General features: G+C 42.9%; 2 protein-coding genes across 2 annotated transcripts; one reads left to right on the top strand and one right to left on the bottom strand.

Annotated features, from left to right (window-relative positions):
- Positions 1–27,088: 27,088 nt before the first annotated feature.
- Positions 27,089–30,356, bottom strand: B-gluc1 (beta-1,3-glucan recognition protein 1). Its single transcript, XM_078188831.1, has 8 exons — positions 30,190–30,356; positions 29,116–29,343; positions 28,598–28,812; positions 28,347–28,483; positions 28,106–28,272; positions 27,644–27,969; positions 27,348–27,449; positions 27,089–27,282 (listed from the first exon to the last, which is right to left on the bottom strand). Exons 1-8 carry the CDS (start codon positions 30,320–30,322, stop codon positions 27,181–27,183), a joined length of 1,410 nt encoding a protein of 469 aa, XP_078044957.1. The 5' UTR covers positions 30,323–30,356; the 3' UTR covers positions 27,089–27,180.
- Positions 30,357–30,882: 526 nt separating this feature from the next.
- Positions 30,883–34,251, top strand: Mad1 (Mitotic arrest-deficient 1). Its single transcript, XM_078189302.1, has 7 exons — positions 30,883–31,160; positions 31,253–31,510; positions 31,915–32,145; positions 32,216–32,652; positions 32,727–33,179; positions 33,240–33,544; positions 33,613–34,251. Exons 2-7 carry the CDS (start codon positions 31,253–31,255, stop codon positions 33,963–33,965), a joined length of 2,037 nt encoding a protein of 678 aa, XP_078045428.1. The 5' UTR covers positions 30,883–31,160; the 3' UTR covers positions 33,966–34,251.
- Positions 34,252–65,103: the final 30,852 nt, after the last annotated feature.

Below are 65,103 nucleotides of genomic sequence, written 5' to 3'. Positions count from 1 at the left end.
AAGATCGGTCAGAAACCAGTGTCAGCCATATTTGGGCGACGCGCGGCGTTCGATGTGTTAACCGCGACGAAATAGAACGCGACAGTCGTGAAACCGACGCGTCCAATGTCACAGTCGGTGCCAAGGGTGGGCCGAAACGAGAAACGTCTGCGGCAGGCGTGGCTCGCGATTAGATCTTGTTAAGAGCTCTATCTCGTAGCTCGATCGCCGGATATACAGAATGTCCTGGCTAAATGTTGCACGCTGGTATAATTTGACGGAACCATTTGTCAGTCACTTAGCTCCCAGATGTCGTATCTCGAGCACCGTTCGCTCGCTCTTTGTGAATACTTCTCTCTGTCGTACAGTGCTCGGAAGATCGCTTGATTCGCTCTCGGTAAAGAGTTTCAATTTATTTAATTATTCAGACAGGATTGGCGAACTAAAAAGTCTGCTGCCACGGTCGTAATACTTTAGAATATATAACAGGGTATATAATAAGTAATTTTTATTTACCAGCACCGAAGTATTTGCGTATTCCTCCGCGAGAGGGTAGACTAGTATCTCCAAACTCGCCGCGTTAATTAATAAATAATTATTAAATCATAACAAGTGACAATTGAAATTCTATTTATCATTGAGGATCATACAGGATCATTGAAGATCATTGAGAATCATTGAGGATCATTTAATATCATTGAAGATCATTTAGGATCATACAGGATCATTGAGGATCATTTAATATCATTGAGGGTCATTTAATATAATTGAGGATCATTCAATATCATTGATGATCATTTAGGATCATTGAGAATCATTGAGGATCATAAGTATCGCCGCGTAGTAGATAAGTAGAAAGTAGATTGTCGAAACTATTGTAAAATCCGCCACAAATGGAGAAGCTTGATAGGAAAGAAAGATGAAAGAATTGCGCGACTCCGAAGTTAATCAGAGGTAGCGGGTCCGGCGACCAAGTAAAAGAAAGTCCAGCGGAGCGTTCTCCATGGCAGGAGCATCTAATTCGCGCGAGCAGGAACGCGCGTTGGACGAAGAGGTTCAAAGATGGCGGGTACGTGATCTGGGTTACGAGTATTCGATTACTCGAGGGGACGAGCATCTCGCGAAGCCGTCCGTGATTTACTTCGCGCGGCTGTTCGTTGCGGAACTTCTTTGCCGCGGAACGTTCACTTGGCCGTAATATTGGGTTAAATTGTACGCTAGGACGTAGTCACGACTCGCGCGCGCGCGCGGAGAGACCGTGAAGGCGGTTGTTCGCTGTTTCTTGCGCGCGATTTTTTCGCGATCCGTCCTCGCCGGCCGAGGGAGATCGCGCGAAAGTCCGCGCGTCGGGATAAAGCGCGCACGGACAAGAAGTTCGCGTTGTCCGGGACAACGTGGAAGTAGAAGAAGAAATCGTGGTCTTCCGGTAGTTTTAGCGCATCAGCTGGTGGTACCCCTCAGGGTCCTCGCGTTCCGTTGCGACGAGATCATTCTCGACGGCCGCAAAAAGAACTAGCCTTGCGGTCGAGGTACACGTCGAACACGCCTTCCTAAAAGAACACGATCAACGAGTCCGCAGCGATTTAGCAAATTGAACGATATATTCATTTAATACGATTCAACGAGCTGCTACAGTCCGCGGCAAAAGTATCCGACGCATTTTTTTGCTGCTCGCATTCCACTTTTATCGACGCGGAAACAAATTGAAACGCGCCACTTTTGGAAGCGTCGAGAAGGGCCGCGCTTGAAAGATGAATTTCCAGAAAGCTAAATTTATTTGTATATAGGTGAATTCATTTGCAAGAAGGTGAGTTAATTTCCAAGAAGATGAATTTATTTCGAAGGAGATGAATTTATTTGCAAGAAACTAAATTTATTTGTAAATAGGTGAATTAATTTGTTAAAAGATGAATTAATTTGCTAAAAAATGAATTAATATGCAAAAAGATGAATCAATTTCCAAGAAGATGAATTTATTTGCGAAACGGTGACCTTATCCGCGAAAAGACGAATTTATTGGTAAAAAAGGCTCCAACTTGACCCAACACCGGGCACACAGATTATGATAGATTGCGCAGCGAATTAAAAGGCTTAGTAAAATAGCTTAGTAAAATAGCTTAGTAAAATGATTAATTCATGGATTTGTGAAATGGAGCACCGAACTCGTACATCATCGTCACGTACGGAACGTTGTCTGTCAATATCCATTTTCACTTTTAATCTAACGCGAAACCGGTCACCCGATCGCGCCAATTTCCGTTCTAAATGGTAATTAACACTGCCGCTACCAGACATTAAACCCAGCTATTAAATAGTTTATTGTTTCGTCGAAGATCCATCACGGGCCGTTATGCATACCAAATAACTGGGTTGCTGCACACGTTCCACGTTGAACTTCGCTTCGTAGATTTCATCCGGCTCTTCTCCGAGAAGATTTATGAAGTGAGGTCAACGCACCCAGGCGGGGAGCAATTAAGACGCGGCACCGAACCCACGGGGTTCTTAGCGTCACCGTTTCACTACGATTCGGCCGTACAATGCCGTGGAATCTCGAGGAAGGCCGTTGCATAAACCGTGAGAAATTTATGGGCCGTCACCGAATTATTATGGTCAGCGGAGAAATAAAACCGGAGAGACACGAGGAGAAGACGGAGCCTCCGATTCTTATCTATCAATTAGTCCGTTTCAAAGAAATAGTCCGATCGACAAATGAACTGTTATGAATGTATTCTGCTAATCGTCGCGCGGCGAGTTAATCGTCGAAACGGAAACCGATCGGATTCTACGAAATTGGTCGTTTGTTTGATTCGAGACGACCGTGAACCGCCGTCGACGGAATACCTAATTCGACACGAACAAGTTCTCGATAATTTCCTAGTCCAGGACCCGTGGCCGGCGAACACCGTGGCAGAGCAATTAGAACTTGGATTCCGCCGGGTTGTAAACAGGGGAGCCGAAGATTCTGAAGGCAACGTGGCCGTCGTATCCTCGTCGTAAATTCAATTTGCGTCCCTGGTCTAACGGTTCGTCGGTATTATCAAGGAACGTCGATGAGCGTATTACCGAAATATTTCAGTATTACCGATCGGGAACCCTTGACGCGCCTGCATCGAGAAAAAGGGACGAGTTTTATAAAGTTTAATAATTTTTAAATTTGAATATCTTTAACGTCGCGTTCACTTGGTAGCAATCAGTGATGGCATTGCAGTTGTAGGATTATATTAAGCTTAAAAATATCGGAAAATTACTGACATTCAAGAAGGACAATTTATATTTAAGTAGCGTGTTTCCTTTATTTTCATTATCGCATTTTTTGGTTAGATATACAAATTCTTCAATTTTTAAAAAATAAGATGCGCCGATTTCTTTTAAGATCGTACAAAGTTATAAATCGCGGCGAACGTTTTTGGGATAAGGTAGCGCCGCGCGGCGCATCGTTCGCTGCGTGGAATGCGGGGAAGACGAGGAGGGTGCGCTCTCGAGAAGACGAGAAGCAAGTTGACGACTTTCCATCCTGTCTTCGCTACGCTGGAAATGTCAAGGCGTTCGCCGAGTGAAAGGACACACACGCTCGTATCGCTGCTCTTTTTTATTCGCGGCCCGGCGTTACCTGCGCGGCGACATAATTAATAAATTATTTTCGCCTGGCCGGCGACGAATCGGATTCGTTCGATCGGCCGTTCCGCCGATATATCGTTTGATCAACGGAGACGCCAACAGCCGGAAACGCCGCTTCCTCGCTGCGAATTCTCTGCGCGCGATCGTCTCGCTCCGTCATCGCCTCTTTTCGAAACAGAAATAAGCGAGGATTCTTCGATTCACTTCCGTCGAATCGTGCGCCGACGTTGCGCGTTTCACGAGCTTTCGTTTGGTTTATTAGGTAACAATAAGAGGCTTGAAGAGGCTCCAATAACGGCTCGACGGATGGCAGTACTCGGAGACTCGAATGCGCGGCGAGAACAGCGCTTGGCGATTTCAATGCGTGGTTAGAGAATTACCGGGTATTATTAACTATTGTATAACTCGCGCGGTGCTCGCGACGGTCGTTCTCTCGCGGGCTCGTTGTTTGTCGAGCTGATCGACAACGATGACAAATTAACCCTTTCGATACGAGCACCCTGACACTATCGCTCTACGATGTGCAGCGTCGAAAATTAGCACATATACCTTTAATATTAAAAGATATAAAATTATTTTTACCGGTCATGGATGTCGGATATATCCGGCACCAGCATCGAAAGGATTAATTAAGTATGATCGATCGCCGATTTTATAGAGTAACGCGAGTTTTATTTAAGAGCTGCGTCGAACGACTCGATACGCGTGTGTCCCTAATTTCGCTGAAATGGCCGCGTCTCAGCGACTTTAATAACTGTCGCGAGAAGCAATGAACACACTTTACTACACGGTAAACACATACTCGAGTGATTATAACTAATACACATCGCGTAGAATGCTTTTACCCGCGGCATGAGTGACGTTTTATTAGACGCGGCTCGAGTGATTTCAATGCCCGGATACTCGAGTGATTTCAATGCCCGGCAAAGAGAGAACCGCGGCGACTTCAATGCGCGGCAGGTGTAACCGTCTGGCGATTTCAATACCAAGTAGATGTATCGCGGTGATTTGTAAGCGTGATAAGATTATTACCGGATGAGTATACCGTAAATGGAGCCAGCAAACGCGAAAATTGTCGTTGCCGTGTGTGTTCGATGCAACAGAGCTTCATCGATTACAATCGATCGCTTCTTCGAATTTATCTGCAACTTACGTCTCCATACGATCGTCCAGCTACCGACCGGTTAACCGTACGAGATAAAGTTTACCCTTCATTATTTAGTCCCTGTCTTCGATTTTATTGGCCGCGGAAATGTATTCATTTACGCGATTAATTGCAACGCGGAGGAATTATCGTGTAACTGGACAATGCTGTCGAGCACAATGTCATGGACACTTTATTTTACACATCGCGGATACTTTATTTTACAACACGTTCACGCAGCAGTGAGATATCAAAGTGCTAAGGAAGTAAGAATTGTGAGAAATAATACCCTCGGTTTCAGTTTCGTTAATTGTTGTATATTGTGTCAGATTTGTTGCGAAGATTTTCATTGTAATATAATAGAGATGGATATTGCGTGCTTTTTTTAAATGGGTATGAAATTCTACCCTTCGATTATCAATATTTAAACATTACAGTGACATACAATAAATAATAAATTTTTTCAATTTAATAAATAGTGGACACCGATAATTTCCTATGAAAATTGCCATCCCTTTCATCGCTTCGAATATTATTGTACAGCTTGGGATCGTTCGAAAACAAATAGCACGATGAATATTGCAATAAACAAATTCGCATTAGTAATCTTCAGCGATTCGAAGTATACTTCGAGCCAAAGCAGATTTTCGCTCTCTCTCTCTCGCCGTCGCTCGAAAGAACTAGAGCTCGGAGTCGGAGCACGCTCGGCCAGCAAATCCGAAAAATAAATTAACAAACTAATGGTCCGAGCGTTTCATTACGCCGACAAAGGTCAACGACAGGTCGCCGAAACCGAGTGGTTCGCGAACAATGGAGCCGTGTCTCGGCGGCGGTGTTCTGATAGCACGGCACGGAGAGGAACAATGTTTCATTGCGTCGGCTAATTAAACGTAAGCGCAAGCGCGCGGATTCGAGGCGTAATAGGGCCGGCTGATATACGGGACGCTCCTAGAGGATCGTAAAGACCTCTTGTCCAGCCTCCTAGAGCACACTCATCCGGGTTAATTGTTTCGTGCCATTAAGATCCGTGTTTTATTGAACGCGGCCGGCGGAGAGATCATGGGAAAGGGTACCGTGGAAGAGGAGGGGGAGGGGGGCAGCAGCGAACCGGGCAATGAAAACGTAACACCCTGTAAATCGCCCCGTTAATTAAGCTGCCCGAACACCGGTGCCCTAAATCTGGATCGCGCGCGCGGTTCAACCGGCCTAGGAGAGTTCACCGGTTGTGTACGGAGGTGCTAGCCGGCGCATTCCGTTTCCATCGCGGAACGTTTACCCCGGACGGTGACGCACCGTGGATAAAGATGCTGGAGATAAATGGATCAGGTGGATCGCGCGATGTTCTTCTGGGAACCACGGATTCTTTTTTCCGTGCCTCTCCTCTCGCTTCCTGTATTCTCCCCTCACCGTCTACTCTTCTGCGAACCATGCGATGATGCTCCATCTCACCTCTTTGCCTTGTTTCCCTCTGTACCGTCTCTTCCTTCTGTTCTCTATGTTCGGGGTAATTGGCCGATCTACGTCGATAATAAATTAGTATTTAGATAATATAAATTAGTAATATAAATTAATAATATAAATTAGATAATATAAATTAATAATATAAATTAGATAATATAAATTAATAATATAAATTAGATAATATATTAGTATACCTCACATTCGTTGTTAGTAGTATTCTTGTATTCTTGTAATATAAATTAATAATATAAATTAGATAATATATTAGTATACCTCACATTCGTTGTTAGTAGTATTCTCGTTAGATTCGTTCGTCTGTACATTTTTTTCCCAGTGAAGCGTCGATTATTAAATCAGGACCGACGATGTGTTTCGGATAAATAGCTTTAGGGTAGATTGAAGGGGTAGCGAATTGTAGGTGTGATTATTTAGTTTGTATTTGTAGGAATTGAAGTTGAGGATACTTATTATGTACGAGGCTGTTATGAATCCCTTGTGGCGTGATTAAAATAAATAATTGACAAATTACGCTAGACCAAGAATATAAAAATGAGTAAAAATATAAAACGCTGATTTTCAAGTATTAAAAACCGTATAAGGATATCGAAGCTGTATAGACTATATAGAAGATGCAAAAAATGATATAGAAGCTGTATAAATGATATTGAAGCTGTATATAAAATGTATAAATTGAAGCTGTATATTGAAGCTGTATATAAAAATTGTATAAATGATATAGAAACTGTATAAACAATACAGGAACTGTATAAATGCTATCGAAGCTGTATAAATGATATTGAAGCTGTATAAATGATATAGAAGCTGTATAAATTATATAAAAATTGTATAAACGATACAGAAACTGTACAATCGATACAGAAACAGTATGACGACATCGAAGGCGCGTAACGAAATCGAAACTCAGCAGTTCCATTTAAAGACCGGCAACAGTTTAAAATGCCCGATTTAACGAGTTCCAGCGAACATAGATCGAATTTTGTTTGTTCGTCGGACGGTGCGGTCGCATACCCTCCGCGACAAATTTAAAGGCAATTGCGGTTATAATTGAAGCGACTTCCGCGTATCGTCTGTCCAATTACCCGCAACGATATCTGTTTACCGGACCGTTGCTTCATGAATGAATATATATACATATAGAGAGTGCCATTGAATGGCACAGTCTGCTTTCGTTTCTCTAATGAATACGCGTTAACGGCGGCGACCCGTGTACATATTGTATATGCATATAACAGATACGTATCTAAATGCGCTCGCGCTCGCGCGCGCGCGCTGCCACGGCCGTTACATTAGCATCGGGAGCTAAGTTGGAGCCGGTGCTTGCGTATGCGCGATACAGAGCCGCGAAACTCTCTAGATTAACGATTATAATTTGATCCCATTGTTGCGGCGAAATTCGGGTGTTGCCGAAACCGGAGAGGTCGGCCGGTTACGAAACTCGTCGCCACCTCTATAAATAACGCGACAAGCCTTTGCCTCCGCGCGGTTTATTAACAATCGCACCTCGAGGCCCCTGTCGAGATCGACGCGATTCTCTTTTTTATTTCGTTTTTATTTGCCCGTCACACTTTCGGGCGCTGCGAGATCCCTGTTGCAAACGGCGTGCTGCAACAAGAAAACCTTGAGACGCGGTTAGGTTTAATAACGGTACTTGTTATATTACTGGACTTGTACCTTCATCGTAGCACACGGCGTTGGATATATATATTTTATTCTTTATTTAATAATTCCAGCGAGTTGTGTATAGGAAGTCAATTATTTTCAATTGTTAATTTTCTATTATTCTAGTTTTATAGCTTTATAGTTTTCCTTGCTCTACGGAATCTTTTGTTTGTTTTAACTATTGTAGGTTACTATAGCAGGTGGAATACAATATCTTTATTTCGAGGTACTTATTTTTCATTTTTCTTTACGTGCTTCTCCACTCCTGAATTTGAAATACTTTGAACTTTTATTTCATATTATTCATCTATTATACGTATTATTGTACCTGTTAGTTTCCCCCTTATTTCGTACAGATTTTCGTCTCTCTTTCCATCATCTTCTCTCTGCTGAAGTAGGTCAGAATCACGGTAGCCGAACTATCATGAACTCTGTTTCCGATCGCCGCGAATAATCTGTTACCTGAATTTCCTGTAATCTATCAACGCAGCGTTTTCGTCCCCCCCGATATATTGTTCCCGTTGGTCGTATGATAGATTCGCAACGGCGACTTAACGGCGATAAACGATAATGATAAGTGTCGTATGGAATGACAACGCCAGCCTGGCGAGCCATTTGTCACAGCGAGGCTGCTGCCGAGTCGCACATATTTCCCTGTCCAGTTCGCGATCGATGGAAAAGGATGCGGCAGAAAATGCCCGGTGAATATCACGAATTTCCTTGTCACGCGTGTATATAAGTAAACTTCCTCTTCCCGAAAAGAAGACACACGAGATATCGGGGAACGTCGGCAGATTTATCGACTGTGAAGTTATCGAGGACCGGTGTAACACTCGCTCGTTTAAGATCGGCGACGCCTCTTAAGGCAGATTAATTTCACCGCGTTTCGAACCCCGTCGATACGGCTGCTCGAATTAATCAGAATTTCCACGCGGTTTTGTTTAGCTATTTAGCATAGAACGAGCCGGATGCCTTCTTAATTTCCTATAAAATTCAAAGATAGTAATATTGGTGATGGTAATAGTGACAATTATAGAATACGTAGATGCAAAAATGGAGAAAAAGGAAATACAAAAATAGAGAACATAGAAATACAGAAATATAGAAGAAAATGAAAATATAAAAATATGCAATATAGAAATACAAAAATATGCAAAGTAGAAATACAAAAATGATAACAAGAGAAATTATTACCAATTTTATAATAGCAATGATATACTAATAATTCTATCTATTATATACTAATAATTCTATCTATTATATATTAATAATTCCATCTATTATATATTAATAATTCCATCTATTATATATTAATAATTCCATCTATTATATATTAATAATTCTATCTATACTATTAATTCTATAATTAATAGTTCTCTTAATCTCCCGAGGCGAGAATTCGTTCCAACGACAGAGTTGAAGCGTGATTTCAATCGCGGGAAGCTTCGCCGCGCGTCTCTTGCGGGCGAAGAAACGAGAATTTCTCACGAAGAATCGTTGCGTAGCATCGAAGCCGGGCAATTACGGCACGGCTGATATGAAAATCGGCCGCGGTGGGTGTGTCCGTGCACGGTGCACGTTTCATTCCGAATGAAGAGGTTTACTTTCCCTCTTGAACGGCTGCCAGCAGCATCGGCAAATTAATAAACCTTCGTTCAGACCGTGTTTGACCTATGGGTGTCAAGTGGCAAGCGGCAGGCAACGAGGGTTGGTGGTTTCGTTGGTGAAATGTTACGGGGTTCTCATCGTGAAAAGTGAAACACATACGTCGGCGGCTTTGGTGATCGCCGAGACACAACGCAGAGAACGGATAAGCGTCGAATTAAATTCGAAATGCTTCTGGCGATTCTTGTTCCGTAATACAATAACTTAACGCGCGGTTCGCCGCGACTCTCGATGGCCACCGCCATCACCGCGAATTACCGCGCTCTATACGCGCGCTCTATACGCGCGGCTCTCCGCTTCATGCAAGAAGTGCAACTCGCTTCTCTCTGTCGTGTCACCCTAGGGCGCCTGATGATACGTTGCGAAGCCGCGATCGACCTCGTGAACTTAAGCGTTACGCTCGTACACACGACTGTTTATGGCCGACGCCGACAGCGTCGCAAAACCCGGTTGATATTAATTGGAACCGGTTGTACCGCGATCGGACCCTGTGCTCCATCGACCGTTCATCGGGCGAACTGGAGCAAGGATTTGAGCCCTTCGAGGACGAGTGTCGACGCGTCGAACAAGGACGCAGGCTCGATCGCAGCTTAAACAAATAATTGCAGAAACGAAAACGCATTTTCGCCGCCATTTTGAAGGTGGAAAGGAACATCCTCCGTCGACTATTAATTCTTTTATTAACCCTTTGCGGTCGAACGGCGACTCTCGGGCGCCTCTAAAAATGATCATTAATTAAAATCATTTTTTTATAATCGTCATTTAATATTAATCGTTTTCAAATAATCTTGATCAAATTTACTGATATTTAAAAAATTGTTGGGAGGTATTATCTGTGTATATAAGTAATAAAATTCAATTTTATAATGTATAAAATGCTCCGAGTTTTATAAAATGGAAACACTGTGTAAGTCCGAAGAAATATTTTGGATTTCCAGTTAAAATGGCTCCGACTGCAAAGGGTTGAACGTTAAATAGCAAATGGACTGTCCGTTGGAGCGAAAGGGTTAATTGTATCCTTACCGCAAACTGGAAGGGGTTAACTCGCGATTTTGTGTCTTGGTCGACGGAGACTCGAAATTTGCTTAACTTCCCGGTGAACGGAGCACTTTCGATCGTTAGATCATGGAAACACGCCTTTTTCATCGCAACAATTAGTTGCTTCTGAAAACTGCTAAATCGGTTTTAAATCGAGATTGCGCGCGGTTACTTGCTGCATGGTGAAAGCTCCGAGAAGATAAGGATAGGATTTCTTGCTACGATAGTCTAAAACGCAAGTAAATTCGCTCGCGATCGAGAGTATCGATTTTTTGAAGTTAATTAGAAAGGATAATCGGCATTTCGTCGGCACAAAAGGAAACTGTTTTGTTCGTGATGCAGTTTGTACAGCTAAAGGATTTTGCAATATTTAGACATGCGAGCGATTTAATATTATTGTCCAGGATATTTTTAACTGATATTTTTCTGCGTCGAATGACCGGAAGTACTTGTATCAAATTAGTATTAAATTACTAGTATTACTAGTATTAAATATTTTGCGTAGTTTAGTTAAGTATAGGGTTCGAATCGCTGTCCTCTGGTTACTTAATTTTCAATTTCTTTATTTTTGTTCCATTAATCCTTTCATCTACGAAATCCTCGGTTAAAGGTTCTCCTTTTACTTATATTTAAATTTTCAATTTCTTTATTTCTGACCTATTAATCCTTTCATCTGCGAAAGCCTCGGTTAAAAGTTCTCCGTTTACTTATATTTAAATTTGCATATAAAAATTAATTATCGTACGAAAGTATTAATTCTTTCATCTACGAAGTCGTCGATTACCAGTTCTCCTTTTATTTATATATAAACTTCTATATAAAATTCCATTGTCTCATAAAAATACTCGATAGTAAAAAATATGAAATGCATCAATTTTGACCGCGACTATTTTATAAATATTACATACCACGCACACCAAAGACATGCTACAGTCATTTATGCATTGTCGTAGCAACGCAATTGAAACATTCAACAGAGACATCGCGCATAAAAGCCGTCATAAAAGCACCGACACGCTTTACATTCTTCGTTTCGTTTCGTATCGTTTCGAGCGTTATCAGAATCCGCTATAACCGCGGGACACCGCGTTACAGCAGGTGATAAATGAAGAGATCGGCTATTATTAATGGCCATAACTATCGTCGGAATTCCGTGGAATAATATTCCCTGTTCCCGAGCCAGTTCCCGAGAATCAGGATCGAAACGAATATGCCACGATCCGCGCAGGAATCGTTGCGTTGAAATTCGTCGGAAAAATGAGGAACGATTAGACAAGGTATTCGTGATTTCTATGCGCGCGGAAATTGCCGGTTCATACGCGTAGATAGAGGGACAGAGTAACGCAGGAAATATCGAACATGGGAGCACAAAAGTTCTTTCCCCTTATCCAGCAGAAAATCGAGCAATCGGACTGCACATAGTTGCGTGAACATTACCGCACACATTGTAATCAGCGAAACAGGGGGGGGGGGGGGCCCGGTGCAACCTCCCAGCCATTTATTACCACGATTTTTCCGAGTCGTCCGGTAATTTCCTTTCGACGTTGCAACAGTCCGTAATCTGTTAACTGTATCGAAAAATAAAGGCCTCTCTCGGGTTGCGTATCAACGCGAACGACCCGTGTAATGCCAGCTTTCATCAAAAGAGGGAAGTCGGGTCGTATCGTCGAAAGCGCCAATCACGGATCGTCCCGTGATCCAGAGCCAATTTGTAACACCTGCACGGCTCGGATTTACTGTATCGGTTCGACGATTCGTGGCGGAAGAACGCATCCCGGGCGAGACGGAAATAGGAATTTTTGTTGGCGGCGAAAAAGTGGTCGGGAATGTAGGCTGCGTCAACGATGTATGACAGACTGCTAAACGATCGTCGTCGGGCACAACAACCTCCGTCGATCTTCCGTTCGACAAAACCGCATTACGTATGCAGATAACGTGCCGTGGTTGAAAAGAGACGACGTTGTTTCAATCACTCCCACGTCATCGTGTTCGATTTGCAGTGGCCCCAACCGGCTTGCAACTCGGTGCTCGCTGCCTCTGGCGGCCATCCTCCGTTCCTTTTTCCTTTTCTCTTTTTCTTCTCGTTCGCTCGACTACGGGTTCGCCACCAAATTATAGCCCACTTACCATTTTCGTTCGTCTTCCGTGGGACGCGCGGGACCATGATCCGTACTTTCGTCGCTCTCTATATCGCATGCCCAATTACGCGTAAACACACAGAACGTCGCGTACCATTGCAACATCATTTGCTCGTATATAATTGTGGAAAGAAAACGGAAGCCAATCTCGATGAGACAGCATAATGGCTCAGACGTTCATGTTTCTCTTGCCGCTTGTTAGTTGTCATCGCGATGTCGGCGGAGGAGGCATGATCGTTGGATACGTCTGAGCTATTGTATTTTTTTTCTTCTTTTTTTAGTTCCATGCAGCTTCTTAGTTCTAGCTTCTTAGCTTTAATTAGCTAGTTTTAATTTCTGAGTGGGTTGTTATGGAATTAAGTTCAATGAAGATTATTTAATTTATATTGATTACTAAAGATCGATATATATATATTAGGGTCGTATTATTTCTTTCTTATTTAATCTTGATATATATTCAATTGATTATATAAATAGAGATATTTATTTAAATCGATTTATTATATTACCGTTGTTATTATATTACTTCGATATGTTTAATAATTTTATGTTCTAGAATTGTAAGAATTATATATTAGGCTGGGATTGGTTAGGTTATTATCTCTTATTGTTTAGTAATCTATTATCAGGATAAAAATCGTTTGAATTCTGGGACCTAATATAACCTAACAATTCTTATATCCTGTTATAACCTAACAATTTTAAATAACCGAGCGATATTGGAATTTTATAATACCTATTGGTTTAATATCATTATTTGGATCGCAATTTGGATTTAATATCATTATTCGACAACCTAATAATTGCACGCGTTTAATGAAACGCGCGCCTGCTCCGCTCGCCAGGTTTCGACCGCGCCGGCTAAAAGACCGGCTAATAGGCAAATACAAAGGGTTTTTATCAGCTCGACGAGTGCAGCCGATTCTCTTCAATCTCTGCCCGGGAAAAGCACACGGTCCGACGGCGATCATTAGAAAGTGAAGCGAGCGCGCGTGCACTTTGTTGGTAAGGAACCGGCGCGACGCCCGCGAGGCGTCTTAACTGTAAAACGATTTTACAATCCCGCAGCATCTAACTTTGATCCCAGCCAATGATTTCCAGATATACTGCGCTCGCTGCTGCTGTTCGCAGTATGCATTCGGAACGGTTATTTCCGCGACCGTACAGTTTCTGCTCGAAGTTACGTCGAGGCTCGCGTTCGTATCCGCTTTTTCCACAACTCTTTAACCTTTCGAGTACCATCTCCTTCACGATTGCATATATATAATTAATATAAACAATATTGCATATATATAATTACTATAATAATATTGCATATATATAATAATTTTATTTGATTGGAAGAATTTCTTCCAGAATATTTATCGCGCGCCTTTCTAATTTTCTGATATTAAAATTTATTATTATCTAAGAATTTTATTAAAGTTATTTGACAGGCGGTAATATATCTAAATAATGCGAATAAGTAATTGAACGTTTCTATAGCAGATTATTTAAAAAATAAATGCTCCGATAACGGAGTCTCTAGTTTATAGTAATGGAAAATCAAATATACGAAACAGAAGGAGTATATGAAAATACTTAAATTGCAATAAATTGCTATCTTAATAATTAATCCCTTTCAGTATAATAATAAAATGTCTAATAAAAACATGAATATTATTAATTTATCTCGAATTGAAACCACATTTAATTTTTCTGTTATCACAGGAACGAAATTAAATAAAGAGAATACAAGAAACAAAAAATTATCTGGTCCTATTAAAAATATTAACAACAAATAAATGCTAATTAACGCAGCGTAAATGGAACTATAGCGCAAGGGGTTAAGGAGATATGAATGGAAAGAATTGCCAGCAACCATGATCGGAACATCCCGACAAAAAGTAGTCGGTCCGACGCGTTGAAGTGATCGCCGCCGCGAAAGGGAACCTAGATACGGATTATGCTCGAACAGAGATCGACGTTCCGCAGGGAGAAATTACATAGGAAATGGATTGTTGCGGGATGCCGGTGGACGTTTCTTCCACCGGCCACGTAACCTAAGCGTTTCCTCAAACGGTTCGATTTATACTCGCGTCATTCCCAGACCGGAAGCGATTACGTCTCTCGTTTCCCTTCACGTGAGGGAACTTTCATTGCCTTATTCATTAGCGCGAAGCGTTAACTCTGTCTTTGCAGTGCTGGGAATTCAACCCAGTTTTCGGAAACTATCGCGATACCAACTTCAACCTCAACTTTCAACCCTCTATATTTCTTTCATAAATATTTATTGCCACGTGTTCGAGAATTCAACCCAATTTTCGAAAATTATCGCAATCTCAATTTCAAATCTATACATTCCCTGTATATATAATTATTTATTACTACAGGCTGTTGGTAACTTAAAATTAAATTAATTATCTAGTAATAGCTTGAAATTTCTCAGGAACCCAGACAAATTTTCTGAATTGCAAAATAGCTGCAAACATGACGTTTTTTAAACATTTGAAACATCACAATCTCAACTTCAACCCTTTACATTCCTTATATATATATTAACATTTATTGCTACAGGCTGCTGGTAACTTAAAATTAATTTAATTATCTAATAATAGCTTGAAATATCTCAGGAACGCAGACAAATTTTCTGAATTGCAAGATAGCTGCAAACATGACGTTTTTTAAACATTTGAAACATCACAACCTCAACTTCAACCCTTTACATTCCTTATATATATATATTAGCATTTATTGCTACAGGCTGTTGGTAACTCAAAATTAATTTAATTATCTAATAATAGCTTGAAATATATCAGGAACCCAGACAAATTTTCTGAATTGCAAGATAGCTGCAAACATGACGTTTTTTAAACATTTGTAAAGTATGTAGCCTCTAGAGTCGTAAGGAAGGATGAAAGTGTAACATTTGATGAGCTTCGAAAATAGACTAGCATTTCAGGGTGAAGACTTTTGTTGTGAACAACGCAACAGGGTAATATATCACAATATAATATAGTATAATAGGGTTGATTAGTCAATATCTCCAACGTAATATAATTTTATATTTCACACGAACAATCACGTTCTCCAATGGTCTGAGAAACTACTACGAGTTTCAAGAATCGACAGCAAAGTATCGCAACCGTGAAGCTACAGGCTAAGAGTACAATGTTACCAGGGTTTCCAATTTGTTCACCCGGGCACAACCTCCAGCAACGTGGCGCCGTTTACCGGCCGTTCTCTCGAGAGCGTTATCCGAGCATCACGTTGACATATAAATCATCGCCAAGTAGCCGATGGGTAGTTCGAGCAACTAAATCGAAGATCGACGATCGGTTCTCCGGGCGAGGGAACAAGTTGCCTCGGCCGCCCTCCGGTCACGTTCGCAATCACGTAGCAAAAGAGCTCGCCGGTCGCTCGAAATGAATCATTGCGGTTAAATGGGTCCCATTAATCCATTGTCGTCCGCGATAGTACCGCGATCCCTCGCCGACCGTTTTCTGCTCCGATTGCCATCGACCGTGTCGCGATTTTCGCGATTTTTTTCAACAACGTTTCTGCGCGCCGAGGCCGCGCGTGTCGCCCGGAGCTACGCGCGGCGGACGCGCACAGTTCGCGGAGATAAATCGGATGATTTAGTGGTTTCCGAGCGCGCCGGATCTTCGGGTTCTGGTTTAACGCGACTTTTCAATGGGCCGCGAAACCGCGCCTCGAGGTGCTCGCTGTAGCAGCACGGCTCTCGGTTTTCAGGCGACAGGGGAGGGGAAAAAAGGAGGATGGGGGTCGGGTAATTATAGATTTGAAGAAGCCGGGAGCGGCTGCGGAAGAAGTGAAAGGAAGAGCGAATTTTCGAGGCAAAAGTGAAACGATCTGGTTCTCCGAGCTGAATTCCCGGTTTCGATCGTTGCGCGGCATTTAAAGAACCGATCCGGAAAATGGGATTCGTTTTCTCAGGTCGTCGAGATGTCGAAAGCTGTTTTAACCCCTTGCGCTATAATAACGAGTCAGACGCGTGATAAAAAAAAAATATGAATATTATTAATTTATTTGCAAATCGAAACCAAATTTAATTCTGCTGTTATCAAAGTAGAGACACGAATAATAAATAAAGACGATACAAGAAATAGGAATTGTCTAGTCCTGTTAAAGAAAATATTAATAATAGTGTAAGGGGTTGAAAAGCTGCATTTCCGTTTTATATAACTTGGTACAATTTGTGAATATGAATTTGAGTCTATCTTCTAAATGGTCTTTAACCCCTTTGCGCTCGAAATCCGTCGACCACAAAGGGTTAAACTTGCTAGCAACTCTCGTTCGCTACTTTTTTGCGAACTCTTTTAACGGGACTCCTACTATGCGCTTCTACGCTTCTATGCTTCGAGAAAAAGTGTTGCGTGTATCATCAAGGAATATCGTTCACCGTATCATTAAAAAAAACGTCGAGAAGATAGCGATCGCGTTAACAATTTTTCACCGGGGATTATTTAAAATAGGCCGTTCAATTATCTTTTATCGCGCTACGAGATTATACAGACACGTATCCAGTGGACGATTCCGGGTGAGAATCTTGAAAAAATTACGCTCGCAAGTTACAGGTTGTAAACGTTAATGATCGACAAATTATGCAGATGCGACCGAGGATAATAATTAGAGACATTTGTCATGGGATTTCACGCGCCCGATTCTTCCTTTCGAAAGCGGCCACCGAAGTTTCGCGGCGCGCAACAATCTTTCAACGGGGCGGCTGTTAATCGCGGTGCTCTATGCAAAATAAAATCGGGCGCATCCGCCGGAAGAGATACGAATCGCTTAGCAGCTTTTTACTTGTTTCGATCGGTTTAATAGTTTGAAAGTAATGCTTCGGTTCCTCGATCCTTTTGTTGTTCTATGACGGAAAATCGCAGCTCTGCCATAAAGTCCACATTGCAATTATTAACGAAGAAATTGATTCATTTTTATTATTTCTTTCGATTTGGTCACAAGAGTTATATTATATAGGTATTATATATATATTTATTATTTCGATTATTTGCTGATAGACCAACTGGCTTTAAGGGTTGGTGCTGGCAGTTTTAATTGTTCTACGACTGAAAATCGCAGCTCTGTCATAAATCCATAAATTTCAGGATGTAATTATTAACGAAGAAATTGATTAATATTTATTATTCCTTTCAATTATATTACAAGCTATCTATTATATTATATAGGTATTATATATATTTATTATTTTAATTATTTTCTAATAGACCAACTGGTTTTAACCCCTTGCTGACTCGTCAGACTCGTGGTGAAGACTTTCTTCAAGCTCTACTAAATACGATTATTATATTATATTTATGGTATAGAAACATAGGTAACTAAAGACAATATAGGAAAAATTGTCTGATTTTATTGTAAAGATTATTAAATACGAATAAGCGTTAATCGTCACAGCTTGAAAGGAACAATAGTGCAAGGGGTTAAGAGTTGGTACTGGCAGTCTTTATTATAAATTATTAATATTTTCAAGATCCTATTGTAAAGATTATTAAATACGAATAAGCGTTAATCGTCACAGCTTGAAAGGACCAATAGTGCAAGGGGTTAAGGGTTGGTGCTGGCAGTCTTTATTATAAATTATTATTATTATTATTATCGAACATATAACGCTTGTTTTCTAAAACGCAATCAGTCATTCAGAAAGCTGTGCTCGTTGGCATAAGTAGCCCCAATTACAACGAAGACCTCCCAAGCTACTTTCCTACTCGACCGCCGCGATATCACCTGGAATTGCGGCTCCGGCATCGTCATTGGTGTTACAAGAACCGTGCAAATCAAATTAAAATTGCATTAGAAGATAGCACAGTTAATAGCAGCGCGCCGGGGTATCCGTGTGGCAAAAGGACGAGCAGAAAGACGCGTGGTCGATTACAGCATCATTAGAACGTTGTTTCCCGTTGGCGGCGGGTTCTGCCCGTTCTGCCTACGCTCGCGGGACTCGCGATTCCGTGAACCGGAAAGAGGGGAACGGTGGAGGCAGACGAAGACGAAGACGACGACGAAGAAGAAGAAGAAGAAGAAGCGTGTTTGCACGGCGAGGAGTCTTGGCACCGTGACATTAAAAGGGCGAACGGGAAACCGTGATCGGTATCGGGACGCACTCGTCTCGTACCCCAGAGCCGCCTGCGATGCCGACACGCGTAACTGTACAACCGCGATTTTTCCCTCGTCCCGTATACACCGGACCCGCGTCTAGGATTACCCGAGACGGTCGTCCAATCTCGTTCGTTTTGGTTCGCGCGAGCGCGCGCGCGCCGGACCGTTTTCCCCTTGGTTTATTCGCGCACGCGATGATCCGTTGCCGCATCAATGGGGCGAAACGTCGGAACGGGTAAAATACCCGGCGGTCGTAAATGGCAAAAATAAAAAAGAAAAGAAAAAACGTAGCCGGGATTGTGCCAATAACGAAGGAAAATCGCCTAACGCGGCACCCCAGGCTGCGTTATTACAAAGTAATTTCTGCCATTAGTTTACCTTTCTAGCTTCGAGCTTGTACGCGCTGCGCCCGAGGAAAAAGCGCGCGCGCGCGCGCTCGCTCGCGACCCGACGATCGCAGCCGGCCGCCGACGTTCACGCAATTCGCTCCAATTAATTACGAAAGTCTCTCTCGCGGATCGCTGTAATCGGCCGGTAATGGCGACAGCTTTGATCGCTGACCATTTCAGGTGGCGTCTCGGGACCGTTCGCACGGCTCCGATACCGGTCGCGCGCTTCTTTATTCCGGCGCCGTTACGCTACATGTTACATACGAAATCCTCGCGACTTCGAACGCGTTCGACGCCACGTGAGCTTGTAGATCGCTCGCGTTCCGCTTTGCCACGATGTTGCCCCCGTTCAATTGCAATTTCTACGTTTTTACGAATTGGACACGGTTACTTACAAGTAATACACAGTACACTATATGGAGACCGTTTATTTTGAAAGTGGTGTAAGTCCATTTGCAGCCAGTAAGTATACATCAGTTTAGAAAAGTACGTCTGAAACAAATTTACATAATCAAATTACATATTGATAAAACAGTAGAAACATTGCCAGACTTCATATAATTTAACTAAATTTCTTAATTAACAGATATGTCAACCTTTAATTTTCTCGAAACAAGAGAAAATCGACATACACCACTTTCAAAATAAACGGTCCATATATTACTGTACAGTGGTGTATAGCGGATGTATATAGCGGAGTCAATATTTTACAAGTCTGAGAGATTTTAGACGGAAATAATGATTGGAGGCGCTTCTTTTCTTCTAGGAAAAATTGTCTTTGCTTTTTAACGTTTGCTATACCAATCGGAGATTTGAATCATCCATCGGGGAGATAAAAATTTCTTTGTCATTTATTTCTTTGTTCTAAACAATGTACAGTGTGCTACGAGCTCTAGAAAGGCACGTGCTATACGTCGACAGCTCTGCGACCACCATTTCAAAATGTGTGCAGGAGAGCCCTCTAAACTTCTCAGTTATTTATTTATTTATATATAGTCGAATTTATTCCTTATATGTTCTATGACAATTAGAGGAACGTCTTATCCATTACTGAAGAATATTAGCCTCTTAATCTACCCTTTCCGTCCACTATAATCGCAGTTTCAGATCGCGGTCGCCATTTTGTATTTTCGATGCTCAAAACTCAGTTATTTATTTATTTTTTATATGTTCACTAACAATTAGAGGAACATCTTACGTCTCTTTACTGAAGAATATTAGCCTTTTAATCTACCCTTTCCGTCCGCTATAATCGCATGCTACAATTTCAAGATCGCGGTCGCCACTTTGTGATTTCGATGCTCGGCCGATATCAACCGTTGCTATCGCTTCTAAGTAGCTTGATCATCGCCGACGATAACTATCTCGATCCGGCGATCTATGGGCGAGACTGCGCGCCGGCAGGTTGCGATCGTTCGCAAAAGAAGTTAACTCTTTCCGAAGTAAGAGAAAAAGTAACGAAACGGGTAACCTGCTTCTGTGCTCGCAGACCCATAAGAATCCGGTGACCCAGACGAGGAACGTTCGTCGAGACGAATAGCTGAGCGATTCACGGAGCGGAGTCGTGATCCCTTCGCGTCGGCGATGCTTGCCGGATCGTTATCGCGACACGCGATATTCAAATGGGGAAAATCCGCTGATAGGCATCGCCAGAAAAAGCGAACTCGGCGCATCCAGCGCCTGATAAGTGTTCGAACATCTTGCGGACAGACAATCTCTCCTCTCTCTCTCTCTTTTTCTCTCTCGTCCTTGATACGCCAACCATGTTTCTTCGGAGCGTTCAACACCGCTTTTTTTCTTCTCAATTTAACCGAAGCACGATGTTGCTCAGAAGCAGGACGGCGAGATTGCGGAATCAAATCCTCGTCCGGCAGAGAGTTCAGGATAAAGCTGTCCACGGAATTATCCGATAATGTTGCATTTTGTCTTGACAACGTCCGCGATAAATAAGGTGGCGAGTCTTCGGCGTTTTATGCTGCTCGCTTGAGATTCTATCCGTGTAGAACGGTACCAACGAGACGACTACGAGGTTGCAGATTTTTAGATATGCTCTTTACGTTGACAAGAGCTCCTCGCGTCACGCTGTATCGTAGCTTCGATTTAACTGATATTATTTTTGATATTATTTTTAATATAATTATATTCGATTTCACTTATTAATTATTTTATATATCATTCATATTGTTAATATATATTATTATCTCACAATAAAAATATTTCCTCTACGATTTACGTCGAAATGCTTACGCCAACGTATTCGTAAATTTCGCTTTCAGATAATTTCAGAACAATTTGTTAAAATCTTAAAAATATTATAAACGGTATGGAACGCGTAACAAAATTTATCTTCCAAATATATCGACGCAGCTAAGTGGTTGACAAGTCTACAGTGTTACAGATGCATTCGAACGATCCGTTAAATAACTTTAGATTCGTCTAACAGGATCTCGTGGTGTTTCAGCATCGATCACATTTCAGGGCGTCGATCGGCCATACTGTTATCTCGCGACAAGATTTAAGATACAGGAGCGTTCCATGACGCACAATTGTTAAATGGGTGAACAATAATTCAATGCTCTGCTTGGCTATCGGTCGCGATAGCTGGCGACCTCCTGTTCGTTTCCTATTTTATAGCACAGTAGGTCAAAGTGTGGTCTACTTTCATAGCCGAGGCTTTGTAACCTGCCACTTTTCATGATAATCGCGCGCAGTATATCGCGCGCGCTTACCCGCGATTAATCGTAAATCCATCGCGGTTGAGCATGGTGTATATTCATCATCGACATTTTTAATCGCTACAGACTTGTTAGGCGAATAACAGCGTCAAAATCTCACCGTTTTCAACCCCTTGCAGGACTCGAAAATTTATTTCACAGTTCTCTCTTTTCGAAACGTTCCCAATCACGTGATCGCATTCCGCATGCGCTCTATTTTGACATAATATATAATTTTGACATTCAAATCACTTTGACATAGTAAATAATTTTGACACTTAAATAATTTTGACATAATAAATAATTTTGACATGTAAATCACTTTGACATAATAAATAATTTTGACATTTAAATCACTTTGACACAATAAATAATGCTGACACTTAAATAATTTTGACATTTAAATAATAAAAGATAAGGCTATAAAAATGACACCCGGCAATTTCGAAACGGTAGAAAACGTTTCCCCTGGTCGCGAAACGGTCGAAAGACCGACAGAAAGAATGGCAAATGTACATTGATTTCACGGCAGATTCCGGGTACGTGATTCACAGTCCATAAGATCGTTCCATCCATTAGATCGTTCTTGCTCAACGTCTATTTCAAAACGCTAATAAAGAGAATCCCTCGCGATGGTCCGCGCGCGCGCGCGGCCGGGAGAGGGTCAAACCGATCCGCGCGCGGCGAGGATTGCGCTAACGATCGCTGCCGGATAAATGGTCCACGTAATGACGCGTGCGCGCGCGCGGGTATATTGGCGCGATTACATCTCGTCGTGTGTTTTCCCTATTACAGTTGGCGTTTCGTCAAACATGCCGAACGGGGTAATGATTCTCGTGATTATTTTCCATTATTATCGGTGTATTTCGAAGAAACGGTAAAATCCATCTTCTCGCGAGCGGTACGCGTCATTCCGATAGAGCGAGCCGTTCTTGAATTATTGGAAGTGCTCGAACGCAGGTGCACGGAGAGAAAGAGAAAGAGAGAGAGAGAGAGGGAGAGAAGAGATTACGTAATAGTCTGATAAGTCTAGACGGAGTTCCGAAGGTGCACAGCAAGATGCTACATTGATATGATTAATGTAATGTCGTGTAACACTGTTCGACTCCTCGGAAATGTTAATCGGACACGATTTAATCTTCTCGACTCGTTAAGCAAGATAAAGAGCACCGATGACGGTGGATCGAAGCGTTTTCAACGTTGCCAGATAGAATCGAAACGCACACGGACGATCCATGGTTCGCTCGGTCTTCCCAATCAAGATTCTCCGATTTATTATTCCTTTGTGCTACGATTCCGTTCGCAGTCGCGTTGGTTAACGCTTGTGTTAGCGACTATTCAATTTTTACGCGATCCAGATAATTTATATTTTCGCTTCGATGTCTAAATATTGGTGAGAGAAGGGCAGAATTTTAATTAATTGTATACGCTTGATTAACGTCGGGTATCTTCAAGAAAGTATTTTTAAATACTATTAAGTCTACAGAAATGATTTAAATGATGAGACAAGCTAAGTTATGTTAATATGTTAACTAAGTTATATAACTATAAAAAGGAAATGAATCAGCAGTCATTTGACCCTTTGAGTACAAAGTACTTTAGCCACTGAATGACGTGATGGAGTGTCCTGTAGAATTTTTTTATGACAAGCTATTTTTCTTTTTAAATTATTATGGTTTCTATGGATTGCCATAATAAAAGGATACATCTGCCGGAAAATGTACGCGCGAAAAATAGGACAGAATATTGCCTGGCTTTTTTGATAGTACTTAATATTAATAGTGTAATGGTGCTATTATATACTAATATAAATAATACTTATTACTAACAACAGTCACGCTCCATTCCCTGAAAAGACCGCGTCCGAGTAGCAGAAGTTCCAAAAACCGCAGAAACAATAAAATGGCGAGTCGAAAACAAAACGCCGCGCTGCCTCGTAGTCGCCCAGCAACTCATTTCTCTATGTTAATATACTTGCACGACAAGTCGCGACAAATATTTAATGAAAGTTAGTAACTGTTGCCGGTCGGCTATCGTAGATCATCAATCATTCGGGAATGCTGTAACGATATTACCATTTGAAAGAGACACTAGCATTGTTATACGACATCAATTACTGCGCCGCTGGAGAACACAGCGTATGTATATACCCTACCGTCGTTCCTGCTGCTGCTGCTCCTTTTTCACGTCGGGTAGGAGGCCAATAAATTATGCGAGACGCTGCGAGGAGCTGCGTAACAGATCGCTGGGTGTCGGAACGAATAGCTAATGCCGATTGTGTTACAGGTCGTGGACACGCCCAGGGTTTCGCTCGCCGATCCCTTTTTTATTTCGCGCCCTTGTTTATCGGTTACTAATTCGACTGAGGTCGGACTCGCGACCATAACTGCGCTACGTTCGATGCTTAACCCACTTAGTGCCGGCCGAGAAAGCCGAATTTCGCGGTTTTATTAGGGTTTGGAAAAAAGGCTCGGGAAAATCAAACCAAAAGCAATATTTACATAAGTTAAAAAATAGTGTATTAAAGACGAAATTAAGAATGAAACAGTGACTGGAATTTTTCTATATTCATTGAAAATTATATAAATAACAAAGGTACAAGTGTAAGGCACTTTTCGCCAGTGCAACGCGATCTTTTTAAATTAGCTTGTAAAATTCTGAATTTATATGAAAATTCGGTGCTGCCTCCCCTCGTTACCGCCGCTATACATATATCAAACACATTATGCGCGTCCCCCGTTTTGTCCGGCGAAAGAAAAAAAAAATGCTGTTGCTTGCACCGGCGGAGGCGCACTTTCACGCGGCGCGATCCTCGAAATGAACAGAAATTCATGAAAACGCGGGAATTTCGCGCCGGGACTTGGCGGAAATATGGGATTCCGATTATGGTGACCAGTTTCGACTGTTTACGTAAAGATAATAAACGCCGCGATTTTTTTTTTCGTATTCACCGTATAATTGTGCGACCGTGAGAATCCTTTGCGAAAGCGGACGGATATAAAAATACGCGGGTTAATCGTAAAATTGTAGAGCAGAATATTTTTAAAATATGGTAATTATAATATACGGTAATTTTTCGCGGTAAAGAATACTGCTATAATTATGAAAATATTCGTCGATTTTGCATTCGACACAGGAAATCGAATGACCGTTTGCTAACCGGTAGCCGAGCAGCACACGATTTCCTACATAGTTTGCTCCGGTTCGCGGGCATCAGATTTCAATCTGGCCCCTATTTATCAGATCTAGCCTCGGCGTGCTCCTTCTTTCTTTTCCAGTGATCGGCGTTCGTCCAGAAAAATCACACCGTGTTGCAATTAATTAATATCAATGTCCGATGGTATTTATCGCGGCGGCGCTGCTTTCAAAAGGCGTGCGTGCGGTTTCGAAATTTCTTCGAAACGATGCAACAGCAAATCTTATTAATCACGTAAAATAGCAGGTAATCGTTAGCTATAATTTCGCTAAATTAATAGTTATTAGATGTCGATAATAGTTTTTTAACAAATCTCCTAAAATCGAATTGCTTGAACGCGAGAAAAATTTCATTTCTCATCGAGCAAATTATTTAGGATTTTTATAACACTGTTTATAGAGTTAAGATATTAATAATAATAATTTGAATTGTTTTGACACTGTTGCACTGTTTTGATAGACTCGTTGAACAATATTAAAAATGGCGTTTAAGCGTTCCGATAATTGTAAAATTATAATTATAATATAATTGGAATAAAAAATTAATCCTATGGTGTTGGTAATTCCATGAACAATAATTCACAGCTTGCGTATTATCTTGTTAACGTTAAACAGACTGCTACACGCACGTAACACGTAATCGTGCTCAGACTTGCCAGGATATAAGTAAAATAAATTCTGCAACGAAACATGATATCTGCTTCTGCTATGAGAGATATCCGAGGTTAATTGAGCCTCTAGCGAAGATGAAAATCTTCAATCAAGCCGCGGGATCTCTTCATTTCTATCCCAGGAAGATGGGAACAGTAGCCGGGCTAAATACAGGCTTCTCGTATCGAACGTGCGCGCCGGGTGCGCGGCTCGATAAAAAAAATTCAGAAAAGCAGAGCAAAATTTCACCGGCCTACATTTCTCGCCGCAGCAATCACGGCATTAAAGCGGCGGAAATAAATAAAAAATCCGCGCGTTGAACACGACATCTGCTTCGGGGGGCAGGTGCTGGCGATACACGGCCCTGTGCGACGGCCGTTGAGCAATTTGGCAAATAATGTAAAACGACGTTTTACATTCAATCACGGTGAAACGTTGTTACTTAACAGATATCCGACCCTCTTTCCCTACACAAATTCGCTTGGGACGCCGTCCTGCAGAATTATTCGACGTGCACGCGCGCCTCTTTCATTACGCCAGCGACAAACTAAGAATAATAGTGAAGTAATAGTTATTAGATCGAATCTAGTCTAAATTCCTTGTCTCTAGTCAAGGAACTAGTCAATTCTAACAATTTTTAGTAAGAGTTGATGGTAATATTACAACACATATAAACAGAGTATGTTTCTTAATGCGTGAATTAATTAGATTTAGGCGAAAACTACCCTTACGTAAATGGAACCTGCTGTCTGTTCGGTTTTCATTTTATAATCTGTTTTATGATATTAATAATGAATTTAATCGAAGATAAAAGTTGCAACTATAGCCTACGTATCAGATATAAATGAATCGAACTTAAAAGACATATCAAATTTATTATTACTCATTATTAATTATTCGTTCGTACTCCATAGTGCTGCCATCCGTGGGAACACGCTTAAGCTGCTGAACGATTCACATCAATGGGTAAGTGATCTTCTATATGTGACTTTCTTTTAAGTAAGAATTTTTAGTAAGAATATAAACAGTTGAGCTCCTTATCAAAAGTCGTATATATAAATGGAGTATACATGCTCTCAGTAAGAGTCGAGCATAGGAACTTAAATTGTGTTAGTAAGAATCGACCATAGGAAATTAAACTTCGTTAGTCAGAATCGAGTATAGGAGCTTAAACTTCGTTAGTAAGAATCGACTATAGGAAATTAAACTTCGTTAGTAAGAATCGAGCATAGGAGCTTAAACTTCGTTAGTAAGAATCGGGTATAGGAATTACAGCTAGCGAATCCCATCGAGATTAGCATAATAATATTCTATAATTCTACAATGCGTTTTTTTTATTTCTGCAAAATGAGAATGCAGTCTTATATACTTTATGAACCGGAGAACAATGGCTACAGTGCGTATACTTTAATATAGTCTATCGACAAGCCTTTGTCTACTTGTCCCCAATTTGCCAGCCACAGATGGTCACTCGTGTAGAAGTCATATAACACCTGTAATGGAAATCATTAGATAACATTCTACATGTTAATTTAATAGTAAAAACAATTTCGAGTACCTTCACGGCTTTGTTTCTCCATGGTTTCAGATAGCTGCCGCTTCTGCATCCGTCGGGGAAAAGGCTGAATCCTCCAACCCCCACACCCAAGTTGATGTAAACCTATAATAAATTAACAACATTCTATAATACAACTGATTAATAATTAATAAACTTTAAGAATGATCTTAATTAATATCTTAGTTTATAATCTAGCATTCTATGTAAGCCTATTCTGTGTAATATTAAAAATAATTAATCTTATTAAAATGTTAGTATTAACCATGTTTCAACAAAGTTAAAGAAATAAAAATTACCGGAACGTCGAACATCGATGGGACTTGCTGTTCCCCATAGTCTGCACCGTCTACTCTAAGAATGACACGCTCGCGTTTCCATTCAATCTCGTACACGTGATAATCGTCGGACCACGACGAGCCCGATACCTTTGTCGGCAGGTTCAATCGGTTGTCTTGCAGATTATAATTTTCCAGAACAGTTAAATATGCGCCGCCTTGAAGTAATTTACTGCCTATGTCTTTCCCCTCGGTTGTCACGAGTAATGGATTGCCGAACGATTGAGCGATCACGAAGCTGCAGAAAGACGTACCGTTCGACGATGCACCGTTCTCCAGAGTGATCACTGCAACGAAATAGGAGACAACGGAGTGAACGAGGATAATATATATATATACATAATGTATATATAATCTAGGATATAATAATACATAATATAGGATATAATATTATATAATATATAGGATACTATATTACCATACCTGGATATATCCAATCGCCGCTGGGCAATTTAGCGCGTACCTGAACCTTTCCATACAGAAAATTGAAAGATGGTTTGCTATTCACCCGTCCTGAAATTACAGGCGGCAAAATGCTCCAGCCACGTGCGACTCGTGAGCAATCCGAGCTATCAATCTCCGCCGTACATCTAAAACATCGAGAAAACACTGCAGTCGACTAACAAAAATAACTATTATCACACTAACAACAAAGCGATTTTACTTATCCAGTCGCAGAGTCCCCTCTTGCACGAACGTCAAGCCGTATTTCTGTTTAACGAGAGTCGGTTTAATGTACAAATTACCATCTCGAACGTGAACGTTCTCTTCATCGTTCTTGTACACGACGAACTCGAAGTTCTAAAACATATGTTTCGTTTTTTTAATAAAAAGAACTGCAAACAATGTCAGGTTATATAAAAGAGTGCAAACAATGTCTTCGGAAACCGGTTACCATGCGTCGCTCTTACTTACCGGAGCTGTCGAGAAACGTTCGACAATCTTCCAACGATTCGTGTCGAGCCTATCGAAGTTCTCCTCGAAGATTAATTGACCCGCGCAGACATTGTTGCGTGTTAATTTCTGGGTTGCTTGGTCACGTGTGTATACTTTTGTATCGGAGGTTTGTTTGCACGAGCCGTCGCCGCGATGTGGAGGACCGGCTATTGTTCCATTGGCATTGTAGAATTCTAAAAACACATCGTTTCGTTTTTATAGATCAGCAGCGCCATTTATGAATTATTTGGAATAATTTATAATATCTGGAACGTATTAATAATCATTTGCTGCTCGATAAATACAAAGGTTCAAGGCTCTAAAGTTTATTCTTTGAAGAAATGATTTGTAGCTTGCTTTTTAGTATACTATTTTTCTAGAAATCAGAATCGAAGAAAATTTAATTGGAAAAATAATTGATTTTATAGTTACTATATCACTTATGTCTTTCGCGATGCTTTCTGCAAATGGTTTGCCATTTTTAAAAGAAATCGAACCTGTAACTTCGTGCTGTTGGTCGAGCAGATTATAACCCAGACCATTGTACACCACGTGCACCCACATATAAATAATATCTCCAACTTTCAGCCTGGTGCTGCGGTCCTGGTAAACCCAGCGGCCATTTCTCGGCTTGATGATGTCAACGGCGATGGCCCCTGCTTCGAGACTGTAGAAATCGTCGTTGAATTTCACGTGATAGGCAACCAAACTGATTCCGTCCTCGTCTAAGGAAAAGATCCCGTGTTATTATTTCTTTCAGATATGTTCGATAATGTTTTATGCAACATCCAGTTTTGTTTACGCCTTTATGCGGAGATTAGAGATTGCGAAATATCTTAAATCTAGAAACTGATACTAATGAGACCTATCGTCTGAGATACAGCGTCCTGTCGAGAGATGAAACACAATTCGCAAGCAAGTTTTTTAATACTGAATGAATTGAAATTTTTTTTCTGACACACTTTTGTTCATTTCTAATGAGTAATTGACAATTAATCATTGATAAAAAATAATTAACAGTTAATAAAAAGTAATTGCATGCTATTCATTACTTGGCTATGGATAAATATAATTTTGTGGCACGTTTTCGAAATATTTCGGACACTAGGATATAATTTTTATCACTTTCCACACTCATCATACATGTAGGTATCTATTGTATTGTGTAGATGATGATGCGCAGAGGCATCGCTCGCTGATACAACGTCATAATTAAACCTTGTACTGATCCAAGGCTGCAAACGCTTTTTTAGCTTCTTTTCTTTTCCTTGAGCGACGCATTCATGAAAGCAGGGATTCCCGCTCTGAGTAATTGAGCACTAAACTGTCTATTTATAAATATTATCATGAATGGTTTAAAAAACTGATCAGTTTAATTACCACTGCAATCATTTTACTATCATTGTTATTATAATATTAAGCAGACTAAAATCGATATAAAAATTGACACTAGTTTCGTTAAGCGTTATTGCAAATCGTGGTAAAACTGATTTATGTTCCTATCTAATTCACAGCGTTTTGTTAAAGTCTGTCAATAATTGATAATCAATTTCAATTGAATTTTAACTCACGTGGAATAGAAATTCGTAGTCCTGACGGAGCAAGTGGTTCAACGGTCGGCGTCGGAGGAACATATTGGCCGCAGATTCTGTCGAACAAAAATATTGAAAGAACGACAATAAACTGGCTGATGTGAACACGCATGACGATCGCGTGTGCTGTCTTCGTTAACCGGGATGATACTGACACTTTCGAAGCCGGCGCTATTTATTATACCACGCGGGTTTTTTTCAGATGTATATCTCGGTATGATGACATTACGAACTTTCTATTTATAGATTTGTGCATATATAGATTTCTGATAAATATTTCGTTTGTCAAATTTAACGGGAAACTATAGATTACTGTTTAAAAGTTGACAGATTAATTGGCGTAAGTTCATTCATACAACATTCGTAAATCGGAAGTCTAGTGTTCTGTATTTCGCCTTTACATGTTTCATACCGCGTCAAGTTAACGTTATATAAATTTTTTAAATTTTAGATCTGTCATTTGCAAACGAACTCGCGCCAAGTTGGAAAAACTTGATCGTTCCACCGTCGACAGCGCTGAGATAGACTGTTCGTATCCTAAGCTTGTGTTCCCAGCTTTTAGCAGTGTCGGTATTTCAGAACAGGCAACAGGAAACGGCACACGTTATCCGGTCTACTCTGATATCTTGTCTTTGCTTCTACATAAAAACTAATCTGTGCTTCTATTGTTGAAACTTTAGCGGGATTATGCATTTACGCATGTATCGTGCCGCTACAGAATGGTGTTAGTACAATACTCCGGTCGCAGTAATGACAATAAAAGATTTTAGCTCACGAAATCACGAGCAAAGTACTTACGCAAGTGAAGCAAGATTGCAATTGCAGTCATCAACGTAACAAAGTGTAGTATATAGAGATTATAACCACATGGTCCGACGTGTGTTTGTATACAATCGAGCGTCTTTCACATCTTCACATTTTTATAATAATTGTATAAACTATCTTTCAAAGTAAGTTCAATTGGTAATCAAGTTACATATTACACAATCTTTTACGTATACATTTTTCTTGATTTTGTGTGTATATAATAAATTTGTTTCAGATGGATGACAAAGATCCGACCAGTGTGATCAAAATGATCAAGGATTTAAGATCAGCTTCGGAGTCTTATCGTAAAAGCAATAGTGGTCTGTCATTAAGAATGTCAGGAACTGCATTCATGTCCCTTGGTGATTATGATGCTTGTACTAGCTCGCCGAAGAGACCTAAACTCGATGATTCTGCCAATAGTACTTCGAGCAGGAGCGAAACAGAAATAGCTCCAGGCAGTCCTTGGGAATGGAGACGGCTGAGGGGAGAGGTAATATATGTGTATATATCTATTTCATTTTGGCCTCGTGGCTCAAAAATTCACTTGGTTTATATTTTTACATAGTCCTTAACATACTGTTACACTACTCATTTCTGCACAAATACTCATTCTTTTGCACCACCCTAATTTATTCCATCTACTTTCTATTACACACTTCTACCAACAATCTTTCCTTCGTATTTTGTCATCCTGATTCCCACTTTGATATTTAGCCCTCCCATCTTCATTTCTTCCAGCACGACATAGCCTGGAGTCGATCTATCCAATTTTATACACTACTTTATATATTTAATTTGGATTACGGGAGCGGTAATATATTTTCGTTAATACATTGAGTACTGTATTTAAACTCTGTATAAAACCTGTATGTAGAATGGATCCGTCTTTTCTAGGTATTATCATTAAAAACGAGACTTTCCCATCAAGAATCCGCCGTGCAGCAGCTCCACAAAATACGTCGGCAAATGGAGGAGGTCTTTGAGAAAGAGAAAGGTATTTTAGAGATGCAGGTGGAGCAGGAAAAGCAGACTATCAAACAGTTAGAAGTACGGCTCGATATCGCGCGTAGAACGAACCAGGAATCACGGGATGCCCAAGCTGCCGCGGAAAAAGAACTATTTCAGGTTTGGCAAACTTCGACTACTTTTAATCGCGTACTAATGATAATGATTTTTCATGGTATCTATTTCGCAGGTGAAAACAAATTTGGAGCAAAAGGTGATCGCGTTGATGAACGAAAACGCGAAATTGAAGGATGAGTTTAATCAGTCCTCGTCGCAAGAGACTTCGACAGTCTTGAAAGAAGTTAACGAGAATTCGGACTCGCAATATAAATTAGATGCATCTCAAGCAAGAATATCACAGTTAGAGGAGAAATTGAAAGAGTACCAGACCAAGCAGCAGGAACTGGAATTGCAGAATGTAGAGCTTCAAAGTCTTAAGATCAAGAATGAGAAGCTCGAGTCCGAGAAGGCGCTATGGGAAGAAGGAAAGATGTTGACTGCGAGGGCAGCGAAAGCGGGCGAGTTGGAGAGAGAGCTTAACGCAGCGAAGGAGACCATTAACACGCTAAGAGAATCCGTTAGGGGAAAACTGCTGCTAGAGGAACAAATGGCGAGCGTGATGAAAAGGTATTGCTTTAAACCTCGTTCTTTCCATTTTTGTCGGATTTATTATACCAATCAATGTCTTTACGATTTCATAGACTAGAACATACCGAGAAAGTAGAGCAGCAAGTAGCATTGTTGGAAGCTAAGAAAAGTGAATTGTCTTCACGTCTATCCGAATACGAATCAATTGGAATCACTGGCGGGCCATGCGCGTTAAAACGCGAATTGAATCGTTTGCAACAAGCCGAATTGGTCTTAAAATCGGAAGAAGGTCAGCTGAGGTCGCGATTGGACGCCGCTTTACGGGAAAATCACAGTCTAGAAAAGCTTTACGAGGAATCGAAGAAATTGGCCACGGACGTAACGGTCTCGAAGGAGAGATTGAATAAACTCGTGAGCAGATTGCAGAAGAAAACGATCCTTGTCACGAGGGAACGCGATAGTTACAGACAGCAACTGGATTTGTATGAAAAGGAGATCACCGTGGATAGCAACAACGCGATAACCGAACGAATCCCCGCTCTGGAGCGCACCATTGACGCTTACAGGTATGCTCTCGTTACGATAAATAATTAATTTTCTACTTCTACCAAGTTATACGATTGCAGAGAATTAGTTGCCAAATTGGAATCTGACCTCCTGGCAGTGGAGGGTCACAACCAACTGGACGAATGCAATAAATTACGGAAAGAGATCGACCGATTGAAAGGTGAATTGGAGCATCGCGCGTTGAAAGGCGACTTCAACTGCAACGCGAGAGTGTTGCATTTCGCAATGAATCCGGCCGCCATTGCCGAAAAGCAGGCGGAAGAGAAGCAGATGGCGTTGATACGAGAAGTCGAAGAGCTAAGGGCCAAAGTCGCGCTAGGCGGGGCCTCGACAACAGCGCCAACCTCCTCCCTCCAGACGCAGGGTAACTTTATTTTTTTTTCTTATTTCGATTTTATACGGATTTCACTTGCAACGTTTAAAAATCTCCAGAAATAGCGGAGCTCAAGCAGACCCACGAGATCAAGATAGCCCGGCTAAAGGACGCCTTTAAGGCTTCGTCTCAAGAATATCGGCAGGCCTGCTACCAACTGTTTGGTTGGCGAGTAGACAGGACGAAGGAGGGTCGCTACAAATTGTCTAGTCAGTACGCCGAGACCCCCGAAGACTTCCTCTTCTTCCACATCGGCGAAGACGGCGTCGATCTGCTGGAGACCGCCTTCTCCGCGACTCTGGGGATTTTGGTCGAGCAGCACCTGCAGCGTCAACACAGCGTCCCCATGTTTCTCAACGCCGTTCAAACGGACTTGTACAATCAGCAAACCATGACGAACGTGATGAGCTAATCGCCTATAACTCAGAAACACATTCTCGTTCCTTATATCTGATGGGAAGCTTAGAGCACAACGTACGCCATAGTAGCTGCTCAGATTTATATGTGATCGTCTTTTCTATCATTCAAACGCGTTAACGAGAGTTCATCGTCTTAGTGCACGGGTGACTCGGTGATCGTGCGTTTTAGATTTAAGAAAGTAATCGTCGCAATGAACTCAAAGCCACTTCTTAATATGTATTCTCTTCTTGTCTTTGGTAATCAATAAACTGCCATACCGTCTCCCGCCTAATATTCTTTCCCCTTTGCCGCTTGACGCATCCAGCGCGAGGTTCTACTGTTAATTAGCGCGCTCGCAGGATGTACATAGACTGCAGCCTAATTTCGCGTCGTTGCACAGACAAGGCCGAACCGTTACGCCCTCCTTTCCGCGTTAGTTGCCCCTTTCGAATCAAACACCATGCTCAACGAAGCGATGCTAATTCGGGAACTGCACTATCGTTACTCGCTTTACTTATTACGGAAGCCAACAGAAACAGCCAGCGAAATTATTTGTAATAACGCGGTTACGCCGGCGTTCCGGATCAACCATAACACGGTTTTACCACCTCGCCAGTCCTAATATGCAATTGCAAGATAATATTAATTTTTCAAGGTTCGTCTGAAATTATTTAATACTCCCCGAGTTTAAAGAATTGAGAGAAACAAATTAACATAAGTAAACCCTATGGTATATTAAAGATAATTTACTTTTAAGTGTAAATTAACAGAAAAATTTCTTAATTTTTGTGATACAGATTTTAATTCTTGTATTATAGAAAAATAAATATTGCTTGACGTTCTTTAAAAAAAGATCTTGACTTTTTAACTGTTATAAGAAGCTGAAGATAATTATCGAAGCTACGTTCTGCTCTCTGGTTAAATTATCAGCGCGGAAGGTTTAACAAATATATTCTTCAAAGCGTACAAGTTTCCTGCCAAAAATCTAAACGGGGTTTTCGACGCGGCTTTGATTAAACAAATTCCTTCTGCCTCGATCTCCCCTTTGGAAGTGTATACGGATGTGTTCCATAGAGAAAACAATAATTCTTGGAAAATGGGTAAATTCTCAAAGAGCCCGACGGTGAAGCACGGAGGGAAACAGAGCGCTCCGTGTCCGTGTAGGTTAACAAAGCGATTCTTTCGAGGGAGTTCGGAGTTCCGTGTGCTGATGAAATTGGACGCAAGATTAACGCCGTCTATCTTGGCCCTCGGCCTTCTCCTGCTGGGTACAGAGGAAGTTGAAGTTCCTCTGAGAAACCCCTATGTTTATTGTGCAGGACGATACTGTTTCCTGCGCTGTGCGCGCGCGAATCTTCGCCATGGTCAAACATTGGCATTTCGGAGGCGACAGCGTTAATCGCGGAAGGGTAAGAAAAATTGTGTGCGTACTTTTTCAGTCGTGGCTTATATCAACAGGAAGAATATTAATTAAAAATAGTTCAGCTGATTTGATACACCATGGTATTTAAAGTTACGTTTCCGTGATCCATCGATTTGCCTTTGTCCATTTTTTAATTCTTTTTCGCTTTCTGAAGATAAAACGAAATTAAATCTACAAAGAAGTTGAAACGTATTACTGTAAATATAAGGTTATTATTCTCTGTTTTATTAGACGAAGTAAATTATTTTCAGTTATTAATTGGAATTATCTTTGTGTAGTAAAAATTAGAATTTATTTAGAATTAAAAGAGCAAGAATCAATTATATATTATAATATACAAATGACGAAGTTTCGTCGTTTCTTTAAGCAGAAATCTAATTTTATTCTCTTGTCATCAATATTTAAACGTTCGAGTAGGCCATAATAAATATAAAATTCCTTTTTCTTTTAAGAAATTAGTGAGATCGAAAAAATTCTACAATAATTACAGCAATGGTAAAGAAAATGGCGCGGCAAGGGGTTAATCGCGGTCTCAAATCATTCCGCCTCGTGTTTCACGTTATCCGAAGAAATCCAGGATTTTTTAAGCAACCTCTAATCTTGGCGCATTATTTTCGGCACGCAGTGTCCGAACGAAATCCCGTAGACCCGACGTAGTCTAGAGTTACTCAACGCTCACAGCTGATGCGGCTTGTCCTTATTTCCTTAATATTCGAGCTCCCGGAGGCCCCTTTCTTTTTCCTTTTCCCTCCCCCCGAATACTTTCGAGCGTAATACCCCACGGGATTATTCTACAATTTTCCCTTGGCCGCGGCCGCCTTTCCGGCGAGGGTTGTCGCCGCCGCGAGGACGTAGAGGCGCGGCGGCGAAATTAAAAGCATCGAAAGCACAGCGAATAGAGAAGGTAATCCCGGGCCTCGTCTTAATTAGATCACACGGACGTAAACGCGACGCACGGGAACCAAGCTCTGATCGCCGATTCTTTCTCGCCATTTTTCCTTTTACATCTCGCGTCGTTCAAGTTCCAACGCGTCGAACGCGTCCTCTTCATTCGCGGCTACGGCACTGTAAAATGCAATGCAAATTACTGGGAAATACAAATTAGTAATTAAAAAAAAATTAAGCCCACTTACAGGGGATGTAATCCCCAAACCGGAAATTCAACGAATCCTGAAACTATGGTTATACGTGACATGTACAGTCAGACATATAAGTATTCGTGGCCCTTGTTCGTAACCCAAAGGGTTAAATTTCAATGTTTAAGCTCGTCAGCCTCGTGTGTCCAGCGAAATAAACGGGGCGAGTTCCTAAAAATGTGGGACAGGGGGGAACAACGTGACTGTTATAATATTTAGTGTTTCGTTTCGCGACGATGTTCGGCGATTCCGTTTGATTATTTAGTAGCGGCCGCCGCCGCCGCGATAATAAACACGCGGGGCACGTACGGCCAGGACAAGTGTACCAGCACACTCAATTCCGTGTCTCATAAGCTGGCCCGAGTGACTCAGCCGCTAATGAAGACCACCGCCCCTGCCGCCGCCGCCGCCGCCGCCCCTCTGGTTCGCCGCGGACAATGCAATTGGAATCGGTCTTCGGGGATCCCCTCCGGTGGTGGCGGTTCCTTTTCCAGACACGTAGGGTTACGGGACCGGAGTAACGGATCCCCGGGGACAGCTAGCGATCTACCATCGCCCGGCGAGGCTTTCCCCGCGCACCGATAAGAATTCGGAAAAGTCCCCACCCCCCCCCCGGCCCGCCCCCCCCCCCGTTCGGCCCCGCCGTGGCTTTCGACGGCTCGTTCGGCGGGGAGAAATTACGACATAATTGAGACGGATGATTCTCACCCTTCGCCGGCCGAGCCCCGCTTTGCGTATACGCGATGCGCTTCGATCGCGCGTGGAACAGCGAGATCCGGGCTCGCGATTACGCGAACGATCGTTAAATAGTCGGAAAATTGTACTTTGTCGGATTCGGGGATGATGGTTCCCGAATTTCTGAGACGACTAAGATCCGGGCTAGCGATTACGCGAACGATCGTTAATTATTCGAAAAATGGTACTTTATTGGGGATGATAGTTTTCGCATTTCTGAGATGACAGGGTTTGACCCCTAGCACTATGATAACGAGTCAGACTCGTGACCTTTAAATGGAAATCAAAGTTCATTCTTCTGTGATGAAAGTTTAGAAATTAAAGTAAATAAACGATAGTCGAAGAAATCAACATTGTTTGGTTCTACTAGGAAAAATATTAAGAACAAATAAGTTTAGAATAATTATAAAAGGCAATTTATCGTAGGAAACTGACGAAAACTTAAAAAATGAATTTCTATGTATTTTACTTCTAATTAAAAATAAAAATGCGATAACTCTATTCTAATTTAAATAATGGCCGATCTCGGACAGCAGAGCAAAATGAACATATAACCGATATCCTAGGGATGGTTATAAATAATGGCTTCGCGAAATTAGCGAAGAGACTTACACGCGCATTTATATAATTTTCTACAGAATTTTTACGACGAACGTAATAGCATTAAATATAGGAGCGAGGCCACTCCGTCGGAAAAGAGATGTGGCCGGTATAATATGGTACAATTCGTTCGCACAGTTGCTTCCATTTTCCCCCCCCCCCCAAAAAAAAAAAAGTCGATTTCGAATTTCAGCCAGGAAAACGCACCCGTCCAATAAAAGCGACTAACGTTCTCGTTTATTATTCTTTACAGCTCGTTGTAAAATAGTTTCACGACGCAGCTTCGATTTGTTCTTCGGTCTTGAATTATTATCCACGGGGCGCGTAATAAATGTACGCTTTATGTTATGAATTATTTAACGGAGGAGAGTTTAGGCGAGGTTCTGGTGTTAGATCGTTTCATCCTAAACAAATCAATGACAATTTCATGTCTTATATGGTAATTTTAAAAAATGGTAATTTTAAGAAATGATAATTTTAAAAAATGGCAAATTTATGTAACATATTCGTAAATTTCGCACGCTTTAGAATAATTTCTAAATAATTAGCAAAAAAAAAAAAACATTCAGTATAATTGATAAAACGCGTGACAAAATTGATTTTTTGAACATATCGTCGCAGCTAATTGTCAAATTCATTAATAATGTCGACTGCTTTAACGCGTGCAATTTGAAAACGGGAATTTGTTGATAAAAGTATAGAAGACCCAGTAGTCCCAGCCAGGATTGCTATACTTACAAGGGATTGTCAATATGCAGGCGTCTCGTGTCACGGGGGTGCGGAGGATCCGGTCAAAGGTGTGCGAGGCACACGGGGGACATTTTGTACGCGAACACGGTCCGTAGAAACTGGATGACCAAAAGCATTTTCGAGGGCTGGCCCGCCGACAGGAACTCGATATAACGGCGCCAGCTGCGAAGGGACTCGGGAGTAGACGGGAACTCCCGCGCCCGAAACTCCATTATCCTTAATTATAATCGCGTTTAATCGCAAACTCATCCAGTTCCATATGTGCGCGCCACGGCTCTCCGCGCGCGCGCGCGCGCGCAAACTTCCGCGCTAGAAGCCGGCATCCTTCGGTTATCAATCTGAAATCAGCCGGCCCCTTTTTGCGGGATCGCCCTCCCGGTAGGTCTGATCGTGGATCTCCTTCGACGGCAAAACATCAGCGAAGCCAGAACTAAAACCGACGGAACAATTTTCATTAACCGGCTAATCGAAGCTTAGATTCAATTAGCCGGCTGGCTCTTCGCTGATGAATCCAGGTCATCCTGCCACTGGGTATTATCTTTCATATATCTTAATAATATTTAGTATATTTTAATGATCTTGTTAATATTTAATCGTCGATACGTCGTTCTTTTATTTCTAAGGAGAACATTAACCCTTTGGGTACATTTTAAATCCGAGACACGTCATTCACTTTCTTCCCCTAGGAGCGAATGACGTGTCTCAGACGTCATACCAAAAATTAAACTCTTGGCTACATTTGGACCGTTTATTTTGAAAGTGGTGCAAGTCCATTTTTGAAAAAAATGAGATATCACGTATTTCGTGCTTAATTTAATCTAAATTTTTTACGTACAACTAGTCCGTGTTTGGTTTCGCAAAAAATTCCCATGTTTTGTACAATTTAAAATTGATCGGTAAATGAAATTGCATGATCATCGATTATGAAGGTGGTGTAAGTCCAATTCAGAGGTAGGTGGCTTAGCAGATGGTTGCCGATCGGTAGCCTGTTATTTTACATTTCGTTTTATATTACGTGTCATATTACATGTCAACGTAATAAATTCATTTTAGAAGAAATGAAACGAGAGAATTTCGTTTCAATGAAAAATCTTCAAAATGCGATTAAAAAACAGACGAGAAAAAAAGTTCTCGTAATTTTGTAATTCTTCCAAGTCTCTATAATTCTCCTAAGTCTAGACTTGAATCGTAAACTCGAGTCGAAGCAATAATTACTCGAACACGGCGAATAATCTCAGTGTTCAGAAACCTCCGAAGCCAATTAAATGCAATCGCCGTCCGCCGGCTCTAATCGGGCCTGACAAAATGGCCGCTCAGCGCCGCGGATATTTACCGCGCGCAGCGCGCACGCGATTCTCGGTAACTCCGTATCTCGCCGACGCGACGCTCCCGCGGCCGATTATTTATAAACCCGGTAATACGGTGATACATTTCCCGAAGAAATTCCTGTTAATTTGATCACCCGCCATTGATACCTCGCACCCCATTCGAGGCGCGATCTGGCAAGCGCCGACCGCGGGGCGTCGTCGCGCCCCGTATCCAACTTTTTAATGGAGCTTTCGCGAGTATAATTGCGTTCCGAAGCTGTATAATTAATGTATAACAGTTTCCCGGGGCTAGTGGCGCGGCAACTAAATACCTTCACAAATTTCGGAATCTCCGGGACGCGCGAGCGAGGGGCGGGGGGGTTGGTTCTGTCAGCGGGGGACCGTCGGGGCTGTGTTATTACAGTTTTTTCTTCTCTCTCTCTCTCTCTCTCTCTCTCTGCCAACACCCTCGACTTCGTCGCAGCTACTTTCCTCGCGTGTACCCCCTTCGATATTAGGGTTGTACCTCACTTAGCCGGAGCTATGGTAATTGCGCGCACGACGGGCAGAGATCCTTAAACGGATAATTTATTCGATACGCCACTCCCTTAACGTGTCCGGACATCTAACAATAAGCCCGGAGGACTCGGGAAAACTGTGAGGATTTCTCGCGCGATTTCGAACATGCGAGGACAGCCGGTGTTCGCAGTGTTCGGTGCTTTACAGGATCCTTTTGATGAAATAAATAACACCTGAACAACTTGATTTTTGTTTTACACGATCGTTGATGCTCGTTTAACCGTTTGAGTGCTGCGAATAGTATAGGAAAAGCGCTGCGATAGTTTGTATCCAAAATTGCGATGCAGCGCAATAACGCTGCGAGTTTCATTGTATCTTTGGCGTACTGTAATCTCGCTATTTGTGCGGCAAAACATAATTGTTGAGTTTTTTATTTTATAATTTTTTACTTACAAAAGGAAAAAAAAGAAAAATGATATTAATATTTTGTTTTTATTTTTTCACTTTCGTATCATTAATATTTTTTCTTTGTAGTGGAAAAAGAATTATTAAAATTGATTGATATTTGTCTAAATGAGAGTGTTTTATTTGACCCCATTACTTTTTCCTTTGAAATAATCAAAGAAAGGCTTAGCAATTTTCATACATTTTTGCAAAAATTGCTTAGCACTAAAACGGTTAAAGAGCACACGGAGATCTGTCAGTTAATAAAGAAAACAGTAATTTATTAAACGAGCCTTTTATTTTGAAAGTAGTTGAAATCTGTCATTTTTTATTATCGTGAATATCTTTCACTTGATAATTGTTATTATTTTAACAAGAATTATAGATTTAAATCTCTTACCCTAATTCTTATGTAATAATTACAATAATTACCCCATAAAATGATTATGTATCGTCCTGGAAATGTTAGCAGCGTCCGCTATTGTACGCAGCGGTGGTACATAGCGTGGCGAGGAAGAAACTTATGGGACACCCTAATAGAAATCGGAACGGCCCATTTAGCTCGCGCAAATGTGTATTTACATACAGTGCCGTAAGTTGATTACGTTCGAAAGCGAACGAAAGGCGGAGCAATTGGTTAGCCCATGGTATTCGATCGCGGCCACGGATAAGTTTCCATTGGGGCGCAAGCACGTGGCCCGCGGAGGAAGGCCGAAAACGCGGTTGGAAAATTCGTATATAAGAAAATTCCATCGGGCTGTATAATTTGGTCGGTCCCCTCTAATTACAAGAGGTCTGGGAAAAGAGCGTCGCGAAAACCGCCGGCAAGGAACCGTGGACACGAGCGAACGGCAATTTTCCTTTGCCGTTAATGGAAAATCTCTCTCTCTCTCCGCGCCCGCTGTTCGGTTGCCTTATCGAGAAGCCGGTCCGAGAGGCGAAAGAAGGAATGAAAAAGAAACGGTCGGCGAGAGGGGGGTGGAAGGTCGATAAGTGCAAATTACACGGCGGGAGGACAGGGAAATAGGCGGGGCCACCGGCGAACTATCCGAAAGGAATGAAACTTAAGTCATTGTCATGGGGGCAAGTAGAATTCAAAGAAACTCGGATAGGGGACGGCCGGCCGAGGCGAGGCGGCGAGGCGGCGCGCCGTGGGAAGGGTAAATGAAGCTCCCTATTTGCAAAGTTTGACTCTCTATCTCTCTCTTCCTCTCTCTCTCTATATATATATACATCTCTCTCTTTCTCTCTTTTCCGTCTCTTTCCTTCGACTCTCCTCTAGCTTCTTCTTTTCTCTCGCTCTTTCGAGCGGATAGAGGGCCGAGCTCCGATAATGTTGAAACTTCCACGGGATTCTGGTGTACTCTTCTAATGGCGGCCGACGGTGCTCCTAATTTTATCGATTCTTTCCGATGAACGCTGAATCCACGCATTCAATCCTTCTTTCATAGGCGGCCGGCCACGTTTGTGTCGATCATTTGCGTGCGCCGCCCCCGTGCAGTTCGCCGAACATTTCAAGGCAGACACCTTTGTTGTTTTCAACCTCTTTGCCGCGCCGTTCTTTTTACCATGGGATTATCGGTGCAGAATTTTTAGAGATACAGGGGGATGTTTTGACGGAACTTTGACGTCAAAAAATGTCCAAGCTTTTCGAGTAAATTAATCTTGTTTTTTTCGAGTAAATTAAACTTGTTTTTCAAATAAATTAAACTTGTTTTTCGAGTAAATTAATCTCTTTTTTCACATATATATACCGGAAATGAAGAAGGAGGGGGGTCAACAACAATGATTAATAAACGCATTTATATGTTGTAGGAAAAGACAAAATTATAAAAAGCTGTGTCATTATTTACATAATTAATTTTCTAATTGAAATTGAAAGTCAAAATGACTTCCTTGGGAAATCTAGTGTTAAAATGGAAACTGACCGACTGCAAAGGGTTAACGCGTTACCAGAGCCCCGGTGTTACAACCGAGAAGCGTCTCCCTTGCCAATGTCTGGAACGTTCATTCGACGACGCGTCTCAAGGAACAACGTCGCCGAATACACATTGGCGTGATCGGGCGGCCGCGTGTCGACGCCGGATTAGACGATGATCCAATTAAAAATGAAAAGCCGCGCCGGGAGCGCGGATGCGGGCGGCTGAGGAACGCGATTAAAGGGGGGTGGGTGTCGCGGTGATGCAGCAACAACGGCGTGCCGCGTAATTCGTCGTGACGCCGAACGGATTAACATGTGAACAGAGTTTAATAGGAACTTCGAGAAAATTATGGGACCGGGGCGTCGTCGGCGGCGCTCGGTCTGCCCGAACTCTCCGCCTCTCTCTCTCCCTCTCTCTTGCCCCCTCTCACACCCTCTCTTTCTCTTTCTCGTCGTCTCTCTCTCTCTCTCGTGCGCGCAAAGTCCTGATTATGGGCGAAGTATGTTTGAAAAATCGCACTCGTTAACCGTGGTACCGCTGAGAAAAAAAGCACGCGCCTGCATACATACATACATATATATACGTACAGTCAGTCCCATAATTATTCGCACCCCCATTGCTTACAAGAGAAATGCGTTGGAATCAAGGGACGCGTTTTGCTATAAACTTTTCATTATGACTGAACACATGTGTAAAGTTTATTTATACGAAATTCTAACAAAATTGATCAACTAATTCCAGAAAAGTATTCGTACCAGATTTTGTTAAAAAATCTTTTGGTTGTACATTTTTTAATTCCGGTTCTGTATTAGGCTTCCTCCAAACTTTTTACCTTCCGTCGCGTCCAAAAATATTAAATAAGAGAATAAAAAGTTTATCGCAAAATTTTGCGTCCATTGATTCGAACGGATTTCTCTTATAAGGAACGAGGGTACGAATACTTATGGGATCGACTGTATGTATACATACAGAAAGTTTCAACTTATCGAATAAATTTAACGAACCGCAGTCGAACACGAAAACGGTTCTTATTCGAAGTCGCGCGCGCGCGAGCTCGAGCGGGTCTAGAGGCGACTTCGCACAGCACAGCCTCCTCATTATCGGAGCTTTCGGCGGCATAAAGGAGGCGTTTATGTCGCAACTTGACATCGTTCCGCCGCGCGCAAATTACATCGAGCGGGCAACGCCGTTCGCGAAAATCGCGCGGCCGCGCCTCGCATATTCTCTCTCTCTCCACGGCGAGGGCGGCGGACTCTTGGCGAATTTTCGAGCACCTCGCCGCCGGCCGACGAGCTCTCTCTTCGAGTTCCTTCTGTTCGATTCGGATCGATCGCGCGCCGCGAAACCGCGCCGCGGCGTTCGCCGGACTCGTTGCGAAAAAAATCCCTCGATCGGGTTTTGCGAAACGCGCCACTTGGCCGAGGCTCTTTGTGCCAGTTGCCGGTGCGTCGATTAATTAGTTGATTACGTCACGAGAGACTTCGTCGTTGCGATACTGTTTTACCTCGTTGGACGACCGCCGGCTCGAATCGATTCCTCGCTGCCTCCCGGTTGCGAAACGAAGGAAAATTCGTAATTAATATTGTGCTCGTTTTAATTTCAGCGCAACTTCGACGACGACGACGACGACGACGGGCAGTGCGAGGGATCATTCGATACTTGTTGGGAGATTGAGGACTTTAATTTCCTTGGATTTCCAGAGGATTTTCATCGAGCTCGAGGTCGTTGCATAGAGCGGCGCGGAAGAAGCTTCCGGGACACCTTGATGTCTTGACAACTCGGCGAGATTATCAGGAACCCCTCAATGATTAACGTTAACTTATAAATGAACTTTTGTCGATGACTTTTAACCAATGAACTGGAACATCGAACCCTGGATTACGATTACTATCGCCCGTTCTTCTTAGCCTAAACGCATCCATTCGCTGTTTTATTTCAGCTTCCGTCTCGAGCTACAAGACAAAATTGAATGGAAATTCTCGTCAGATCTAATCTCACCCGCCATACAATCCTACGGTGTGCGGGAATCAGAATATCTCAGTTTTAATGAAATTCTATTAATTACAACAAGCCGGGCAAAAAATTAGATAGCTCCTTCTGTTAACGAAGCGGGAAAATATGCGGGAGATTTAATGAAATTTCCGTGCCGAAATGAAATGCAAATTATTTTGTGCGATTATCGTGGTGGCAAAATTTCGTCCCCCTCCACCGTTCAAACAAAACTCTATTCTTTTTTCGATCGATCGCCGATCCCGAGTTACGACGACGTAATTTACCGATCCGTTGTTCCTTTGCCAGTGAAACAAAGTTTCACCGGAGTTGCGTTTATTCGGTCGCTGATAATTATAAACGAATATGCGGCGAAACGTATTCGACGAAGGAAAAGTAGAATTTCTCGGCAAAAAAATTGAAATTATCGCGCGCGAAAGTCTGTGCAAACTTTTGTTATCTGGCGATGACTCCGTGGAAGCGGTGTACGCGCTAAAACTCTCTCCGGCACACACCTTGAAGTGTACCTGGTTCCGCGGGGAAACCCTTTTCCTTCGAACTTCCCCCGCGAAAAGGATCCGCTCGCGTGATACGTGCCCCGGTTCATACTAATTCGCAAATTTACAACTTCGTTATTCATTGGCGGAAGTTTCTTCAGCGTCGATAAAGAAGATTGGAGAAACAAGCCGCGCCGGTGTGAAGAAGATCTTGATAACGCTCGACAACGGTTGCGGCGCGTTAACGACCGTCCAAATTCAATGGTATCTTCCATCCGTGACCCGACAATCTATCAGCGAAGACTAATGACTTGCGGAGCAGTTGCAGGACGAAACAACTGGACGAAGTCGGAGGACAGGATACTTAAAGCGTTATCTGAAACGGTGACGTAGATTATGGAGAGTATAATATACCTGAAATTAACCACTTAGCTGCAACAGTTTAATTCGCGGATCAGTTTTCTTATGCGTTTTATCGATCGCAGTAAGTATAATTTTGTCGACTAGTTATGCTTGGATTATCCTAAATTGTGCGAAATTAATGAACATGTTTCATAAGTATTTTAACCTAGATCATAGGAGAAGTATTTTTCTTGTAAAATGTAAAATTGCCATTTGCTTGTGTATACTCGTTGTGCCCAGTTAACAGATTAAGTTACTCCTGTTGTCAAAAGTGTAATGATTTACTCAATATTTTTAAGGCTGCTCGAAGGAGGATTTTAATTTCGGTTTAAGAGTTGATCCGATTGATTGAATTAATGTATGCAATCAAGTGGACCAAATTGAATAGCTACAGCGCAAAATTCACTGAAATTCTTTTAGGATCGAATCTCGCTCGAATCAGCCGATAGGAATCGATTTTATTTCGTGAAACAATGATTGGCTCAAATAATTACCTTCTAAGTAATTAAATTAATAGTAATTGAATAACTACATAAGATAGTTTAATTTATTTTCCTTTTTAGCGACCGCAAATGCAAGCCCGGGAAAATATTCTTCGATCAAATAAATTTAATTCGATTCGCTCCGTTCACTCTAGCTGCGTGCATCTTCCTTTTGTCTCGATCGCCTATCGCGCGTCTCAAATCTTCCGGAAAATTACAGGAACCGTAATAATGATCCGAAACAAAACCGACAATTCCCAGATCTCTTCACGGGAAAACTGTACACCGTCTTAAACTTTTCCCCGGGCGTTACAGCCGCGCGAACCGTGCCTCCTCCGTCCCATTGTCACGTCATTCCCCACGGATTCCGGTTTATCTTTCCGGCTGAAAAATTGCCAGCCACTGTCAAAAGTACTGGAAAGTCATCGCAATGGGGTGGTGGGGGAGTGAGGGGGGATAAGGATGATCCAACGGGCAAGAAGCAAGGATTCCGATAACCCGCCGCGTAACTCTCTATCTCCTCGCTCGTGCACACGGCCCACACCCTCCCCTCCCCCTCCTCACCCTCCGCCCCCCTTGCGACAAAGTGGCGAGAAGGGTGTAGCGAGAGGGTGGCAGAGCGGTGGCTGCAAGAAGGTCTATACCATTCCTCCAGAGATATCTACAGGCGGGCGACGCCGATATAGCCGGGGCCCCCCCCCCCCCCGCCTTCTCTCTCTCACCCCTTCGCAACTCTGATCGACAAAGTTCCTCCTGACAGCGCCGCGAGCACACAGACGCGAAAGTTAGCGCAACCTTCTCGCCCTTCCTTGTCCCGGGCCCTTCCGACAGCTGCGAGCCTCCTCGTCTCGGCAGACGCACTCTCCACGTCTCTCTCTCTCTCTCTCTCTCTCTCTCTCACAGGTCCTCTCTTTCTCTCTCTGAGTTCCTCTTTCTCTCTCTCTCTGTCAGGTCCTCTCTTTCTCTCTCTGAGTTCCTCTTTCTCTCTCTCTCTCTCTCTGTCAGGTCATCTCTTTCTCTCTCTGAGTTCCTCTTTCTCTCTCTGTTCACCACTTTCTCTCTCTCTCTCTCTCTCTCTCAGGTCCTCTCATTCTCCGTCCATCTTGCTCCCTTCATCTCTTCCCCACTTTTGATGTCTGCCCCCCTCCCTTCGATTCCACCGAATGCTCAGAACACGGGTCCGCACACTTGCGTCCGGGGTAGCAACTTCCACGAAGATGGGCCAACTTTGATAAGATACCCGTTTACTCTCTCTCCCCCTCCCCCTCCGCCGATTGATTATCTTCCCTGTCGGTATCCGTGGATTCCGATGAGGGACCGCGCCATACTCTTTTGCGCCCGCGAGCCACGCCGGTCCTGGTTCTCCGCCTTGCTGATACCGTGTCCGTGGGATATCGGTGGCTGGCATCGGTACCTTCGATGGTTGGCGTTCTTACCGGTGATGCTAGAGGGACGAGGGGGCTCTGGGGAGAGGGAGAGAGGGGGAGGGGGAGGGGCGATAGTTGCGAACGTTGTTCCGTTGAGCGGGAACTATGTGAAAGGGATTCTTGGGGATAGGGGGAACCGTGATAGAGAAATTGCTGCCGATGATTTTAATTGTTGATGATAAGCTTGCGGATGACGCGGGGTATAGCGTAAAATGTATAATAATCTTGCTGGGATAAATTTCGAAAGTTGGAAAGGAAAGGAAGCCCGGAAAGCAGTGTATGTAGTTGATAGATCGGCATTGGGGATGTGCTTTGAAAAGTTGCAGTTTTTAATGACACGCGTTTGTAAATAATAGTGAAGGCGATGCCAGTGTTCGTGTGTCGAAGAATGGTCGAGTAAATTATTCAGTTTAATGGGGGAAACAATAAAGACTTGCGAAGTGAACTACGAGACTTTCGGATGCGAAAGCAGGAAAAGGAGAGGCTGCTTTAAAAAATTGCAATTATTACCGACGAGTGTGTAATTCATGCTAGAGATAGTCTGAACACCTAATCCAAACCGTAGCTTTGAAAAAATAAATAGATGATCCAAACTTTATGAAATGACAAAACCTAAATTACAAAATTTATAGAACTGCAAAACCTCGTCTATCGCTATCTCGGCTTGCCTCGCCGTTGGAAAAAGACTCGCATCAACGTCGAACTGTCACTAATGACGCTCTATATCGCCTAAATCTATCCAGTCATGCTCCATTATTTCACGGCAAAGCGATCCAGATCCCGAAATCCGCAAGAAACAGGCGGCTCGTTAATAATCTTCTCGGAAGTTAAAAATTCGTTCCGGCAAGCAATGATACCACGGCGTAGCTGCAGTTGTACCTAATGGAATATTCAATCAGTTAATCAAACAGCAGAATCCGAAAGTCTTGATTCTCGCGAGCGAACGCATGAAAATCCGCGGCTAATTTCCGAACAAGCTGGCAGTGCTCGAGAAGTTGGTATTCGGAGAATCGGAGGATTTCGAAACGCGAGAAGACCCCTTTTTCCTTGAGCCATTACTCGGCCGTAATTTCGCTCAAAATAATCGTACGGAGATGAGCCTAGGCTCATTTTAAAGGGGAAAGTCTGCTCTTTCATATGCCCTAAGCTATTTTTATGGTTTCTATTTTTTTTAGCTTTTTCTCTCTTTTAACTTCGGCCTAATAATTGCTTAAATTCCAGCGACGTTGTAAATTCGGTGAGAAGTTGTAATAGTTGTTTTCGCGGCTAAAACTACCATGGTTATCAAGAGGGAAGCTTCAGCTTTCCAACGCATCAAACAGAATTGATCTACGATGTTTTGGAGCCGATTTATCGCAGTTTAAGTGACCGCGTCCATTTTGGACCCTCCAAGGGGTGTCCACGGGCAACCCCAAAAATCGCTCTATCTTTGAGCTGCCGTAATTTCGCACCAAATAATCGCACGGGGATGAGCCTGGGCTGAATAGCCCGCGCGGACTACATATATTGCGCCGGGTGGCCCTAACGCCAGATACAGAAATATCCTCGCGTTCCGCCGCGGCACTGTCTGCGAGTCTAAAAATCATCCTGGAAATCCCGCAGGTTATGGCACGGCCCCTGTTATGCTCGCCGGTAGACGGAGGCCGCCGTGGATCCTTCCCGGATCGATTCGATCCTTCGATCGTTCGGTAATCCTCCCCTTCCCGCGCCCCTCCATCCGCGGCAACGCTACCGATACCCTCTCCTGGGGGAGGAAAGTGGTGCGGTTCTAGGGATAAGTAGCCGGGTCACATGTGCGGGGCGAACGCGCGCAGGTATTCTTACGTGTCTACGTATTTTATGTCCTTAAAAGCAGCCTCTTATCCCGGCCGCCTTTACGCAGGGGACAGTGGGACGGCTAAGAGCATCGAAACTTATCCTGGCTTTCTATTATTTATATGTTTTGCTCTAATGGTCGGTAGCTACCCGGGGTAGCTTACGTTTCCGCGTGACGCGGCCAAGACTTTTCGTCACGGTAATACTCGGGCGGGGTCCTTTGACGAGCCTGACGCAACAGCGCGAAATCTTGGCGAAAAGAGATCTCCGGCGAAACATGAAATATAGGTGTTAGGGTGAGGTAGGAGTACCTATTACGTAACACCGTCTCGATTGGTGATCGCTTCTTGTAACAACAGCGCAAATGACGATAGAATACAAATAAAATAAAATAAAAATTCTAGCCATTTTTCCTAGCGTTGTAAATTCGTTCAAACAAGTGTTTGGAATGCAGTGGATACTTTGCAGAGTATTCGTGAAAACTGTCACAATGTTACATCGTTTGCAGGACCACGATATAGTCTGCCATCAAGCAGCGTCATATTTCGGCCACGATATCGCTGTTTAGAGACAGAGTTTCGACCGCACACTCTTTGGTCTCTTCAAGGAGGCGTACAGGGCGTGGCTCGGTCTACATCACCGGTGTCCTCGTTTCACGTAGAATCGGCTGAACCTTTCACGATCCGAATATTTCATGCCAATGTACAATGTATACATAATTCGAAACCATCGAATGTATCACTCCTTCATCGGTGATTGGTTAACGCTTCCATACCATAGCTTAAAAAATTTTGCAAAACTTTCTTAAAAACTCAACAAAAATCCTCCTTAATAAAATTAAAATTGGATAGGTCAGTATTATTAATTTCTTCAGTAATTATCTTCTGTTTTTAAATAGAAAGAACGAAATAAATTGTAAGCGTTCCGAAATTTTTGTGAATTCTTTTCGAGTTTCTTTTTCGAGTTCCTTTTCGAGTAAAGGGTTAATTGTAAATGGCTCGATATAAAGATGGCCGCACAGATGGGCCGCCACACTTTGCGTTCTTTTCTGCCGGGCGACGTGGAAACGGGGGGCCGTGTCCGAAGGCCTCCTCCGACGATGCAACGACATTTAAATATCGTCGTAGCTCGCCGCCTTACGACGCCTCTTACCGTTCCCATGATTTTTTCAACGGCACTTCCGCGCAACCGGGACCGTCCCCTACGTACCCAGCAAATCGTCCCTCCTCCGGCAATTCCGCAAAGAGCACAATGTAGTCCTTAAAAGCAGGCGCATCAGGGATTCTTCGGGGTGGTCGTTCCTCGAGATTTCAATAATGTTGCAGCGAGACGCGTGCATACACGCCACGCCCGGCGCCCCACGAAAATCCGTCCTCCTTCGCGGCCCCCCTTTCAGTCGCGACTCAATTATTAACGAACGCGGACTTATTAATAACATCCTCGGAAACATCCCTCGAAGCGAGGCGAACAAGCGAGCACGCGTTTCGAGAAAAAAAACGCTGTCTTGTCTTTGATCGAGTTGGCTGGAACTCGAGTGAGAAATTTCTTCGGAACAATTTACCAAAGAACAAATATATTATCCGTCTCGTTGGACAATGTTTAACCTATTGATATTATTCAAAGCAAGAACAACCATCCGTTTCGTTTCGATAGCTGGCAGTTGTCGCGAACGAATCCAGAACAAATTAAAACAGTTTTCACCGTGTAAACTGTTTCAACGAACCAAATCCCGGCACCGGAACGGTAATCAAATTTTATTCGAGCGTTCATTGTCCCTTCCATACCGATCTCTAAAACCGCCGTCTAAATCGCAAGTTTGCTCACAAAACCAGCCGGCCAAGAACAAAGCGAGGGGAGCCTCGCAGAGAAAATTTCTAAAGCATTTTTTCCCAAAGTGAAGCATTGTCGGTCCGGAACGGTAAGGAGAGCGGACGGAAGAGCTTCTGGCGCGCTCCCGTCGGGCATCGGGTGCAAATAAAAAGAAAAGAAAAACATCGGAGCGACGATCGACAAAGAAACAATCGGCGGATATTCGCGGATGTAAAGCGGCGGCGGGCGACGAAGAGCGCGCGGCGCGCGCAGGGAGGGGGTCGGGTGGCGCGCGCGCGGTTCTATCGCGAATGTAATTACTCAGGCCGTCGAGCGATTAAAAAGAATCGTCGACGCGTGTCGCCGCATTATCGATCCGCTAATTGCGTGGGTTTAGCGGACGCCGGTTAAAATTGCCGCATTAATGTCGCGAGCCGTAATTCGATTAATTAACCGTGCCCGTTACACACGTAGCCGGGTGTCAAACGTTTGCTAAACGCGCGCGGCGTTGCGCGCCTTCCCGCGAGCGCGTCGCCGCCGCCGCCGCCGCCGCCGCCGCCGCTGTCGTCGACCCGAATAAATGGGGAAAATTAAACCGCCCCTCCCCCGCCCGCCCGCCCGCGCGCGCGAACGGAAAAAACGGGGCTAGGGAATGGACAAGGGGGCGCGAGAGAGAGAGAGAGAGAGAGAGAGAGAGAGAAATGGGAGACAGGCGGTGGAGCGAGACGGAAAAAGGAGACAGAAACGCGAGAGAGAGAGAGAGGGGGGGGGGGGGGGGGCGCGGGACGAAGAAAGTATTTAGAAAATATAGAGGTGAAATATTTCGAAGTAATTGGCGAAGTAATTACCAGGGCCGGTTTTGTCGGGCACCGAGAGAGCACTAACGAGAAAACGTTAGCGCGGCTTGCTAAGTGCTACGGCTCCCACACACACACACACACACCCACCCTCAATCTTACGCTGCGCGTGCAGGCCGGTTCCGAGCGTCAAATACACCATCCGTGCAGCCCTGGACCTGGCCGCCATATTGGAGAAGAGGAATTATGCACGCTACTTTGCAGCCCCCACTACCGTGAGTGATACTTCGAATTATTTTCTAATGAAATTATTTCTGCACGCTTTAATGGCTATGTTAAAGAATTTCGCCTAATTTCGGCAGTCGCCGAACAAGATAACAATCTTACATCTTTTAAATACTCTTGTACTTTTAGCCCCGCAGAGGTTTCTAATAATGTCTAATTATAAGGAAAATATGCCGAAGCAAAGCACAATCCTGAACGAAAAGATAGCCCATGTTAATTATCATTAATTTCTCGGGAATCTAATTCTCTTGGATTTTAACAATGAAACTCAATTTTCAAAATGTTATTCCGTTTGAAAGAAAGCATCAGTTATCGACGTAATTACGAACGTAATTAGTAGAAAGTAATCGATTCGATGGTCCTCTTCAACAAACGTTGAGACCCGTACATATCGTAATGGCCGCCGTTCTTCGGCGATCTCATCAACTCTTTCGGCAACGCAAAACAAAAGTAATTTCCCCAAGATATCCAATTTGCAAGTTCGATCGATTACGTCTCGGTTAAGCCGAACAACTTCCGAAGCGGGGAAGTTCCATCGCGTACTCTTCCATAACCTTGCTACCAAAGCCGTTCGGACCTTGAAAGACACGCTGGAAGGAGATCCTAGCAATATTTAGACACGGAACTTCGACGGATCCGGCGAACCGGAGAGACGAACGAACATATACCAGACACGGCCCGGCGAAACTTCATTCCACATTACACGACCCTTGAACTTTAACTACCCCAATTTTCCATTCAACCGGGTCACCCGGCCGCGCACGGCTACACAAGTTTCGCCGCGCCTTCATTCATATGTGTAACCGGTCGTTCGAAATTATTACCATGGAATTCGCCGGGTTGACCGAGGAGGGGGCCACTTGCGCCCGGGAAAAAAAAGTTTTAATAAAAAGTCCCGGTAGTTTTCAGTTGCTGTTACCCGCCGTGGCCAATTCAACATGGCCGTCCTTGGTAACGTTTCCCGCGGACCCGCGGCCGGCCAGTTACAATTTCACGAGTGCTTCAAATATTTCCACAGTTGCGGACAGTCTCGCATTTTTCACCGCCTTGTCTCGCGCGTCACATTTTTCCTATGCTTCTTAGAGGTTTCAAGGTTTCTGGAGATTTTAAATTATTATATTAAATTATTATATATAGGATCGTTTTTCCTTTGGATTACTTCCTTCGCATTGCTTTTCGTTCTTAAAAATGCAGAATTGCCGAAACAGTTATTTTATCTGGAGACTCTTATCGATTTTTATTATATGTTTTATAAGATAAAACGATTATTAAAGCCTGTTTATTAATATTCTATAATTACTGTGTAAGACGTTCAACGTTACCTTAAATTGTACGATTTTATATTTAGCAGTACAGAATCTTCTAAATCGAATACTATTTAGGAACTTCAAAGGGTTCGAATTTTATGATAAAATAAACGTCTTCAATAAATAAAAATTTCTGAAATTGAATTTCAGTCATGGATCACGCGTTGGTCAGACTATTGTAGAATCGCTGAAAAAATGTCGAACTCTTCGACGTTCACATAATCATGAACAAAAATGTTCAACCCTTTGCGGCGAGTGGCGCCACTGAAAATTGTCATGCCATGTTTCAAAATAATTTTTACCAAGATTATTCACATTGAAAAAAATCGTTATGGGCCTATTAACTGTTGCCCGAGCCGCAAAAATTCAATTCCATAATTTGGAGAGTACACCGTTACATCACGAGTACAGGTTATGTAAAATGTGAAACGCTATAAGTTTGAGAAAATATTTTGGACACGATTTAAAATGGCTCCGAATAGAAGGGTGAAAATCTGATACAATCGATTCGTTAGACCGTGTCGCTTTTTCGACGATACCCCGTCGGAGGCCGGTCAAATGGCAAAAGCGGCGTGCGCGGTTCGGCAGCGCGCGCCTTGTTTCCGCGCGATCGCCGCGAATTATTGCTGGTACACGTGTGTCTTGTCGGCGTAGAACCGCGTGAAATTTTCGGGCCGGTTCCCGTGAAATAACCGCGAACGTTCCAACCGTGAACTCGGCAAACACGGGACGCGCGAAAGCAGCGCTCGCGGCGTGCTTAAATAAGCCGAGGCTTGAAAATTCCGGCAACGTGAACGCGCGCCGCGCCGCGTTTGCGGATATGAGGCGAGTGACTCGCGAAAATTTCGCGACGCGAGTCGAATCGTGCCGCGGTTTGAAGCACTCCTTCCTCTCTCTCACACTCTCCTTCCTCTCTCCCTTTCTCTCTCTTTTTCTCTCTCTCCTTTCCTCTCTCTCTCTCTCTTTTCCTCTTTTTCTCTCTCTCTCTTTTCCTCTCTTTCTCTCTTGCTCTTTTCCTCTTTTATTCTCACTTTTCCTCTCTCCTTCTCTCTCTTTCCGCTCTCTCGGCGTCCTCGAAACCGGCCGAGAAAAGAAGAGAAGCTGAGCAGTAAACGAGCGCCGACAGCGAAATCGAAAAGCTTGGCCACCCAGGAACCGGTAGAACGAAAAACGTCGTTCGTTAACGACTTTATACGTACGCAAAGTAATTATGTTAGTATCTTGCCCGACGCGCGGTTTCACTCGCTCGTGGCACCGCGAGCGAGCTCCTTCATCTTTATTCACGGCGATTTTATCCGCGCCTTCTTATCGCTCTTCAACGCTAAATTCCCTTTAACTTCAGCTAGCATTCAGGTGAATTTTCTATTCTTACACGAACTTATGTATCATAGTTACAAATTGTGGTGGTTATTAACACTAGATTTACGGAATCCGTCAAAATGACGGGTCACTGATTTGTTAACGTGCTATAATTCAGATTTTAAAGATACATTTATTGCTTATTTATCGATTATATTTACTATAATTATTTATATTTATTTATTTATCGATTACATTAACGATTAGAATAAATCGTTACTTTCATAAACAAATATAAAACGGCTGCTTTTATTACTCCGTAAACCTAGTGTTAATAAAAATTTTTCTAGCGTATCTAACTTTGAATGTACGCTTCTTTTCCAGCGTGTAACGTTGTCGCCAAACATTTTGCCGTAGATTGTTGCAGGGACCAGTTAAATACAATTTTTTATTTGCAAAAACAAAATTAGCGGGAGGTATGCGCGAACAATTTTGTCGGAATTTCGCGGAACGACGTTCTGCATTTTACAATCGCGATAAACGCCTAATAAAAGACACGAAAACGCGTACACGTAATGGCCAGGTTTTGTAAACTGGGTCATGAAAATTTGTATTTACATGAAAACCTGCGGTTTGCCCGTGGTTTATTATGTTTGCGGTGCTAACGGGAAAATACAACGATCCGTTTCATCTGTTATTGGAAGTAATTCATTGGTCGGAGCGTCTTTGATCTCGCGGATTCGCGAGAAAGAAATTAGCTAGTAATTTTGGAAATTTATTCCGAGTTTTTAACGTTTTGATAAACTTAGCACGGATTTCCGCGAATTGCGTCCAATAGACTACGAAAGCGCGTCTTCCTGCGGATATTATCGCAGGATTTAAAGCAGTTTAATTTCGTAGCAAGAAATGGCATCCTGGAAAGGGTTCTTCCATTATTCGACACACATAATTACCATTTATTCTTTGTCGGTGTCATTGATTTTCCATATCAAGCAAAGGGATCTGCTTTAACTGAATTTACGTCCATCCACTTCGAATCACGCGGAAGTTAATAACACTCCACTCCCCCAACGTTTTAATCGCAAAGCAAAATATTGCGTTGGCAGACAACGCATTAAATCGTCAACGGTTCGTAAAACCCGGCTGAATATTTTTAAAATACACCTGTCATTCGTGACTCAAGATGATCTTTTCAATTACGTGTCCATATATTATCAGCGATGAAAATAAAATTCAGAATCGAATGCAACAATCTACGGTTTAAAAGAGACAGCTGAGAACATTTACGAAGTCCGTGAACCGCGAACGAACCGTGCCGGGTTCCGCAATCCCGTGTCGGGTCGTGCTCGAGTGATCGGGACAATCGGAATACCTAATCGATGCCGAACGCTATGAGGACCACGTCAGATTCGACAGAGCGAATTATCCGGTCGCTGAAATATTTTCCCGTTCGCTTTAATCGTGTCTGTGACCGGCGCAATCGATCAAATCGCGGCCCAATATTGACACCGCGAGCCTCGAAAACCAGCACGAGCAAACTACCTGAGCGAACACTTACGCGAACCCAGAAGCGAAACGCGCTATGGTTGACGTTACCGAACGAATCTTCTTTCAATGCTTTCTACCAGAGCTTTTATTAGGGTGTCCCTTAAGTTACATCCGCGCTATGCTATGTATAACTTCGAGAGTATGCTCGATGAAAATCCAAAATATTGTTGCAATATTGTTGAAATATTGTTGAACCTCGTCCGGTTCCCGTCGCCCCGTTCCACGAGTCCGCGGCATAATTATTATTTATTACTTTCGTTTTACAATTCTTTACAATATTTCGAATTATTAAATACAATGCGTCATGAGTTTGCTGTCAAAATAGTCACTGTCGAAGTTCAGTTCGATTGGAAGACCCTGAACCGTGTTGTCGTCTTTTATTCCGGCAAGGGAATTCCGAGGCGGCACCGGTCATCCATCCGGTGTTCGTAACAATATAGTGTGTGCGAGATAGTGGATGACACTAATATACCCAGGACAATGGTGCAGAACATGCGATGGGGAATTTGAGATGTAATTGACAATTTATGATAATTTATTTTAATATTCTTAAAAGGTATATTCTTGGAAGTGCTGTTTTGTTCAATCAATCTCAACAAATATATCTCAATAAAACTCATCTCAATAAATTCAATTCCTGTATTTTAACATTATCAAGTTGTACACGGTACGAAAGGTTCCTTTAAAATGCCATTAGAATTCCCGTCGAATTTCCATAGAGAAGTTCGCCGATGCCTACAGGCCGGCCGACGAATCTCCGATTTTTCGCCGGCCAGATGGCAGACGGTTCGCGTGGCCCGGTTTCCCCGCGGGTTCTCGCCGCGAGAATAGTTGCGTTATCGCCGCGTGTCCGGCTTTTGTTGCGAAACTCGCTGAGAACCGGTCGAATGCATAGATCATTTATCTGAGTCGGGGTGGGGGGAGGGTAAAACTCGATGAAATACTGGGTCGCCGAGAGCCGTAACCAACGTTTTCGTTTGCCGGGTAGATATTTTTCGCGGCGCCACCTCGCGTTTGTCGCGTTTATCTTCCCTTGATCTTCGCCCAGCGAAATAATATTATTATTGGCAACACGCGCGGCCGTTTAATTCGCGATACCCGGCGACGTTCCGCCAACAAATCCGCCGCGCGTTTCGCGCGCTGTTTGGCTCTGCATTTGCATTTTTGGGATCGCGGTTATGCAAACCCGATCGCCGGACCCCCTCGGTTTCGATAAACCGGCCCAGGTGTTTGTTGTTTGATATGTTTGAGTATAATATGCCTGACTATAAATACCGGCTGTTTAACAGTCGGTTATATAGAACCCGTTCAACAACACAAGCGAATATGTCTCTGCGCGCAAACGCGCTTCGCTCGTTTATTATCGTTCCGCCGAATCTGGGCGCAACTGTAGCAATTATTTCGTTTATGGCTTGTCCGCGATGTACTATTACGTAATCGACCATAGACGGTTTAAATTTTCTTACTAAATTTTGAACACTCCTTGGACTTACGTCACAGTTCCTGCGAAGAACCTCAAATAGTGTCGAATAACAAATAATTAATCCGCCAAAGTTCCTCGCAACACATGCTACATTTTCTGTGTATATTCTCTCACGTTCGTTAATTAATATTTAAACAGTGAAGTTCTACTCTAGGTCAAACGACGATTCTCTTCAATCAACCCTTTCCACTCGAAGTCTTTTTATTATAGTTGTACACTCATTCCTCTGGCTAACAGTTACGCTTCCAACAACTTAATTATAAATTAACATTCAGCATACAAGCAGATTTTCACCAGGCGAATCGCGTCGATCCTTTCCATCGCGGAGAGAGTTTCTTCTCGAATATTTTCAGCGGCTACATAAAAATCCGCTGTCGCGGCGCAGACTATGTTGAACACAATGCTTAAAAATCGCGTGGAATCGTCGACGTTCCCGTCCGTGCTCGCCGTTGCGAAAGAAGTAGTACCCGGTCGCGACGCCGGAGATCGACAAAGGTGGGCCAATGATTCCCCGACCGCGGACCCCCCCTGTGATGTTTTATGGAAACAACGGCCGCGTGGAACGAGGAGAGAGAGAGAGAGAGGGAGAGAGAGAGCTTTGAAAGTTGCGCAGCCAGGGCCGCGTATAAATTGCAAGAGGCGAGCGACAATGTGCCCGTTTCTGGGACATAATAGAAACTTCAGTGGTGTTTTTTCTTTTTGTACGCGAAAATGGTACTCCTGTTGCTCCGCTGCCGCGCCGTCGGCGAGCAGAGAACCGGTGGAACGAAAAAGGGGAGGGAAGAACGGCCGAAGAGGACACGAGAAGATAGAAACAAATGTCGAACGCCGATAACAAAATCCGAAACGCTGTGATTCGTCTTGAAGCCGTCGAGCAATTATCGACCAATCGGCGATGCTCGATTTCGATCCTCGACGCCTGTAGCCCCGACGATCCTAAGCCCCATTGTATTACCATTTTTGGAAAAAAAGATACAGCATTTTGAAAATTCATATACAAATTACAGCCTATTGAAATCGGACTTCTCGGGCCGATATTGGCCTCCTGCTTTCCGAACGTTTCCGGTGCTTCCGAAGCGTCAAGTTAACAAACGAGTAGTGCTAAGTAAAGAGGAGACTTTGCTCTACAAAACACGCTAATTTTCATTATTGTACGGTTTTTTATACCAGAGTTACGATAGTTCAAAGTTTAAGAATATTTCGAGTCCAAGAGGCATCGCTTCTCCCACGATTCTCAATATTTTTTAATATTTCTCAGGTCTATAGTAAAAATCAGTTGGTACACATTAAAGTAGAGACTTTACCCTTTAGAACCTGCTAATCGTTTATTTCCAGTCTCCTCATATTTTGCTTAATCTTCACTCAACTTTGGATTCCGTTTCTATTTTCCATTCTACAATTTTGTGGCATCTAAAAACAATTAGACAAGGTAAAAAAAAAATTGTAAAAAGTATATTTATCAGACTGTGAAACCCTTGCGCTATAATAACGAGTCAGACTCGTGATAAAGATTCCACGCAAGCTCTACCAAACGAATGAATGATTAATTTCTTATAAATCGAAATCAAATTGAATTTTTCCATTATCAAAGTGAAGAAACGCAAGTAAATAAAGACGATAGAAGAAATAAAAATTATCTGGTCCTATTAAGAAAAGTATCAAGAACAAATAAGTGCTAATCAACGCAACGTAAAAGGAGTTGTAGTGCAAGGGGTTGAAGCGCGGCGCTCCTATGTCGGTGACATTTCTGATCAACGCAGTAGTCTACTAATACATATTTGCGGTCCTCCCTACTCTTGCTCGTCCCGTGACTCCGGCACAGTAGACGGAGGGTTAATATACGTTTCGGGGTAATAGCAAACGTTCGAGATTGCTCCATTCGATCCACCAGTGATTACAGCACGATGTAAGATTAATGCGTAATTTATTTCAGAAGTTCGAAACGCGATAGAAAAAAATGTCTTAACACATTATTCGTCAGCATAACGAAAATTCGCCGTTTTCTAAAAATAATCGATCCTTGTTCTTTTAACCCTTTGCACCATGATTCCTTTCACTGTGTTAATTAGCATCTAATACTTTCATTGATAGGACTGGACAATTCTTTAGTATTGTCTTTATTCACGTTTCTGTACTTCGATAACGGAGGAATTAAATTTGATTCGAATTAATAATATTCATGTTTAACCCTTCAAGGTCGAAGGGTTAAACATGAGGCGCCTCTAAAAATGATCACGTTTTAAAATAATCTTTACGAAATTTACTAATATTTAAAATATCGTTAAGAGCTATGATCTGTTACATAAGTCATAAAATTCAATTATATAATGTATAAAATGCTTATCATTAAAATGATTATATCAAATGGAAACACCGTAAGCCTGAGAAATATTTTGGATTTCATTGACTACGACTGCAAAGGGTCAATAGATCGCGCATGAAATCTTTATCGCGAGTCTGACACGTTAATATAGCGCAACGTTCTAAATAAATCAAATTCCAATTCTTATCGAACAGATAATTCCAATAAAGAAGCAATATTTCGGCAGTATATCGCAGCTTCTCCGCGTATATCACGGACATTCTCGGTGCCGGACCAAAAATCGTGGAAATGAAATCCGACCGAACAATAAAAACTCTCGCGTGGATGGCAGAAGCCAGTAAGGCGAATTAATTAAAATTTTCCGATTCGTGGGACGAGAGAGAGAGAGACAAAGAGAGGGAGAGAGAAAGAGAGGGAGAGAGCAAACGTTTGGTTCTTTAAAAAATCCGTGACCAGACAACGGTTACCTAAATTGGCATTCCGTTTGCGTCCGAACCGCAACGCGAGGAATCAAAGGCGCGGCGGGGGGGACCGCAAGAAGCTTCCTCGGATCGTCTCGAAAAGGGGTTCGAAATAAGAGGAAAGGAAAATTGTTTGGAAAAATGGAGGGCCAATTCCGGGCGTGGGGATCGAACGTTCTTCCGCGATCATTATCCGTAGAGGGGGTGGGGGAGACAATGGCGGACCTGGGGGAACGTGAAGGAGAGAGAGAAAGAGGTGGGAGGGGGGTGAAAGCGATTCAGGCGAATTCACGGCAAATTAAGTACGTGCCAGCTAGGGTAAAGGGAAAAATTAATCCCCAGACGGCGAAGATCAGGCGAGTCGATACGGTTTTCACGGGTCGGATCGCCGGGAACGGAGCGGGCCAAGGAGAAAGGGGTGAGAGATACCGAAGGTGCGAGAGGGATTCGAGACAGGTATTAAATATAAACCGCGGACACGGAGCGGGAACCACCCTTCTCCTTTAACCGGCTTCCCGGCATTCTTCCTGGATTTTCTTGCCGGCTAACTTTTCTGTTTATCCGCGGGGTGGAGGGGGAGGGACTACGACGACGACGACGACGAATTTGCTTCCTCTTTCCCGATTTGACTTTCCTCGACGCTTCTGCGGGAATTGGTCCGTTAAACGCTTTTCAGAGTCCGAAGAAAGTTTCTCTCCGCGTAGACGTCGGCGGCTTCTCTCCTATCTCTGACACCGGGACTGTTGCTGAAAATAGCGGCGACGATCGCGTTAAAACTTCGTTGGTGTTACACGCGACGGACTGTTTGTGGTAATCGATGGACGCGTACGAGAATTAGATAATAGATTTTCTATAGATTTATTCGATTATATTTCTTACATTTTATGTCGAAACCTCCGAATTTTTCTAACATATTTGTGAGATCATCCTGAGGAAATTAAAAGGACAGCAGTTCTACGGTAGAATTGTTCAACCCCTTCTCCTATCATTTTGTTCACAATTACTATGATTAGAATTTATTCTGTGCAATGACGTGAAAGGTTAACAAACAATGTACAGTAAAACTATGTAGAGAACACTAACAAAATTAATCTAGCTTGTCCAAGCTTGCGCGAAACAACAATTGAAGCCTCGAACATCTGACGAAAAACATAAAACGCAATGTAAAAGATAAGAAAGGAAATTGGAGATTAACAACGCCGAGGAAAATGGGTAAGACACAGTAATGCCTTCCTTTCGAGAGCGTTCTCCTCCGCGCAAAAGGGAGAAAACTATCCTTAAGATTATTCCCCCGCGCGATGCTATCTTCTGAAGAAAATTCACTGTAACCATAATTTCGATGTTATCGTTGCCGTTGAACGCCGGCAACAGCAGTTCGAGTACCGTTAGAAGGGATCCAGATTTTCTAGCTTTCTCCTCCCTTTGACGATGATTCCGTTTCAGATCATTAACCCCTTGCACTATACTCTAAAAAATATGAATATTATTAATTTCTTCTACGTCGAAGTGAAAATAAATTTGTCTGTTATCAAAGTAAAGAAACGAAGGTAAATGAAGATAATACAGGAAACAAAAATTGTCTAGTAGAAAAGTATGAATAAGTGCTAATCGTCGTAGCAAGAAAGGAGCGAAGGGGTTAACTTGAAATAAATTACTCGCGGTCGCGCGCCTAATAATTCATGTCTGATCTTCGCCGTTCTATAACTCCGACAAGTTTCAACGTTCCGGGGATTACTCTTTTTTTCTTTCAATTATTCGTAAATACGTCGACAATGAGCTGGAAAAGGCATTATCGCGTCCAGCGAACCGAACCGAACCAGCGGCGGCAATCGAACACCGCCGGAGATCGTCGATTCCTCCCTCTTTAAAGTTCTCGCAGCCGAGCGAATTAACGAGGAGGGTCCGCTCTCCCGGCTAATTTTCTCGGTAATTTTTGCCGCGGTCGGCGTCGGTTATTCGGAATCAATTTTCTTTACGGGATATCCTAATAGCGATTCGGTAAACGGTCGCCGCGGCACTCGCGTAAAGAAGCCGGGTGGCGCTATCTCCGTCGCCCCCCCTAAAAGCTGTCCTCTTATCTGGGCGACCTCCTTTAGAGCCGAGCCACCAAACTTCATGACTCCCCGGTAGTTTCTGAAGCCGCGAATAATGAAGGGTAACGATGTAGGTAAAGGAAGAGAGAGAGAGCCCGTCGTTCGTAAGCCGGAGATATTAGTTTTATGCTTTACAAGGAACCATACTTCCGGCCGGCGATCAAATTACGTCTCGCCGACACCGGCTCGCTCGTTAACGGGTCGGCCACATTTTTTCGTCGAACTCGGAATCGACACTCTCTCCTCCACGAGATCTCGCGGTTAAACTCTTCGAAAATATCTCTGAAATATTCTATTAGAATTCGATGTACTTTCGAAGCTTGTCACTGGTGAATTGGTCAGTCGAAATTGCATCACGTGCCGACAGTCGACAAATTAAAGATAGATATCTCTTTCGTCAAGGAATTTATTGTCAATAAATAAACTGCGAATTTCATGCATTCAGAAAATGAATGACGATTTTTTATAGTCTCATTTCAGCGTAATTGTTCAGAAACATTTCTATTAATTATTTTCGTGGATTCGTAGGAACCGCGCTCTTTTTAGGGCTGTTGGCTAGGACCGACCTGTTAAAGGGCCGCGTTTTCCGCGCGGAGAAACGTCGAAACTCGGTTCCGCGCGGTTTTTTCGTGCGGAACCAAGGCCGCCTGGCCCGGCAACTTACCTCCGGAAACGTGTAAAAATTAGCTGGCTTGGCGGCTGCACCCTGTCGAAAATCTTGCGACTCTGGACTGAAAATGTGGTGACGGAAAACTACGTGTACGGCGATCTAAAAGCATAGGATAGGCAATTTAAAAGCGAAGCGTAGGATAGTCAATTTAAAAGCGTAGGATAGGCAATTTAAAAGCATAGGATAGGCAATTTAAAAGCATAGGTATTCATGCGAAGCCTAATTTGATCCGTGAGCCATCGAACGAGGGGTTCTACAACTTGAGTCTCGAGCTTCGGACTGTCATAGATGATTCTTCAAAGTCCGTGGCACATGATGCAATAAATCGTCATAATAAAATATCATCAAACAGGCGTTATATCATCAACAAAGTTCAGTCATAGCATCCTTTAATTTCCGATAGAAATTCCTATACAAAGTTCCAACAAATGTGTACGCACGTAATACGAACATTATATCAACTTCTACCGCAAATTCCTCAACAAAATGAAATTAATACGAGTTCTCAGAATGCGAGATAAATTACCTCAAAAAATATAGAATGAATTACTGAGCAGTTTCTTAGAAAATGATGACAAAGTTCGCCGTATTTTTAGAGCTATGAGTGCTACAGATAGGAATGGGACATAGGAACATAATGTCCACTTCTACCGCAAATTTCTCAATAAAAAGAAACTAATACGAGTCCTCAAAATGCTAGGCAAATTACCTTAAAAATTATAGAAAGAATTGCTCTATAGCTTATCAGAAAAAGATGACAAAGGTCGCCTTATTTTTAGAGCTATAACCATGAGTGCTACAGATAGGAATGGGACATAGAAACATAATGTCCACTTCTACCGCAAATTTCTCAATAAAAAGAAATTAATACGAGTCCTCAAAATGCTAGGCAAATTACCTTAAAAATTATAGAAAGAATTGCTCTATAGCTTATCAGAAAAAGATGACAAAGGTCGCCTTATTTTTAGAGCTATAGCCATGAATAGTACAGACAGGAATGCGACGCGGCGTTTGTTCCTTTCCCAGTCGAAGTGACGGAATTAAGCGAAGGGATCCGCGTGAAATCGCGCGAGCGTCATTTTTCAAATCTAATTCGAATTGATTCCGCAACCCCCGGGATGAGAAATGGAAGCGTTTCGGGTTCGGCGTGGCCGATAACATTCAGCCTCCGTTTCGCCTGGAAAAAAAAACGTGGACGCGCGCGCGCGCTCTTTATATCGCGGTCACGTTTGACAGAGGAACGAAGGTCGGCTTAATAGAGCGTAACAAATTGACCCACTAACTTCATCGAGCCGCGTCGCCACCCCCCCCCCCCCCCCCCCCCCCCCCCCCCGCCCGCCGCGGAAATGCATGTTCGCGGGCTTGTGTATTAATCTTGAGACTGTCGTGCCGCGGATATCGACCGGCGCTCTCGGTTTCGTTTTGTTCGCCGCGATGATTCTTTTCCCGCGGATCTCGGGGCACGTTTTCCACCGGGGTCGATGGGAAACCCGAGCGATTTCAATCAAACAAAAACTCGAGACAAAGAAATCATTCCGCGGCGGGGTTGTTTCTCTGGCGCGCCTTTTCCTGGCCTGCGGATAATCATGGCGCGAGAATTCAGAGGTTCAAAGCGAGGGAAGATAGGA

This window comes from Augochlora pura, chromosome 2, assembly GCF_028453695.1.
Source record: "Augochlora pura isolate Apur16 chromosome 2, APUR_v2.2.1, whole genome shotgun sequence".
In the NCBI taxonomy this organism is placed as follows: Eukaryota; Metazoa; Arthropoda; class Insecta; order Hymenoptera; family Halictidae; genus Augochlora; species Augochlora pura.
The sequence above is the reverse complement of the archived record's forward strand: the minus strand, read 5'-3'. Positions and strand labels throughout refer to the sequence as shown.

Excerpts from the sequence above, each read along its gene's own strand:
- Mad1 (XM_078189302.1), top strand. The coding sequence starts at position 31,253 with ATGGATGACAAAGATCCGACCAGTGTGATCAAAATGATCAAGGATTTA. Across the intron at positions 32,653-32,726 it reads ATGGCGAGCGTGATGAAAAG|ACTAGAACATACCGAGAAAG; the intron begins GTATTGCTTTAA and ends ACGATTTCATAG. Across the intron at positions 33,180-33,239 it reads CGCACCATTGACGCTTACAG|AGAATTAGTTGCCAAATTGG; the intron begins GTATGCTCTCGT and ends ATACGATTGCAG.
- B-gluc1 (XM_078188831.1), bottom strand. The coding sequence starts at position 30,322 with ATGCGTGTTCACATCAGCCAGTTTATTGTCGTTCTTTCAATATTTTTG. Across the intron at positions 28,813-29,115 it reads CCAACAGCACGAAGTTACAG|AATTCTACAATGCCAATGGA; the intron begins GTTCGATTTCTT and ends ATGTGTTTTTAG. Across the intron at positions 28,273-28,346 it reads GGGACTCTGCGACTGGATAA|ATGTACGGCGGAGATTGATA; the intron begins GTAAAATCGCTT and ends TCGATGTTTTAG.